This window comes from Lissotriton helveticus, chromosome 8 (genome assembly GCF_964261635.1).
Source record: "Lissotriton helveticus chromosome 8, aLisHel1.1, whole genome shotgun sequence".
Classification (NCBI taxonomy): domain Eukaryota; kingdom Metazoa; phylum Chordata; class Amphibia; order Caudata; family Salamandridae; genus Lissotriton; species Lissotriton helveticus.
The window spans coordinates 653,294,314-653,366,402 of NC_136069.1; positions in this window are offsets into that span (position 1 = coordinate 653,294,314).

A 72,089-nucleotide genomic window follows, 5' to 3' on the forward strand; every position below is an offset into this window, starting at 1 on the left:
AGTCTGATGTGGGGAAATGTAGGACTGCAAGTTGAGGGTGCACCACCAAGGTTGGAAGAGTTGGTGATGAATGGTATATAGACACTTTATTCATTATTTTACAAGAAAATGTCCAAAACGTGCAGCATTATTTTGACCTGCAAGTGTGCCTACACTGTTGCTACAATCAAAGATGTAGCTGTGTTGGAAGTTGCGTAGATCTGACATCCCGATCCTCCCTCCCTCTACATTTTACACTATTTTAATATGTTTGGGCAGATGGGTGACGTGATTTCAGTAGTCAGTTTCAGTTTCAGTTTGAAAAGCTTTATTCGATCATTAAAAACAATCATAAAAGCACATAAAAACACATCGAGTTTTGCATGACAATATAATAAGAGAGCATCAATCGTGGACATTAACCATTAGTTAATTAAAAGAAAAAACCATGCTTTTCCTAGCAGCCACAGATTTCAAGATAAATATAGCTGTAAAAAAGCACACATCAGGTTCGTCAAGTGCAAATAGAAGCCTCATAGCAGAATTAACAGACGACACAGAATATTTTATAAAAAGTGGCTTAAGATAAGCAATATGAAGGAACAAGTACAAAGGGCAAATAAACAAAAAGTGCACAGTACTCTGCTTCGTGCTCCCATCGCATGGACAGAAGACAGACGGATGTTTTTTTATACAGGGGAAGGCCACCAAATCGTGTACAATACCTAATCTTAATATGGTGAGGACATACCGATGGGAGGGCCATGTGACCACCTTTAAGTACTTTGGAAAGCCAGAACTTGCCAAGTTGTTACCATAATAAAATTGATGGGTTAAGAGCTGGCTTGAGGCGTCACTACGCCGTTTGGCTTTTTCTCCCATATATGTCAGTTTAAGCTCCTTCTTGGGGATATCAATAGCACTAGCTGGGTTTTCTAAAACGTTCAGGTCAAATACATCTTTAAAGGATGTTACCACGTAGTTAAGCCAGGGGATCGAGGAGCATTTATCCAAACGAAGACAATCACTAATGATTCTCCTGGTAAAGCCTGTTTCCTCCTTGGCCCATATCGATCGCCAGGCCATTAGAGGTCTTAATCCAATGAAGTATGTTAAATACTCCAGCCTTACTTCCTGGTGTGTCAGCCCAGTAGAGGCAGATCTTGGGAGGCAGAGGAGTTTTTTTTAAATTTATTTTCCTCTACTTGCAGATCCCCATGGGGACAGTGACCCCAGACTCCAGATCCATAAAGAGCTACTGGGACACATCTATTGCGGTATATATACATCATGTCATATATGCGTCGACTACCCAGTTTGGAAGCGAATTTAAAAATGCCAAAGGCACTTTTACCCATCTTAGCTTTCACGTCGACAATCTCCTGTGTCCACATGCCACTTCTGCTAAAGGTAATGCCCAGGTAGCAGAATGTATCTACTACCTGAATTATTTGCTCTTCGATCTGGAATGATCTTAATTTCCTTACTTTTTTTCCACAGGACATAATAAACGTTTTGGAATTATTGATCTTCAATTTCCCGCCCTTAATAAAATCTGAAAATCTATCCATGAGTCTCTGTAGGCCTAAAGGTGTTCTTGATAAAAGGACCGTATCGTCTGCATGAAGCAGCACAGGAATTGCTTGGCCCTCAGCTTGTAGTGCATTGGAATTAACCAATTTTAACTCAGTGTCGATAGCATTAATAAAAAGGGAGCAAAGGAGAGGGGCAAGGACACATCCTTCCCTGATACCAGATTTGACGTTAATATTATTGGTACATTCCCCCGCTTGACCAAAACGTATCCGAGCCGATAGCTTAGTATACAGTCTAGCCAAGAAGTGAATGATTTCAGCAGGGACACCCAAATCTAATAGGGTGGTCCACAGTAATGCGTGGTCCACCAGGTCAAAAGCACTTGATAGATCTGCGAAGTAGAGAAACAATGAACCCTGCTTCGCCCGTGTATATTTCCCTATGATAAGGTCAAGGTTAATACACTGCTCGATGGTACCGAGGCCCTTACGAAAACCATATTGAGAATGCGCCAAGATACCATTAACCTCTGCCCACTCCTCAAGGCGCACCAAAAGTACCCTACTCATTATTTTCAGTGATGAGTTTAAGAGGGAAATAGGTCGGTAGTTCTTAGCCTCACTTCTATCTCCCTTCTTAAATATTGGAATAATTATGGACTCACCCCAGTTTGGGGGTATGCTTTCTATAGCTGCCGGGTTAAAAACTTTGGACAAAAAGGGGCCCCAGAGCAAAGGATCTGCTTTATACAGATCAATCGGTACCCCATCTGACCCCGGGGCTTTCCCTCCCTTGCTACTCCGAATAGCCATGTCCACCTCTTGAACTGTGATATTAAGGGATAGAGCTGGGCCACAGACATCGATCCCGGGGCCTAAAATGTCTCCACCCCCAGGGTCAAATATACTGGAAAAGTGCAAGACCCAACATACCTCACTAACCTGGGCTGTTAGGACGGGAAAATCCTCTTGCTTGAGGAAGGGGCTATTCACTGTGTCCCAGAAAAGCTTACTATTAGAGAGCTCTACCGCCTTAGCAAGGTTGTCCCAGGCTTCCTCACGAAGCTCTTGCTTCCTACGTTTAAGGTGATCTTTGTAAATTGCCCTGAGATTTATAATGGTTCCCTTATCCCTAGGGCTTTTAGATAATGCTTTTTTCAGTTCGCGTAGGGACTTAGTACAGGCCCCATCGAACCATCCTATGTTGTCCCTCTTTCTGTTGACCTTGGTGGATGTTAGAATTTGTTTGGTTAGCTCATTAAATTTTTTAAAACCAGCAAGGATACATACAGCACCTGCATTATCGTCAAAGCAGCTGTCCAACGCTTGGATACTGGCGTCCACAATTTTTATCAGAAGCTTTTCCGAATTATCCCTACACCATTTAATCCGGGCAACATGATTCTTCCTACCCCAGATAAAGAGAGACATAGTGATGCAGTTATGGTCATTAAGGACTAAGTCTAGGATTATCGGCGTATTGCAAATGGTAGTGATGCTCTCTGAAATCAACAAATGGTCGATAACAGTGGCAGACTTCCTGCCAGTAAAGGTCGGGACAGGGTTACCCTCGCTATCTTTTGAGGGCTGTGATATAACCAAATCATATTTAATCAAAAGTGAATTCAGAGATTCTCCTTACGGGCAATGGGTAAAATGAGCACAGTCCTCCCCTTTGTCCCCATAAAATCCACAAACATTCGAGAATGAGAAAGGGCACATAGCAATATTAAAATCCACCCCCAAATAATGACAAAAGGAACATAATTGGATCCATATAATTTATCAAGTGCAGTTTCTATTTCGTTAACTACTGAGGAGCTAGAGGGATCAAACACATTATTATATTAATTGATCAAAAGGACGTTACGGCCACCACTGTGCTGCAGACAGAGCATTTGTGAATGAGACCCAATCTTTATGTAAGTCTTGACTAGCACCGGGAGGTTTACCGAGAGTAATACCAGAAGGCCACCATTAGCTCTACCCATAGTCGATCTCTGGGCCGGGAGGTTAAAAGAGATATACCCATCGAAATGTATCTGTTCTGTTGACCAGGTCTCTTGTAGACATAATATGTCATAATTGTTAACAAGCTCCCGCCAGCCAAGAGAGTCTTCCTTTTTACGCCAACCAGCAATATTCCAACTTACGAGGTTATACCCTTTACCAAGGTTCCCCCCACCTTGGCTTAAAACCTCGCCTAAAGGCGTACAAGGGACCCCAGATGATGTTAGGGCCCCCGGGTTTACAGTTAGCATGCTACCTGGAGATGGGATGGTGTTGGATTGGTGTTTTATCCCTACAGGGTCTGCAACCTTAAGAACACACTCCACGTATTCGTTCGCCGATTGTTCGGCAGGCCCCACAGAGAAAGCGTTAATCCCCTCCTCATGTGCGCCTACAAATGACCTCGGAATGGTAGGGGGTAGTCAATCAACTGCGTCTAAACAGTTAAAGCAATTATTATCGCAGAAGGAGGGAGGGACAGGCATATGGCCTAGTCTACCAAAAAAAAACTATTTCTTCCTCTACGATCCACCCTTACCCAATCATCAGTCCTTCTTACATTAGCCGTACAATTCGGAGGGTAAAAGAAGGACAAAGGTAGTGTCTGGATGGTAGAATCAGGTGACCTATTAGAGCCTGCACATATATAGGAAACAGTTCTAGGGTCCCTAAAGTTAATTGTGATACAGTCACCATTTATGGATTTAGCTGTCTTACCCAACCAAGGTAACCTTCTTAACATTATAATCTTTAATTATTAGCCTGTTGCACCTTCCCCCTCCTGAGGCGACAAGCCGGGAGGCTCTCCTCGCACTCTTGCCTATCTTTTAATACAGTTTTTACTTTGTGCGTTCTGCTTGATTTAAAAAGCTCATTGTTGGCTTGATGTGGAAAGCCTTTTTTAATTAGTGCATTGTGTGCGGAGCATTTGTTACAGCCCGTAATCCACTATTATTACCTGTCCAAGGACCTCCCCCTACCAGTCGCTGCCCGGGCCGCTCTCAGCCGAGCATTGACACTGAGAGCACGGCCCCGGGGAGGCAAACTTGGTTTTGGGTGGCCATATTGGGGGTATTACAGCGCTCGGACGCGCTCTAGTCGGCCATAAAAGGGGTCCCTTGACCCTGTGCTCGTCTTAGCCTGTTGTACCTTCCCCCTCCTGAGGTGACAAGCCGGGAGGCTCTCCTCGCACTCTTGCCTATCTTTTAATACAGTTTTTACTTTGTGCGTTCTGCTTGATTTAAAAAGCTCATTGTTGGCTTGATGTGGAAAGCCTTTTTTAATTAGTGCATTGTGTGCGGAGCATTTGTTACAGCCCGTAATCCACTCTTATTACCTGTCCAAGTACCTCCCCCTACCAGTCGCTGCCCGGGCCGCTCTCAGCCGAGCATTGACGCTGAGAGCACAGCCCGGGGAGGCGAACTTGGTTTTGGCGGCCGTATTGGGGGTAGTACAGTGCTCGGACGCGCTCTAGTCGGCCATAAAAGGGGTCCCATGACCCTGTGCTCGTCTTAGCCTGTTGTACCTTCCCCCTCCTGAGGCGACAAGCCGGGAGGCTCTCTCGCACTCTTGCCTATCTTTTAATACAGTTTTTACTTTGTGCGTTCTGCTTGATTTAAAAAGCTCATTGTTGGCTTGATGTGGAAAGCCTTTTTTAATTAGTGCATTGTGTGCGGAGCATTTGTTACAGCCCGTAATCCACTCCTATTACCTGTTCAAGGACCTCCCCCTACCAGTCACTGCCCGGGCCGCTCTCAGCCGAGCATTGACGCTAAGAGCACGGCCCCGGGGAGACGAACTTGGTTTTGGTGGCCATATTGGGGGTATTACAGGGCTCGGACGCGCTCTAGTCGGCCATAAAAGGGGTCCCATGACCCTGTGCTCGTCTTAGCCTGTTGTACCTTCCCCCTCCTGAGGCGACAAGCCGGGAGGCTCTCCTCGCACTCTTGCCTATCTTTTAATACAGTTTTTACTTTGTGCGTTCTGCTTGATTTAAAAAGCTCATTATTGGCTTGATGTGGAAAGCCTTTTTTAATTAGTGCATTGTGTGCGGAGCATTTGTTACAGCCCGTAATCCACTCTTATTACCTGTCCAAGGACCTCCCCCTACCAGTCGCTGCCCGGGCCGCTCTCAGCCGAGCATTGACGCTGAGAGCACGGCCCCGGGGAGGCGAACTTGGTTTTGGCGGCCATATTGGGGGTATTACAGTGCTCGGACGCGCTCTAGTCAGTCATAAAAGGGGACGTCCGTCTTTTCCGCGCAGCGGACGCGCATTGCGGACGGGCCGGACTCAAGCCGGATTAATGCCAGAGTCCTGCCCGTCTGTGCCTGTCAGCGCCAAGGAGGCGTCAGGGGTCAGGCGCACTGCTCAGCCTCTTATCACTCCCCTTGATGACCATGGGGATCTGTGTGGCTCTCTCATATCACTTAGACCCTCTCGGCAAGTGTGCCATCATAAACTACTTCCCGAGCAACTGCGCCAGGGTCTCTTTTGCAGCTATACCAACGAACCTAGTCCGCTAAATCTCGCCTACGCCGCTAAGCCATCCAGGATTTCGGGGACACAGGACCCCCCCCCCTTCCCCGAAAGAAGTAGGCTTTCTTATTAATGCTCATTCCTTGGTTAGAAACAACTTTGCTTTTCGAGATTTTGTATCGGAAAGAAAACCTTCCTGTGTCTTTGTCACCGAAACGCGGGGCTCGGATTCAGCTGGCCCTAACCTGATTAACGCCCTCCCCGATGGTTATGCCATGGTGAGACAGGACAGAGAGGGATGTAGAGGGGGTGGAATAGGCATTGTATATAAGAATTCTTTTACCTGTCGCATGGAGTCCCTTCCTTCTCCCCAGAACTCTTTTCAGGCTCTTTTCTTTTCTCTCAGTACCTCCCCGAAGGAAAACTTTGCTGGTATTCTTATCTACAGACCTCCGGGCTCTAGGTCTTTGTTTGCCGCCGATTTACTTGAAGTAATCGAACCATTCATTAATAGGCCCTCCATGACTATTCTTGGAGATTTTAATTTTCACTTAGAAAATCTTAACTCAGCCGATACAACGTCCCTTGTGGACTCACTGGCTGCTCCCAGCCTCTCCCAAAAAGTGTTATCTCCTACCCATTCTGCTGGCCACATTTTAGATGGGGTGTTCACTAACGACCCCAGGCTAGAGATTGGCTCCTCTTTGCCCCTCTCCTGGTCGGATCATAAAGCAGTGCCCCTGGAATTCGCATCTGGCTTTCTTTCTGCCTCTCCCGCGGACATAAACTGTTGGGTCCTAAAGAGGAACTACAGGGGCCTGTCCAATGAATCCTTTGGCCCTTTCATCGCCAACTTTAAGCCTCCCGCTTCTCAGGACATTGACACCACTGCCCGTGAGCTTGCCAGTACCATCTCCAGGGCTGTGGATACTCTCGCCCCGCTCAAATCCCATTACTGTGCCAGGAAACACCCGTCAGCGCCCTGGTACTCAGAATCTCTTAGACTGCTGAAACAGGAGTGTAGGAGGCAAGAATGGCTCTGGAGAGCTCAGCCAGATGCCGACCAACGGACCAAGCATAAAAATCTCCTCAAGAGCTACAACGTGGCGGTGTTAGCCGAAAAACAATCCTATTTTGCCAACCTAACCTTATCCCTCACCTCCCCGGGAGATCTTTTTAAGGTGGTAGATACCCTATCTCTTGTTCAACATCCAGATCCCATAGTTCCCTCGCAAGAACTCTGCGATCAGATCTCCACCTTCTTCCACACTAAAATTCTGGACATTTACACAGCACTCCCTCCCACCAGCACAACGAACCCCAGCCAAGCGGCCACCAACCTCACGAAATGGATCAGCGACTGCGCAGACGACCTCGCCCCTCTGAAGACCCGCGCCGAGCAGACCCGGCAGCAAGAAAGCACCATGGTTTAACGACGAACTCAAGAGCTCCAAGAAGAACTGAAGAGCACTCGAGAAAACCTGGCGCAGAGACCCAACACCGGACAACATGACTGCCCTCAAGCTCGCCACCCGAAAACACCACCAACTGATCCACGCCACCAAGAAAACCGCATTCAAGGAACGACTGGACAACAACGCACACAACAGCAAAGAACTCTTCAACATCGTGAAAGAGCTCTCCAACCCCAACGCCGGAAACAACGACATCACCCCTTCGCAAGACCTCTGCAACTCCCTCGCCTCCTACTTCCACAACAAGATCGCGGACATACACAACAGCTTCAGCACTCAACCGACGCACGCCACGACTGAACCACCGCCCCCCACAACCACCCTCCGCGCCTGGACCCCGATCAGCACCGAAGACACCGTCAACACGATGAACTCCATCCACTCCGGATCTCCGACAGACCCCTGCCCTCACCACGTCTTCAACAAGGCCGACGCTGTCATCGCACCCCACCTGCGGGACATCATCAACACCTCCTTCGACACCGCTACCTTCCCGGAGAGCTGGAAGCACGCCGAACTCAGCGCCGTACTTAAGAAGCCATCAGCCGACCCCACCGACCTCAAGAACTACCGCCCCATCTCGCTGCTCCCGTTTCCGGCAAAAGTCATCGAGAAGACCGTCAACAAGCAACTGGCCGCCTTCCTGGAGACGAACGGCTCCCTCGACCTCTCGCAGTCTGGCTTCCGGGCCAACCACAGCACCGAGACCGCCCTGATCGCAGCTACCGATGACATCCGAGCCCTGCTCGACAACGGAGAAACAGCGGCCCTCATCCTCCTGGACCTCTCCGCGGCCTTCGACACTGTCTGCCACCATACCCTAGTACAGCGCCTCAGCGACGTCAGAATCCAGGAGAAGGTACTGGATTGGATCATCTCCTTCCTCGCCGGAAGGACACAGAGAGTCCGCCTCCCCCCGTTCAGATCGGAGGCCACCGAAGTCATCTGCGGCGTTCCTCAAGGCTCCTCGCTCAGCCCAACACTCTTCAACGTCAACATGAGCCCCCTCGCAGCCATCGCACGCCAGCACAACCTCAACATCATCTCCTACGCCGACGACACCCAGCTGATCCTCTCCCTCACCATACACCCCGCCACCGCCAGAGCCAACCTACACGAAGGGATGACAGACGTTGCCAAGTGGATGATGAACAGTCGCCTGAAACTGAACTCGGACAAGACGGAAGTCCTCATCCTGGGATCTTCACCCTCCGCCTGGGACGACTCCTGGTGGCCCCCCGCCCTGGGCAGCGCACCCAAACCCACAGACCACGCATGCAACCTGGGCTTCATCCTGGACTCCTCCCTCTCCATGACCAGACAAGTCAACGCCGTCTCCTCGTCGTGCTTCAACATCCTGCGCATGCTACGTAAGATCTTCCGATGGATCCCCACCGAGACCAGGAAGACGGTCACCCAGGCCCTCGTCACCAGCCGTCTGGACTACGGCAACTCCCTCTACGCCGGAACCACCGCCAAACTCCAGAAGAGACTCCATCGGATCCAGAACACCTCAGCACGACTCATCCTGGACATCCCCCGCCGCAGCCACATCTCTGGACACCTGAGAGACCTGCACTGGCTCCCGGTCAACAAGAGAATCACCTTCCGGCTCCTCACCCACGCACACAAAGCCCTACACAACCAAGGCCCAGGATACCTCAACAGCCGCCTCAACTTCTACGCTCCCAAACGCCAGCTTCGATCGACCAGCCACGCCCTCGCCGCCGTCCCCCGCATCTGAAGAGCCACCACAGGAGGAAGGTCCTTCTCCTACCTGGCCACCAAGACTTGGAACTCCCTTCCGACCCACCTCCGCCTGACCCAAGACCACCTCGCCTTCAGGAAGCAGCTCAAGACCTGACTGTTCGAGCAGTAGCGGACCCCCTCCCCCCAGCGCCTTGAGACCCTCCGGGTGAGTAGTGCGCTATATAAATGCTTTGATTGATTGATTGATCACTCCAGACTCATAATCTCACTCATGTTCCCCCTCACAGTCTAGAGTATACCTCAGTCTCCAATGATACCTTTTCCAGTTTTCCCCTCCTCACGACTGAGGCCCTCGATAAACTTCTGGACTCCATTAAGTCAGGATCTCCCCTTGATCCCTGTCCCCTTAAAATCCTAAAAAATTGCAGGGACACTTTACTTCCCCCTTTGTTGGAAGTTATGAATAGGGCCATCTCCAGTGGTTTGTTTCCTGCATCCAGGAAGACTGCCATCGTTAAGCCCCTCTTGAAAAAGGCTTCCCTGGATCCTGGGACTTTGAAGAACTTTCGTCCCATTTCCCTCCTTCCTGCTCCAGCCAAGATGCTGGAGGCTCATTTGCATTCCCATCTTAGCGCCTTTCTTGATAAGACCTGCCTGCTTGACTCCTCTCAGCATGGCTTCCAAAAGGCGCACAGCACTGAGTCAGCCCTCACAGTGGTGGTCAATAACATCCGCGCTAAGGTCGACAGTGGTCAGACCACTCTTCTGATCCTGCTCGACCTTACAGCCGCATTTGACACCCTGTCCCCTACCATCTTGGCCTCCCGTCTCAGGGAGACGGGGGTGGAGGGTCTGGCTCTGAGCCTCCTCACTTCCTTCCTTAACCATCGGGAGCAAAGGGTCAAACTGGGTGACTTCCTATCCAACGCCAGGCCTTTGCAGTGTGGGGTCCCGCAAGGCTCTTCTCTGAGCCCTACACTCTTCAACATTTATGTGGCCCCACTTGCTAGGCTTGTCAGATCTTTTGGATTGGAAGTGCTCTCGTACGCCGATGACACCCAGATCATGGTCTCGCTGTCGCAGTCTGTTGAGACCACGGCCCTAAATTTCTGAAATTGTTTGGAAGCAGTGGCAGGCTGGATGGCCACGAACTTCCTCAAATTAAATGGGGAAAAGACAGAGATTCTGGTTTTTGGTGGAAACAAGGAGATCTGGACAGCCGACTGGTGGCCTCAGTCACTGGGAACTTGTCCCCAGCCTTCTCCCATCGCCCGTAACCTGGGAGTCATATTCGACACCTCACTTGCTTTTGATAAGCAAGTAAACAGAACGGTTTCAACCTGTTGCGGGGTTCTAAGGGTGTTAAGAAAGCTTACTCATTACCTGTCTCCTGATACCCATAAACTGGTTGCGGTCGCCCTCCTATCCTCGCGACTGGACTACTGCAATGCCCTATATCTTGGCATGAGCAATAAACTACTCCATCGTTTGCAAGTCGTCCAGAACGCTGTAGCGAGGTTTGTCGTCAACGCCCCCAGACGCTCTTCAGGTACCTTAATCAGGAAAAATCTCCACTGGCTCCCGGTATATGCCAGGATAAAATTTAAAATCCTGACCATCACTCACCTGTCTCTCCATGGCGTCGGTGCTGACGGCATTAGGTCCCTAGTGTCAACCTATGTCCCCGGTAGGGCCTTGCGCTCTGCCGGCCAGAATTTGCTGACCATCCCCCGAGTCGCCAAGGCGAGATGGGGAGGTAAGGCTTTCTCCTCTCTCGCTCCCAGACTCTGGAATGAGCTCCCTTTGGAACTCAGGGACCAAGAATCTGTTTTCCTCTTCCGAAAGGGCCTTAAAACTCTGCTCTTTACTGAAGCTTACTCCTAGGCCTCTATACCTCTACCTCGATTTATGTACCTGGCTAATTTCCATCACTTGCGCCTTGACGCCTTCGGGCAAAGTTGCGCTTTTACAAATCCCCATTCAATCAATCAATCAATCTCACTAGATAAATGGGCAGGCAGGGGTCTGTTCGAGTTCAACCATCTAACAACCTTGTTTTTTAGAGTGCTAAAGGATTCACTAGCCTCCTCCTCTAGAGGTGGAACGCCAGCCAGAACAACCATCAAACGATTAGCTTCAGGGGGCAGGTCCGGTAATAAGGGATTATTAACTCTACACTAATTTTCTTGGGCTGGTGGGATAGACTTACCGGTATCTTCACTGATATTATTGGCATTTCCACTACCTTTAAGCAAGGGGTCAGTAGTCTGCTGAGAGGGCTGCTGATGAGCCGGGATAGAGCCTAGTTGACTTCAAGGTCCGCTATCCACAATGGGAGGTGTCCCCCCCTTCTGGCAATCAGCATTGCTAGCGACAACCGGCTTATTAGTCATACTTAGATTTCCTACTAAGTAGGATGTGACTTTCTCGATATTGGCCAGTCTAAGTTCGATGTGTTCCAATTTGACCTCTAGGGGGTGTAATAAGGATTTAAAAAGGGCACCCTGACTTTCAATGGACATTTAACGTGGGAGGCAAGGCCTGCAAGTGAATACCAGGGTTGGGTACTGTTAAATCAACTGTCCCATTCGCAGTTACTACGGGTACAACAATGGGCCTGGCTGATAGGTTATTACCACTCTGGTATTTAGCTATTTTAGCCTTAATTCCATCTTTTTTATGATACACCCGTTTTCTTTTAGGAATTGCCCCTTCCTTGCGCCCTTGTTCCAGCGTGTTAGTAACAGATTCCACAGTAATAGTAGGATTAGTACCATGATTGTCAAGGAATAAATTAATCTCGGGCAAAATATCATTGACCAAAATGTCCAAGTCCTGCGAATCATGCTCATCCACTCGGCTTAAAGCGTCCGTTTCCCCAGTATAAATCACAAGTAATGCTGGAACCAAGTTCCTATCCGGGGTTTTAGCATTTGCAATTGCTCCCAAAGACGATCTCTTAGTTGCAGAGATTTCTCGCGATAATCGCTTTTCCAAAACTGAAATTTCGGTTTCAATTAATGAGTTGGCTCTAATTAAAAATTTCTCCATACCTTCTGCTATAGAACCACCAGCCATAATTGATTTACTCCTTAGCTCGCGGCCGGACATGGTCCACACAATTGATCCTAAGTGGGCCGCAGGAAAAAACAATAAAAAGAAAAAGAAAAGGAAAAACCAAGGGAAAGGGCCCGGTCCGGTCCTGACCAGTCAGGAACGGGCTGTAACGGGCCCGCCCTTGGCCCGGGCTTCTCCCTGGCGCGTCTGCACGCGTCCCACGGACGGGAATAGAGGTGTGACTATATAGGGAAAGGAATCACACTCCTTTTGCGCCACACAGGTAATCACAGTCCAGCCCCCGGTTTTGCTGTTCAGGGAGGAGGCGGGACGAGGACCAGCTGTGGCGAATTAGGGCGCACTGCCCCCTGGTTCTCGCAGTCCCGCTAAGAGCCTGGTAGTCGTGCTGCACAGGAAACTTTTGCCCCCAAGTCCGGTAAGCAGGTTAACAGTACTCCCGGGATGACACCGACACGAGCGGCTCCCGTGGAGCGGGGGCCGCGAGGAGTAGGTTTCCAGCAGGGGAAAGATCCATCAAAGAACGAGGGTTCGGAGCCACCGCAACACACCCCTTCTGCACCACACGACCATTTCAGTAGTCTATAGTCTTATGGTTCAGTACACTATTACCGAATGCTATCTTTAGTGAAGAATACTCTGAAGATAACTGGGTAAAATTGATAGAGGCACAAGAAAAGGTTCTCTGTGAAGCCAAAATGAAGTTTCTAGATTTTAAGTCATCACATTTGTGGTACTGGTTCCTGCACAGGTTGCATAGGGAAGGACTCCTACAAATAGACAAATGCTGGCGATGTAATTCACGTCATTGTGATATTCCCCATATTTTCTGCTACTGTGATGAGCTGCTACTTTAATGGCGAACAATTTAATTGGATTGGACATGTTACACTAGATTCAGATCATTTCATCTATTCACTGCGTTCTAATACACGATGTAACAGATCGAAGAGCTCACACCACACTTCCTCAGATGGCTTGTTGTACCTGCACTGGCTGCATCCAAAATTAGTATTCTCAGACCCTGGATGCAAATCAACCTCTCCAAAATAGAGAAAAGGCTCCGAGAATTGGGCAGGATACTATTCCATGAATAAGCTATGCAAAAAATGAAACATTGCTCATATTTGAACAGACATGGGGTCCATTCGTCCAAAGACTTGATGAGGAATAGTGGAATAGTGTGGACACTGACAGAGGCGTGTAAATAGATGGCCAGCTTTACCTCCAGATGATCAAGATTCATATTCGATGAAGGCACCCATACCTTACTTACAACTTGTTTTAATTGTTATTTTAATAGCAATTTTTCTTCAGTCTTTATGCAAGAAGGAGCTGGGGTTTGGATGTATCGCATCCTGAATGTCTCTACAGTGCAGCAGAACTGAAGGGATTCCCTATTGTGTCCTACCCCGCCATACAATGAACATCTGTTTACCTACTATTACTTTCTATATTACAGTAACTTAAACTACTTTTGCTACCAAACTTTTGTCTCGTATATTTTTTTTTGGTAAAATTTTTATTTTCGGTTTTCAGAACACAAAATAGGAGAAAAGAAGAAAAAACAATACAATGAGCGACACCCCTGCAGTGCAGACTACATATGGGCAGAGCAATTCAGGAGGCAAGCACCTCGTAGGTCGGCAGAAAAAATCCAAAGTCCATGACTTAAGTCCTGCTATGGAGGGTAGCCGGAGCAGCAGCAGGCAATATCGTGCAGAGTCGCTGAACCCTTCTAATTGTGCCAGGGGTGTCGTATATCAGGACCAACCAACAAAGAACCCCCCCCTCCCACCCCACCCCCCCGTGGTGATGACAGCCATTCATACACACATACATACTTTTTGCGTAGTTAAAGTTGAAACAGGTGGAGCGCGCGCACTGAGGAAGGGCAGACTGCTGATGGCAATCCCTGTGAAAGGAATCGGACTAGTGGGCCCCAGCGGAAGATGAAGTTCTTAAAGTTGCCCAGAAAGATGTCCGCCACACGTTCCACACTCAGGAGTCTCCACAGTCGAGCGTGCCAGAGGGAAATCGCTGGTGCAGCTGGTTTCTTCCATGCTGCCGCAAGGGTGAGTTTAGCCGCTCCAAGACAGAGCCAAATAATCTGCTTGTCGGCTCTCGTCTGGTGTTCGAGATCGGGGTCCCGAAGCCCGAGTAGGACATGTTCTAGTGAGTCAGGGATTGGGTAGCCAAGTATGTCCTTGAGGTGGGACAAAATCTCCTCCCAATAAGGGCGAATGATCGGGCAGTCCCACCAGATGTGGCGGAAATCCCCCAAGAAGCCACAGCCCCTCCAGCAGCAGTCCGAGGAGGACGGAAAGATGCAGTGCAGTTTGGATGGGTACAAGTACCAGTCCATCAGTGTTTTGAGATGGGCTTCCCTTAGCGCCACCGAGTGGTTGTGCGCCGTGATGTCCCGCCAGAGGCCCGCCCATTCCGCATCGGCGATGTCTCTTCCGAGCAGTTCCTCCCAGTGTCCCATATAACGTGGACGGGGTGACGCCGCCGTAGTGAGAAGCAACTTATAGAGAAAGGATATGGCTCCCTTCATGGTGGAAGTGCGCAGGAGGAAGGCCTCGAAGGCGGACGGCGGTCTTATGGCCGCATCCCCCACCCCGGTGGAGGTAGCCGAGTGGAGGAGCTGGAGATGGTGATACCGTTCAGATGGAGGAACCCCATAGTCTCTCATGCAGTTAGCGAAGGAAAGCGGGGCGGTACCGTGGAAAAGATGAGTAAGTGCTCTACAGCCCCCCCACGCCACAGTCGGAAGGGACCTTCCTGCAACGCCGGGGGGAAGGTCGGGTTGAAATGAATGGGGGTGAAGGGCGACGGGAACGTCGTCCAGCGGTCATCGCCCGAGACTGTGTCCCACCCTTTCAGCACCGTGCTAGTGGGGGTACTGATATAGGCATTCCTGGGCCTATCACTTTTGGGCTTCCAAGCCAGGTCCCATATGGACCGACCCGCGACACTCCTGTCCATATGCAGCCAGTGTTTTTCTGAGAGTTGCTGGGACCATTCCACAAGGACTCGTAGTTGTGCAGCCTTATAATATAAGTGCATATCAGGAAGACCCACTCCCCCCTCCGACCGTAATCGGCGCAATGTAAAAAAGGAGAAACGGGCTCGCCCGTCTTGCCAGATGAAGCGGAGCATCAAGGTTTTGAGGCACCTAAAAAAGTCCAGATCCAGTGGAATGGGAAGGGCCTGAAAAAGGTAAAGAAATTTGGGGAGGAGAACCATCTTGATGGCATGTATTCTGCCTAGCCACAAGAAGTATTTGGGCATCGGGGGGAAATTGGCAGAGAATAGGCCCCCTACAGTAGGTGTCAAGTGGACCCCTAGATACAAGAGGGAGCTGGTCGCCCAGGACAGGGGGGTCAAAAGCCGTACACGCTCCATTTCAGCCGGCGAAAGTGTAAGGTTAAGGATATACGACTTCCCAAAGTTAACCTTAAATCCGGCTACCTCCTCAAACTCGGACAGGACCCGCTGGATATGTGGAAGTGAGCGAGCTGGCTCCCCGACGGATAGCAGAACGTCATCCGCGAAGAGTGAAATCTTGTGTAGTTCCCCGGTGAAGGGGAGGCCTCGAATCCCCTCGTGCTCCATCACCACCAACGCCAGCGGCTCAATGCTCAGCGCAAAGAGCAGAGGGGAAAGGGGACAGCCCTGCCTGGTCCCGCGGGAGTGGGAGAAAAAGGGGGACAAGTGGCCGTTAACCGATACCCTGGAATGGGGAGTACTGTAGTTCGCCCGGATCATTGTGATAAATTTATCCGAGAATCCGAAGGCCGCCAGAGTAGGGAACAAAAACCCCCAGTCCACCTGATCGAAAGCCTTCTCCGCATCTAGTCCCACTAGCACTGCCGGGATGCGAAATCGGTTGGCCTTTTCAATCAAATGAATCACCCGACGCAAATTGTCGTGAGTTTGTCTTCCCGTGATAAAACCCGACTGATCTGAGTGGATGAGGATCGTCATTAGATCCTGGAGGCGCCGCGCAATGATATCTGAATATAGTTTCGCATCGATATTTAAAAGGGCAATCGGTCGGTAGGAGGAGCAGCTAGAGGGGTCTTTCCCGGGTTTAGGAATGACAGAGATCACCGCCTCGGCCATAGAGCCAGAGATGCCTCCTGTCTCGGCCATCGCGTTGAAGAGATCAACCAGGTGGTCACAGATCTCGGCGGAGAAGGTCTGGTAAAAAAGGGCGGTGTACCCATCCGGCTCCGGCGCCTTGTGAGGTTTCAGGGCTTTGATGGCGTCTAGAACTTCCTCTCGGGAGAAGGGAGCCGTTAAGAGGTCGTTTCGGTCAGCAGAGACTTGAGGTAGTGATACGTTTGCTAAGTATCTCCTTTGTGCTTCAGGATCAAGGACATCGCTTCTATAGAGGTGAGCATAAAAACGGCCAAACAGGGCCGCCTTTTCCTCGTCTCGATGGAGTAGGTCACCCGTTCCGTCCCGCATGCCCCCAATATATTCTCTTTTTAGTTTGTCTCGAAGCTGACGGGCTAAATGTTTCCCCACCTTGTCTCCCTGCGCATAGGAAGTGTGTCGCAGCCGTAGTAGAGAAAATTCCGCCCTGTTGTTGTAGTGGGCCCTCAGTTTCCCCCGGACCGCCGTAAGGGGGCAAAGGGTGAGTCGGGAGGGGTTAAATTTATGCGCTGATTCCAGGGAGGCAAGCTCCGCCTCCAGCTTCTCCCGTTCCGCCCTCCGCAATTTGTTAAGATTAGCGTTTAGGGCGAGGCATGTGCCCCTCAAGGAAGCCTTGCAGGCATCCCAAGTATTGAAGATGGAGGTGTCCGAGACGGGGTTGAGAGCCAGGAAGTCCCGGATGGCCGTCCGCAGTGCCTTACACGAAGTGTCATCTCGGAGCAAGGCAGCTGGGAAATACCATTTGCGTAGCCCGTCTCCCCTCGCCGACCAGCGCAACCCAAGGACCAGCAGGCTGTTGTCTGAGACAGAGAGTGGAAATATGCTTGAGTCGCGGACATCGCCCCGAAGGGCCTGGCTTAGGAAGATATGGTGCAGACGGGAATAGGAGCGATGGACAGCAGAGAAGAAAGTGTAGTCTCGGGAGTGGGGGTGTAGCGCACGCCAGCTATCAATCAGACCCATTTCACCAATCTTACTCTGCGTGGCAGTAGAGAACGAGCCGACATCGGCTCTAAGAGTACCTGAACTATCCAGGGTTTTGTCTCACACCAAATTAAAATCTCCTAGGAAAATTTTTCTCGTATATTTGTCAGAACAATATTAACATAGCATGATGCTACTCAAAATTAGTATTTAGTCTATAGTTCTCGGCGTGCACTATCCCCGTGCCGCCTGTATATGGATCTCTCGTCCTTTCGACAGGTACAGATGTGTGGCTACAAGAAATAAACGTGTAGACTAGCAAACATGCTGAGTACTCTACTCTTTGTATGTGTTTACTCTGTAATGATTATTATGAGGAATACTATGTGTAATCAATAGATTTGTGCCTCTTTTCGTGAATATGTTCCTTTTCTTATATTTGCATAAACATTTAAAAATATTCAAAAATAGTCTTATAAACCTCTGAATTTTAAGGCAGTCTTATGTCTGACTAATCAATGATATATCCTGCCGAATGTGCATAATGTTTCATATCCCTAAAATATTACCAATCATAACAGCTGCATACCACACAGAGTGCACATATACAGCTTGGAAAAGGAGATACACATTTTATATTCCTTCTACTGGTATTTCTTTATGAAAACATAATTTATTGTGGAGCAGGGACTTGGATTTTTTGATTCTCGCACACACATTCTTTCAAACATAAGTAACCACACCTTCTATTTATGCATGAATTTATGTTGTTGACAAGAACATTTTGCTTTAGGGAATATTATAGGGACGTTTCTTCAAAGGCAACATGTTTGTTCAGTAAAACTTGAAAATACCCAATGTTAACACAAATAATTATATGTTTTTTATAAGTGAATAGAACAACACATTGAATGCATTATGCAGAGGCAACGTTCTTACAGCTGTGATTGTCAACAGCAATGAATGGCCAATACTTTAAACATAACAAAGTAGTCAACATAATTGTGCTTTTCAGTAATCAATGCTTTGGAAGTAGCACTGTAAGATTACATTTTTCGTAAATAATAATTTGCATAATTTCAGACCGTAAATAATGTTGGCACATGTAATGTCTTTTGCTGGTATTTATTGCAGCTGTCTTATAAAATTATACATGAAGACATAGCCACTTTAAATGTCATCCAGTTTCCTACTGGTACTTATTTCCGGCCTTTAGCCTTGCCTCCTAGAGAGTATGTGCTTCTGGCATTTTCTGAAAAAAATAGTTTTAGAGTAAGCTTTCAGGGCCTTGAGTTTAACAGATAATGTTATTTTCCAGTTTGTGAAAAATCAGTTATTCCACGCTGACGCCTGTTCAGTTTAGAAAAAAAAACTTCATTTTTTTCATCATCATGTCAAGCTTTAGTTCAGCAGAAACGCCATAAAAGCATATACAAACCACATTGTCACTAGAAATCACATCTGCCTATATGAAAACATATTCAGTTTATAATAGACGTATCTAAAAGCATAACATGTACACATATAAAAACCTTAATAAAATCATGCATAATTCATAACAGTTATATAAATTATTAGCACTATGGCCAGTGTGTGAGGTAAAGTTAGTAAGGCATATGTAGTACAGTACATACAAGAGTGCTACCTTAGACGTTTGGGTAGGTACCCAGGGCCCAATTCACAAAAGTAATCTAAGACAAAATCCTAACTTTATGACTTTCGGTATTCACAAAAGGCATAATTAATCCAGCCCTAAGATTTAGCATGGATCTAGCTGTTACCCTTATGGTATTCTGCTTTTAAATCAGAGACCTCTAACTGTAGTGGTCTGCCCATTCTCAACGTATGCGTATCTGTACTTAACCGCGTATTAACCGGTGGTTAAAAACCAAGTACCCTCAACTCACTCGTGCCATCGCGCTAATCAATCTAACCCAAGATTTAGCGGGGATCTAGCTGTTACCATATAACGAATATCATGCTGCCCGCATGGTAGCTACAGGTCAGTACTTACAGTTTGTTGCCTTGTACGATGCCGTAACGACCTACCCCAAGCCGCCGAGTCCGGGAGGTAACTCGTCTTTAGGCGGCCATGTTTTTATCTCTCCGAAAGCGGGTCACGTGATCCCAGATGAGTTAGCACATAGTGTCATGTGTCCCCTGTGGGGAGGCAGGCGGCCATGACAGAGTGGTGTAATATTGAATCAGGATCCCTTAAGTTACATTAAACCTGTTTCCACTGAAATTTATTCAGTCAGTCTCATGCCGGTTGTTGAGTTTTGATTAACCCACGATACGTTTACATGAAAGTCATATTCCCGTCTCCTAGATATGAGAAGGTGAAGTCATTATGGCGTCCATGACATAGTGGTTTTATATGAACCTAGACGGCCATGTGAGGGTAAATTTACTGTGGGGGCTATGGCACAGTGGTATTGTGGGTTTAGTTTGTTACTTGGCGGTCATTACACAGTGGTCTTATGTGTTTCATAGCTGTATTCGCCTCTGTGCAGAAATATATCCGTAAGGTTGTTGGCGATTTTTATTTGAAGCAGATCACTGGTATTGTGGGGACCATGATACAGTGGTATTAATGTTTCTAGGTGGCCATTTCTCAGTGGTATTGTGTGTTTCAAAGATATGTTCGCATTTGTGCAGAAATATATCTGTATGTTTGTTGGTGTTTTAAAAAAAAACAAGCTACAGATATTCACGTATACCCCCATGTGTGATTAATCAGGAATTATAACGCACTCCATGGTATTTCCTCATTCAGGCCTACACTATTTGACGATAAGCTGTGTATCTATCTTTGCTCTTTGAAAAAGAGGTTCTGTTTGCTAGCTCTGGGACTCGCTTCAAGTATTAACCAGTGCATTGAGTCTACTGGATGCTTATGCTCTAGATAATGTGTACACATTTTCGTATTAGTCTTTTTGCAGCGGAAGTTGCTGCAGTGTTCCGAGATACGTATCTTCATGGGGCTTGTGGTCATGCCCACATAGTAGAGACCACATGGGCAGATCAGTAGGTAGATAAAGTTAGAGGTGTTACAGTTTGTATGGCTCCTCATTTCCCAGGTGGAGTCATTCAATTTGATGGTTTTGTGTATGTCTGTAAATGCGCATGCATTGCACCCCCAGCAAGGGTAATGGCCTTTCACTGCCGGCAGTTGCCACAGTGTTGTTTGTTGGTCTGTTGGCTTCTTTTAGGGCCTCGTTTGTATTAAGATGTCCTTAATATTTCTGGATCGCTTGAATGTGAATCTTGGGCGGTCAAAACTGAGACACCCTGTATTAAGGATGTGCCAGTGTCACATCAAGATCCTCTTCAATTTGTCTGAGGCTGGTGTGAAAGTAGACACACAGGTCATGGGTTTATTTGATTCAGGTACCACGGGTCTTCGCTCTAGTAGGCTGCCCCTATGATTGTTTTGAGCCCATTTTCTTTCTAGAGCAACGTTCCCACGTGGATAGCCCCTCGCGGTGAGATTCCCGGTGAGGGTCTTTGATTCTGACTTATACCTCTTGGTGGTACTGCAATTCCTCCTCACCCTTATGAATTGCCCAAAGGGTAAGTTCTCTCTCAGGGCTTTAGGGTGGTGGCTAGTAAAGTGCAGGAGGCTGTTGTGGCCGGTGCTCTCTCTGTACATCGTGGTGGTGATGCTCCCATCTTCAATCATGATTGTTAGGTCCAAAAAGGCTATTTGCGATGGAGAAGCTGTGATTGTAAAGTTTAAGTAAGGATTTAAACTGTTAATCCATTGAAAGAATTCATTGTATGTGACCCTGTCACCTGTCCAGAAGATTAGGATATCGGCTATAAAAAGTCTCCATAATCTGATGTTATACTGGTAGGGATTAGAGACATGAAAGACGTGCTTACCCTCGAAGTCAGCCATATAGAGGCAGGCCACAATCGTGGCGAAGGTGCTCCCCATCGAGGTGCCTTGTGTCTGGTGGTAGAATTGCCCCTTGAATTCAAAGACATTTTCAGTTAGCGCCATGGCGGCGCATTCAATCACAAACGCCGGTGAGGTCGGTGATTCCCACTGAGAGGCATTTAGTACCTCCTCAATCACCCCTAGTGTGGCCCTCTGTGGGATGTTGGTATAGGGAGCCTCCACGTCGAGGGTGATGAGGAAGTCAATCTGGTCAGTATCCGGGAACTGATCCAACAGGTGTAAAATGTCTGTTCTGTCTTGTATGTAAGAGGGGATGGGTTGTACTAAAGTATGCAGAAAGTGATCACAAAACTGTGATAAGGGTTCCAGTACCGAGTCTATTCCTGAAACTATAGGGCGACCTGGTACAGGTGTGATTCCCTTGTGAATCTTAGGGAGTACGTAGAAGTACGGTGTCCTTGGATCCTTTTTGACTAGGAATGCTGCCTCCTTTTTGCTTATGCAGCCCTCACACTTCGCAGAGTCGACCATTACCGTAATTGTCCTTATCAGGCGGTTTGTTGGGTTCACTGGAATAGGGGTGTAGTAACGCCTGTCTCTCAGTTTTCTGAGACATTCTGTCTCATAGTCTGTGGTGGCCATTATGACCTTGACCCCACCCTTGTCCGCCTGTTTGATGGTGATCGTGTTGTCATTGGCTAACGATTCCAGTGCTTTCATTTCTCTTTGGGACATGTTCGTGTAGTGTTTTGTTCCAGCAAGGGCTTGTGCATCTTTCAGTACAGCCTGTTCATAGGACAGTACTTCGTTGGGGACCATCCCACTATGGGGTGTGAATGTGGAGGGATTGTGTAGACCTGAATCCTCGATTTGTTCAAAGGTTTTGCCCTCAAAGAATGCTCTGAGTCTGATCTTGCGGAGTCTGCCATGAGGTGAACCAGATTTGGATCAATGCCCATATCCAGCAGGATCAACCACAACCTCGACCTATTGACCAAGGCAAAGGCCGAAGTGAGGTCCATAAAGGCCAAATGCATTGACTCAGATTTGGCCTTTATATATTTACCTGCTAGTAGATGTAAATAAAGGCATTGATCCAAGGTGCTCATTTGTCTTCTAAAGACATTTGGACATCATTTAAAACCTTGTTCTCATTCTGCCAATCCATTAGCTTGGTTAAAATAACTCTCTCTAAAACATTTACTGCAGAGTTAATTAATGATATTGGCCTGTAACACAGTGGGTCTCCTCTCTGTCCTTTTTGTAAAAACTGGGATAATCCTAGATAGTGACCAAGATGATGGGAAACCATGGTGACTAGTTACATTAAAAACATTTGTCAAAAGTTTGGCCCAGAATGCGGGTATTGTTTATGTAGGTCAGCCGGAACTCTGTCAGGGCCAGGAGCCTTATTACTGGTCATTTGCATTATGGATCGTTGTACTTCACCTTAATTAAAAACAATTCTTTGAGAATCCCTGGGGCACTCACGGCTACCAGCGGAAACCACCATTGGGGAGGCCTCATATATAGATTTAAAGTGAGAAAGCCACTGGGTATCAGTAATATTACTATACAGAGGAGTATTCTCTATGCCTAGAAAAAAGGTTTATTAACAATAGCCCAAAAAACTATTTTTAAAAACCTCCACTGATGAAAGCTCCTCCCAAGCCTCCTCATGGATTTCCTTTTTACGCACAACCAGTGCCAGCTTGTACTGCTTACTTAGTACTTACGTAGTATAGCTATTTGATCTCTATCTCATGGGACCGATTTTAAGGCGGCAATCAATTTGCAATGAGCCATATAGCACTTTCTGTCAAACAACACTTCACCAGTTTTTATCCTAAAACTAGTTACTATGGTGAGGTCTGAGGCTGCCTGCGCACAAATTCCTTCATAGGCTTTAAGTACCTCAGCCCCCTCACTACAATTATCAAGGCAAGTCTATAGCTTATCCTTCACCTTCACACAGAGTTCTTTAAAAAAAACATCCGCGATTACCTTTGCCCACTTAGGGCTACGTCCCTGGTCAACTACTTTCACACAGTTGTCACTACCCAGCTTTTCCAAATTCCCCTTTAGGCCGCATCCTCTATTCAAGGCACGAATAACTGGGATATGATCACTGTAGGAGGACCACCTAACATTATAAAAACTACGTGGGATAACAAGATAGAAGAAATAAATATAAAATCTATAATAGTATCCGTCCCTCGTCTATTAAAAGTAGGAACCCTATCATTATAATCAAAATGACTTGGTTCAGAAAGGTCTACCAAGGCCAAAAGCTTCTCCAAACAAACCCCACGTTGTGTGTTCTCAAAATGAGGAATCAGAGAGTTCCCTGGGTCTTAAGGATCTTCTTGTTGACAACTCATCTCACATTAAAATCGCCCCTAAGAACAATTGAGTAAGAAGTGGTTTGCTTCAGACAATACTCCTCTAAAAACATTTCAAATTACTTAAATGTTCATTTAAAAAATTGCTTTTGCCAGAATTATAAAAATTAACAAACAACGCTTTGGTTGAATTTGGAGCAACAGACTCAATTATTAGAAGATTATGGGACCCCCACCTCCACCATCCTGTTAGCACCTGCCATTTAAGGAGAGAATAACATTAATAAGCCCCCTTTGGGTCTACCGGCCGCAGAGGGACGTGCAGGAGTACTATATGTTTTAAAACCATCCAACCAAAAATTATTTTCCAAATCCCAGGTCAACTGTAGGCTCACTATATCATCATTTTGTAAAAAGTCAAGCCACCTAGGGTCATCCGTTTTACTTCTTAAGTTTGCAATGTTCCAACTGATAATCTTACAATCGCAAACATCAATTTTGTCGAACTCCAGCTCTATAATATATTCCTCGGTCTGAGCCTGATGGTAACTTGGCTGCTCCAATCAGTCATTCTCATCTAAGAGTGATAATGGGAGGAATATATTTTGACATACTAGCCCTTTCCCATTATCCGTTCTTTCTAAGCGTCTGGGTGACAGTTGAGTAGCTCTTGTTAAATTCTCATTTGGAATCATAGAGCAATTCTCCTTTCTCGTGCTTGAATGAGGGGGGTAGAACTGCCCTAATTAGTCTCAACAGGGTCAGACCCCCAAGGGGGACCTCTGTATGAATGAAACCTCCTTGTTGGTGGGTAGAAACCCACACTAGTACCTCCCTTAAATGACTGCCCGCTATATCTACCCTGTCAAAGTTCATCACAGCACAGTCATCTGTGCCCTGTTTAGGTCTGTGACCAACCCTCCCCCTGCATGTCTGACCATTATAATATGTGATGAAACCATGGTACTATCCTTATATTGCTGGTCACTCCAATATTTAGTTTTTCGGAGCAACTCCATAGTTGATTCTAGACAATTTTGTCTAAGTGGGGGAACCCCTGTGAGGTTAGCTACTAAAGGAGTAGCTTCTGTGGGCAAGTTAACTATATCACTATTGGGCTCAGTGTTAACCATTTGTTCACGGCTGTCACTAATCTCAGGCAAAAGCTCTTGGTTGGACAAGGGACTCTGATCTACATTTTTATGATTACAAAGTACTAGCCCCTACATGTCGCCCCGTAGTTACGTCTATTTTGGTTGTAGCAGTAGGCCCACTCTTATTCCTTGTTGAGGTTTTACTTAAATGACTAGAACTACCCCTCTCACTATTACAAGTGTTGGACTGCATTTGGATCTGATTAGTGCTGTTATTTTTGCTGATTTTGTTGTCATTATTTATGCGCCCAGATGACAATCCTAGTGCTCAAATTTTAACATAATCCCCTTTACAAGTGTGTTCAATAGGTCAGTTATATATTTCCCAATGTTCATTAAAATGGGTTCAGTCGTGTCTTAAAGAGTTCCTCTATTGTAGTCCTAACAGCTGCATAGGCCTGTTGTGCCAGGTCCTCAGCATGAACATGGGGCTGTTACTGCAATTACAGCGACATGACCAGGTTTGCCTGGTCTTTTTCTCCCCTTCTTTTTCCATTGATGGATCAAGTGGGTCTTTCGCGGTGATAAGTGCACTCCAGGTGTCTCCAAGTTACAGTCTCCCCCTGCAACCTTTGGCAACATGTAATTTTCTTGGAAATCCCCCCCCCCCCTCACTCTGCCTAATTATTAGTACCTTGGGCTCAACAGGCACTGGAATTTTGGGGGAACGATTGGATAAGGGTATGGACCCAACAGGGTCTGGACTCAACCCCAATTCATCCTCCGTGTTTTGATTTTTTTATTCAAGGCCCCCACTGCCGAGGTCAGATAAAATATAATAGATGGAGAGTTCCTGGGGACCTTCACCCTGTCTTACCCCTGATCCTGTGAACATGGTAGTTTCCTCTTACACATTATGATTGGTGGTGCTGCTGATATTAGAGGGATGGCCCAGCCCGGCCTCTCCCCTCCTCTGATGGGCGCAGATGGTCCCACCCTTGGACTGGGCACGTCCCGTGCATGCCCACACGCATCCCGTGCTGCTGGAGCCCCTGATGTCTTTTAAGGGCGCCTCCTGGTGCTCGCAGCAGTGGGGGCATTGGCAGTGGCTGGTGGGACCGCAAGTGGTACTGGGAGGTTTAGTCTTCCTCCCAGCTCGCCTTGGATCCCGATTTCCCGGGCACCTGGCCCCAACAAAGTCCAGGAAAACTGCTGGCTGAAAGGGCTTCCCGCGCTGCGGGACTCCTGGTGTCTTTTAAGGGCGGCTACCAGCGCTCGCAGCAGTAGTGGCATTGGTGGTGGCTGGTGGGACCACAAGGGGTGCTGGGAGGTGTAGTGCTCCTCCCAGCTCGTCCCGGCTGCCGATCTCCCGGCCACCTGGCCCCAACAAAGTCCAGAAAAACTGCTGGCTGAAAGGGTTTTACACACTGCGGGAGCCCCTGGTGTCTTTTAAGGGCACCTCCAGGCGCTCGCAGGAGTGGCGTCATTGGCCGTGGCTGAAAGGACAGCGAGTGGTGCTGGAAGGTGTAGCCCTCCTCCCGGCTCCCAATCTCCCAGGAACCTGGCCCCAACAAAGTCCAGGAATACTGCTGGCTGAAATGGCTTTAGACAATATTTTTTCTGTGTACCCCACTTGACATGAGATGTGGACCAGTGGTTATGTTTTTGGCAGCGAAGCCGGCAAACCAGGGTTAAAATCCCTGTTTTCCAATATGTCCGTAACTGGTGATTCTGATTGAAGTACCTATTTTTTTCAAGACCATGCTCCAGTTTCCATGTCTGCCAAAATCAGAAGCACTTACAAATCACCAGAAACCTTTACTTTTTTTTTAAAAAAAAGAAACCTTTGAGACATTTATTTCGGAATTAGGGTTTTATATAGTGGTAAACATATGACTTGGAATTAGCTTTAGGTTGAATAATTTACATTTAGAACTGGGTTCGCTACTGCACAGAGGTAGGCCTCTACTTGAAAAAAGGATAGACAAGTGATGAGCATGCCTGAAATAGCCACTGCGTTGTCCCCTAACTCCTGCTTTGTACGTCATCCTTGCCACTTGAGGTTGAGACAACAAAAATCTCCCTCGCCATAATTTCTTGGATCCAGGTGTCCCACGCGTCACACTCTGAATCACCTCAGGCCTAGGTTGACCAGGCATCCCGGATTTGCCCGGACAATCCTGGTTTTTCAACAGTTGTCACTGCAGGTTTTTTCTTAGCGCCTCTTCTGTGTTTTTATGTGCAGCCCAGGAGGGCTGTCATTCTTTGCCACTTTATTGATGTCACTTTGTAGTGCTTCCTCTATTTTTGCAAAATGTCCCAGTTTTTGGGGTCGCACGATCTGGTCACGCTACTCAGGCTCCAATACCTGTTCACGCATTCATCCTCCCACAACAAACACAAACTATTAACATAAAACGCTGACTCGGTCTCACCTGGATTCAAATACGATAGGGAAATGATACACCCTTCTGTGCAGCAGGCCCATTAACCTGCCGAGATGTGGTACCGGATGAAATTCTAACACACGGGGTAAATAAGGGCGCACAGACTCAGAACCTGTGCAGATGGGGATTAAGTCATTAAGTGTGTTTGGCCGTTTTAGTTGCAGCTGATTACATTAAAGCTGCACCCTGCCTTCCCATCACCCTCACTAATGCTCCTGCCACCAGTCTCCTGTGACAGAGCCTGGCCCTCGCCTGTCGACCCTTGGGGTTAGCTCCTCTTATTGATGGCGGGGCAAGGAGAGTTGCATCCGGTGAAACTCTAACAGCAGCACCCTCAGGGGAGCATGGTCAAGTTAATAAAATAGGAATGGCTGCCACAGGATACAGAGTGTGCTCATATGCTGGCTTCTGTACAGCTGCTGTCAGTGATAGAGCGCGCGAGGCCACCCGACCAATAGTTTTCGCCGTTTCCGGCTTCAGGGCCCATATACTTTCAAATCACCATATACATCGATCGGGTGACTTCACGAGCTCTACCAAGTTGATGTGTGTGTGTTCCCTGCTAATAATTTTCAGTGCACCCGACTTACCATCCACCGATGCGGGTATCTAATGACCACAATGAATCAGGGAGCTAGCTGTAAAAGAAAGGCAGCAAAATGCAAACCCACACAATAACATTCAAATACTGTTTAAATGACCACGGACAACTGGAAGTTTTAAAATGTTTATCTAAATTCAATAACTTCTTGCATGAGGTACAGTAAAATAAGGCAATCAATAACCAAGGTAACGTAAATTATATAGGCATAAAGAAATAATGACAGGGTAATCATTCGAATGTAATATGAAATGCAGATGGAAAATACTATAAAATCTCAGAAATGTTTAAGCATGGACAGTTTATGCATGAATAACTATGGGAGGGTCTATAAAGAGTAACACGCTTCACTTAAGGTGAATGGGCCTTTGAACAATCTAGGCAATGAAGTTCTAGACCATATCATAAAATTACAGACTGCAATGCAAAATATAATTTCTAACCAGTGAGTAGACATAGGAACAAAACCTATGGAAAAATGCAAATGACTTTCAATAGTTGCGGAAAGGCATGGAAAATATAACATATGCAATGATGAACTTTATTAAAGCAAAAGTTAGAAATTCAGAAGGTGCAAGATTTTAAGAGTTTTCAGAGCAATATTTACCTAGAAAGGTGTGGAAACCAAACCCTGGCCACGGGTCAGTTAAGGACAGGAAACCCTCAAGGAAGGATACCCCTCAAAGGACAGCAGGTGCAGAATGGACACCCAGGACAGAACAGGATACCCTCGGAATAGGAATCAGGACAGGACCCTCAGGACAGGACAGCAAACCCTCAGGACAGGACCCTCTTCAGGACAGGACCGGAACCCACAGTTCGGAAGCAACGCCTGCGCTCCACCCGCTCTGCAGCTATCGATCAAGACCCCGATTGGGTCAGCGAACTCCCAGCTAAGTGCTTTGCCAGCACTTTAAGGTTCAGTAGAACCTCAGTCTATGGTCAAATTCGGACAGAGTGCTTCGCAGCGCTCTGTATCTTCAGTCACCTATTGAGTGCGTTGGGTCAGTGACAGGTCAGCTAAACCAGACAAGTCGGACGGTTCACTAGGTGAACCCAGGGTAGATATACAGTTTGGGGTCAGTGTACCACCCCCCAATGTTGCAAAGTGTCAGAATCCTTCAATTTGGATTGGTCCTAAGGTAGGATTTGGGTAGCACACCAATCACGACATAGAGTCTCAAGCCTTCATTTGCATAATAGGGTACCGCCTAACTAGATTTGGGGTTCTCATGAGAACTGGTGCAGAAATACAATGGCAACTTTAACATTGTTGCTCTGTGAGCACATGTGATTGGTTCAGCCGAGTTTTCGGGTCGTTCTCAGGAGCATCTTGCTCATCACTGCCAACTGGCTGAGTTCCATCATTCAAGGTCTGCTCCGCCTTGGCAGGTCGCGCAGGCGCAGAAGGACCTCCAAAATGGTTCTCGGCACAGACAAACCCCATTTCCCGCGGTACATAAAAAGTAAGCGAAAAACAAATTAATACATAATAATGTCATTATGAAAATACATCACAGGATTTGTACTTTTGACTCATCATCAAGAAATAAAACTATTGCATTAAAATGTTAGCTACATTGACACAGTCACAAGAGCAGTGGCACGAGCAGTACCACATGATAAGCACAGCTACGAATTACGCATGCGCATAACTTTCCCTTCTGCAGACGCGTCAGGACACGTGAGTGTGGCTGACGCATGCGCAGTAACTAAATACAAGCGGCGGCCATTTTAGGTGACTTGGGTAAATTATTTTAGTAAAACACATGTGCAAGCTTCACTATCTGTGTTCAAACTTAACATAAACGTTAGTAAAACATACATTTGTTACCTTATTACACATAAACGAGGTTCTTGACTTCGGCAAGCCGCAAAATATGCGAAGCTTTGCTTCATCAATCCCCTCTTTGATGATATTTTCTATCATCACAAATTATAATGGAACCAGATGCCAACTTTCTTTCACACTTTATAAAGTTCTATTTCTTCCAGCAACCGTTCTAACTTTTCTCTCTCAGTTTTAGTAGGGTGAGAAGTCTTCACCTTTTTGTATATCTGATCATTCACTTCCTCTAATTCAATCTCATCCACACTTCGTTTCACTCCTCTTGCATTTACCCCGTGCTTTTTTGTGCGCTTGCGGCATTTACAGCATAAGAAAATGGAAAGTATAATAAGACCTATAATACCAATTGGCATCAGAATTTTGAACAATAAGCTTTTACCTATGCTAGCAAGCCAATGACCTACATTTGAGAGACCATCTACCAGTCTCTTCCAGGCACTATCAACCTCGAGTGGTTTGAGTTCCTTTGCCAAATTAGTAATGTTTTTCACATATCTTTTGATCTGTACACTTTTATCCGGAATATAAGTGCAACAATGTTGCGCCTTCAACATCCGGCAGACTCCGCCCTCTTTCGCTAATAAGGTGTCAAGAGCAAGTCGATTCTGCAACACCATTGATCTGATCGCAACCATTTCAGTATTGACCAGCAGAAATCCATGAGCTGTTTCAGTAGACAGCACATCTACTATAGTAGACAATTTGCAAATTCTGTGAGTGTTCAGAACCACTCCCACTCCAGGTATCAGTGCACTGAAAATACTACCCATAATTTCACCTATACTTTCTCTTTTACTACGCACTAAGCCATTAGTATCTTCATTGCTTCCAGCTTTCCCATTCACATGGTATATTTTCGGGAAGACAATGCCAAAGTAGCAGCTTCCATACCAGTGATCTGGCAATTTGAAATAAGCCTTGTCCCCACAAATATAATAAATTCCAGGAAACACAGGCTCTGACCCATTTTTGAAACCCCAACCTCCAATTACCTTGTAATTATGTTCGCATTCACTGGAACCAATGAAAACATTATTATAATAGCTAGTCTTCTCGCGGTGAAGACATAGCTTGCCTTTCTTTTCAAAATCCAGCAACAGAGCAGGACCCGCTCCACCAGATGAGGTGCCTTCCATGTTCTCTGCCCACTTTGGCTTTTTCTGACTTTCGTCATTAGCCTTCTTTTGAATTTTAATTCTTCTTTTCTCTGCCATGTTCAGGAACATTTTTTCCTGCTCACGCAAAGAACAAGTCAAGTTATCTCTGTGTGCGTCTGCTATGTCAATGTTACCTATGGTCAGAAAGTAGTCTCCCATATATCTTATGGTGTCACTTTTGGTATGTACAGGATTCAAGTTCCCACGTATAGGAAGTTCAGAAAAGATCACGTCATTGTTAGAGTAATAGTACTGTAACGGTCCCCTTTTGTAAAATAAACTAGCTAAAATGCTACAGGAGATTCCATATGTCAATGGCAGGTGATGGTATGTCACGCCTTCAGCCACAGAAGTAGGTAGCTTCATGCAGACATAGCAATCTTCAATTTCCATAGTCTCTACATAGTGTATTAATAAGTTTGCGAAAACATTTAAGTGTGTCTTGTTCTTAACTCCATGATAATGTAGTCCTCCCTCATCTGATGCTTCTAAGTTCTGTTTTGTTTGTCTCAGGGCTCTTTCATGTCGTGCTACACTCTGTGTTGTTAGCTCCTCACTGTCAGTATTTACAACTTCAGTAGGGACAATGTTAGTATCTTTACTTACAGCAAAGGGAATGAAAATTGTTAATCCTATCCAGATAACTATCAGTACTACTACACTACATATACACACCTTGCAACACGTCTTAAAACGGCTGCAACTAGGTCTACCATTCACTGTTGAATCAGACATTTTGGCTCAGAAGGAGTTTCTCGAACCCCTCTTTTTGGCTTTACACAACTAGCTTACTTCGTGCAAATTCACGGTGGTTCGTCTTCTTCTTCAGCTGAGTACCCAGGGACGGGCTCTCCGTCGCTCACGTCAGTTATATCAAGATCTTCAAGTTCTTCCAAAACCAGTGTCCATTCAGGAGACTTGTACTTTTTGTTTTGTCTTTTTATTCGTTCACTCCTTCTTTTGGAAGAGTCTTCTTCTTGCTCTGCTATCCGAGCACTTCTTCTTGCTTCTGCACGTTTTTCTTCCACTGTCTTTATTCTTAGTCTCAATCTTTTTACAAACCTAGGCTCAAGGTTGTTTCTTTTCTTTAGTCTCTTAGTCGGTACTTGGACTTTACTTTCTTCTCTCATTCTCTTGTTCTCTTCATCTTGTGGTAATTCTTCTCCACTTTCTTCTTCTACTTCCCCTATCTGGCTAGTTCCAGGGCTAGCATCAAATTCTTCTGCCTGGTTGCTAATCTGGCCTTGTTCAGGAATATTTTGCTTTTGGCTTTCGATTGTCTTTATTTCTGTGTCTATTTCCTGAACCCGTTCTTCTAACCCTCTCTGATCCTGTTCAAGCACTTCGATCTCTTGATTTTCTTCTGCTCGAACTATCACTCTATTTCTAGTCTCTCCTTTATCTGCATCAGGTGTTAGCGGTGGGGTATCGAACACCTGCTCTGTCCCTGTCTGACCTTCTCCTTCCTCAGTTTTGATGTGAATCTCAAGCGGCTGAGGTTCTTCGCCTGTGCCTTGCTTTTCCTGACTAGTCCACTCTCTACCTTCACTAAGTCGCTCTCTTGTTCTGATAGGATCTTCGGTCAGATCAATCATCGGTATCCATTCTTCTGGCCATATGCTTGGCAGCTCGTCTTCAGCTACTCCTGGCTCAGTTTCCTGGACCTCTTCAGCAGGCTGGATTCTTGGCAGTTCGTAGTCAACTACTCCTGGGCCAATGTCTGCTGTTCCTGCAACCTGACTGGTGCTGGGCTGCTCGTTGTCAGTTGCTTCTGGTCTGGCTCCTTCAGGGTCCTCTACTGGTTGCCCTTCTTCTTCAAATCCTCTGTCTGGTAATACCTTCTGGGTGTGTCCAGCGTGGATCCACTGGGGAACACCTGCGACCTTCACTGCAGTGGTTGTTACCAGGATTACTTGGCGTTTCTTTCCCCACCTTGGTGCCAGACAGCTTGATCGAGTGTGCTTCTTTATTTTGACCCAATCTCCTGGAACCAAGCTGTGGAGAGGAGTCGTTGGATTGAGGATGCCGTCGTCTCCAATCTGGCGAGAGATAGAACGCACTTGATCACCCAATCTTCTGCAGTATTCAAGCACCAAATCATCAGTAATATTCAACAGTTTGCTTCCTGGCACCCATGCTTGTCTCATCACTCTTCCCATAATGATTTCATGGGGACTTAGGCCTGTCTTGCGGTCAGGAACACTTCTCAGTCCCATCAGGACCAGGGGCAGGGCCTTCACCCAGGTCATGCCAGTGGCATCAGTCAGCTTTGCTAGTCTGTTTTTGATAGTTCCATTTACTTGTTCTACTATTCCAGAAGCCTCTGGGTGGTATGCACAATGCAATTTTTGCCTTATTCCGAAGGCCTTACATAATTCAGCCAGTATCTCATTCTGGAAATGTCCACCCTTATCTGATTCAATAATGTATGGTATGCCGAATCTAGGTATCAGTTCTTTTAGTAAACACTTCGCTACTGTCAGTGCGTCACTTTTGGGAGTAGGGTAAGCTTCTACCCATTTTGAAAATACACAAACAATGACAAGGACATATCGCTTTCCTTCACAACGGGGCATGGTGATGAAATCAATCTGTATTTTTATAAAGGGACCCCCTGATCTCCCAATCTTGCTCAGTTCAACCATTGTCCTCTTGCCTGGGTTCATCTGTTGACATGACAGGCACCTCTGGCAGAGGGACTCTGCTACCTTCCTGAACTTTTTACTGTACCAAGTCTGTTGAAATACCAGAATCATGGCATCCCTACCAATGTGTGATCCTTCGTGTATTAATCTTGCCATTGCGCCAAGCAAGTGTCGGGGTAACACAGGCATACCAGTTGGGCCCAAAATCACACCATCCACATGCCTCGGTCTACACCCATCCTCCTTCCATTTCTCTCTTTCTTGCCAAGGAGCCGATTCCTGCCACTCTCTCACTTCATCCCATGTAGGCACTTCTTCAAACACCTGAAGCTGGCAGCTGGTTCCTGGCCCCCCTCGTTTTGGATTTACAATATACCGATCTTTGGCACACCATTGGGCCACTCGATCAGCATAATCGTTTCCCAGTGATACTTTGTCCATGCTCTTTTTATGAGCAGCACATTTTACCACTGCCAGTTCTTTGGGCAACTGGATGGCCTCTAAAAGGTCATGAACAACCTTTGCATTCCGAATGGGAGTACCTGAGGAAGTCATGAATTCCCTCTGCAGCCACAATTGGCCAAAGTCATGCACAACTCCATAACAGTACTGACTGTCAGTATACACTGTTATGCGTAAGTCCTTCCCAATTTTGCAAGCTTTTATCATAGCTATTAATTCGGCTACTTGTGCAGACTTGATGTTATATAGGTAACCTGCTTCTTCAATTTTTGTGAAAGAGACTACTGCATAAGCAGCACTCAAGCCTCCGAGTTCATGTCTTAGACAGGAACCATCCACAAATAGTTCTTTATCATGTTCAGGCAATGGCACTTCTTTTATGTCTAAGCGTGGTTTAGTACTGAACTCTGTCAGGTCAATACAATCATGTTCATCATCATCCCCACCTTCTATTTCCAAGGGGTCGGGGAGTAAAGTGGCAGGGTTCAGAATACCGCACCTAACAATGCTTACATTTGCTGCACCCACAAGAATCCTCTCGTATTTAGTCAGCCGACTAGGGGTGAGATACTGTGTTTTAGTTCTGGTCAATAGAATTACCACTCCATGTGAAACATACACGGTCACAGGATGTCCCATGACAATGGACTCACTCTGTTCCAAACTTGCGCAGGTAGCAGCTACTGCTTTCAGACAGCCTGGTAACCCAGCAGCTACTGGGTCCAAAGTGGCAGAGAAATAGGCTACAGGCCTTCTGGTCGTGCCATGTTCTTGAGTCAGGACTGACAATGCACAATTATTGCGAGTGTCACAGAATAGGGCAAACTCTTTGGAATAATCTGGCATTCCCAACGCAGGGGCTGTACACAGACAATTTTTCAGTCTTGTGAAAGCCATTAGACTTTCATCGTCCCACTCTACAACATCTGGCATTCCTCTCGTGGTCATTTTTATCAAAGGCCTGGCTAAGGCTGCAAATCCCAGAATCCACTGCCTGCAGTACCCTAATACACCCAGGAACATTCTGACATCTTTTTGAGTACGGGGCAACTGCATCTTTTGAATTATTCTCACTCTTTCTGATGTGACCTTTCTGACACCCTTTTCTATTTGGTGTCCCAGATATTTCACTGATTTCGCACAGAACTGTAGTTTGTCAGGGGCCACTTTATGCCCTTTCTCACACAGATGATTTAAGAGGGCAATGGTGTCAACTACACAGTCCCTATGACTTTTAGACGCCAGTAGAAGGTCGTCTATGTACTGCACTAACACAGAGTTCCCAGGTAAGATCAAAGTCTCTAGACATTTTTTCAAGATCTGATTAAAGATAGAGGGGCTCTCTGTATACCCTTGAGGGACCCGGTTCCAACAATACACGTGACCTTCGAAGGCAAATGAGAAAAGAAATTTGCTGTCGGGGTGCAGGGGTATCGAAAAGAATGCATGACACAAATCAATCACAGTGAACCATTCAGCATCCCAAGGAATCTGGTACAATATCACTGCAGGGTTCGGGACAATAGGGCAGCAAGGAACTACAATTTTGTTAACCTTTCTCAGGTCCTGCACTACCCTATACTTGCCACTAGGCTTTTTGATGCCCATAATCGGTGAGTTGCATGGGCTGCTCATCACTTCCTGTATGATGTCTCCTTCTAATAATTTTTGTATTTCCAGAGTGACACCTGCTTTCACTTCAGCATTCATTCGGTAGGGCCTAGTGTTAGGATATACTGCATTGTCCTTGATGGCTATCTGTATGGGGTCCACATCTTTCATCAACCCCACATCTTTTCCAGTGAAATCCCACACCTCTGGCTTTACGGCTTCCTGGAGTTCTTGGGGCAAGTCCTGCAGGGTCAATCTTTTAATTTCTGAGTCAGGTCTAAGTAACAATAGTTTATAAATGCCATCTTCATCTGGGGTCTGTATTTCAACACCTTTTGGTGTGCAAAAGATGGTACAGTTCATTTTGCACAGCAAATCACGACCCAGTAGATTCACTGGACTGGTGTCACAGACGACAAATCTATGCATCTGTTTAAAATTTCCAATTGAAATCTCCATTGGTTCGGTAACAGGAGTACTAATCAATTGATTAGATACACCCACTACTTGGATATTTTCTCCCGAGAGGGGTAGGTTTGGAACGTCCACTGTTCTTACAGTAGAACGGGTAGCGCCAGTGTCCAACAGAAAGGTGACATCATTTCCGTCAACCTTTCCTTCAATATATGGTCCAGACTGGTCTACCGGCAAGGAAGCGCCAAGTACGCACTCCTCGTCCTCCCCTCTCAGGCCCCGTCAGTCCTGATCATTACAAAGGAAGGTATCATTTAGCAGATACTGCGAAGTTGCTGTATTTCTGTTCTCCCCGCTTTCCCAAACCTCTATCTCTTCATCTTCTGCCTGTCTTCCCCTGTATACCTGCTTGGGTGCTCGAGGCACCTGGACTGTTTTTACCTGGGGTTGAGTCTTTCTTGGTCTTTCTTTCTGCGTCTGTGGAGTTAAATCAGGAGTTTTTTCATTAGCATCTACTAATTGGGGACACTCGTTTCGCCAGTGTCCAATTTCGCCGCACTGATGGCAGGGAAATTTCTTCATAGCCTCTTCCCTGCTAAATTTGGGCCGGGGCTTTCCTCCACCCCCTCCCCCAGGACTTTTGTTCTCAGCATTCTTAACCATGTTACTCAATTGTTTTTCCTGCTGTTCTGCGAGCTTCACCTGAGCCCACATCACCTTTTCCTTAAGGGCCTTTTTCTTCTCTGCCATCTCGTCCTCGCAGTACTTAGCGTACCGCAGGACCTCATCCATTTTCTTAGTATGCCAACAGATTTTATTATCTTTTATCCACTGACAAATTTCAGGTCTTAAACCATTTACAAACCTGTAAATAAAGTGCGTCATGTCCTTCAAATCGATGTTATCAATACCACTGTATGTTTTAAATACCTGCAATAACCTCTCATAGAAGGAGTGCACTGTCTCGTCCCTTTCCTGAGTTGTTCTATCTATTTTTGTCCAATCAGTTTCCTTTGCGGGCACCTTTTCTTTCAAATGCTGAATTACCTGCTCATATTTTCGCATGACATCCTTTGATGGCTCCCCAGTTTCCTTGTTTCTGGGATACTCCTCACTGGGCCAGTCTATGGCTATTTTACACTGGGTCCATAAATCTACTGGAACCACAATGTCGAAAAACCCATCCAGGTCTTTCCACAGACATTTCTGTACCTTCACGAACCTCTCCACCTGCCTGTACCAGTCAACTGGTTTCTCTCGTAATTTTGGAAAATCGTTCGTGAAGGACACAATATCCTGCCTAGACCAGGGGACATGCACATATTTCCCTCCTGGAACTTCGCGCATGGGGCATAACTGCTCAGGTTTTTCTACCTCCCTTAAAGCAAACTCAGGAGTCACTTGTCGGGAGCGAACCTCTTCCCTCTTTTTCGCCCACCTGCTTCTCCATCTTTCCACATCTCCCCATTTCTGCAGTACCCCCATTAATTCTTTAATCTGCAACTTCTTCCCTGCCACATTCAGGTGTTCTATATCTTTGTCTGAGAAGTCTGCTCTGTACGGTTTCTGTAAGGGCTTGGATTTTGAGATATCTACCCCCATACTAACTGCTGTTTCGGTCAGTTTTTCGTGGAGCACTCTGGTGTTCCTTGTAAAGCTTTTACATATGAACGACAATTCTTCTTCAGAGTAGGTATTCAATCGATCCAACCCCACATTTCCTGCCATTAATTCTTCTATTTCGACCCTCAGCTTGTAGAGGTCTAAAGGTTTTGTTTGCGGAGTCTGCTTCTCTAATTCACGACTCCAACTCTCAATTTCATCCGGAGTTACCAGAGAGACATTCCTAGTACCTGTTGCTGTCTCTAATTTAATTTCTTTTGTATTAAAAGGGTTATGCCTCTGCTGTATTCCCTTTCCAGTCTGTTTGTTTGGCAATTCCAAGAACGCAACTTCAGACTCGCACTCACTGGACTGATCATCTATGATGATCGGTTCCTGTCTCGGGGTTGCCATGACTGGGTTCATAACTGGAGTAATCGGATTTCCCTGACCATTTCCGTATAACGGGACCACCGGTCCAATAGTTACTGGAATAGTCAATGCCTCAGGACTGGTATTTAACTGGGAAATTTTCTGAATTATTTCTGTCCTTTGTCTAGCTAGAGCCTCTTGCTCCTTTTCCACTAGTACCCTTCTTAAAGTTGTGTCATGTAATATCTGTGGGGTCAATGGAGGAGTAAAACTCGGGGCAGTAGGATGCGTTTCACTTGGTCCTCCCCCATAATTTGGTTTCGGGAATAAAGTGCCAGTGTTAAAGGACCTGCGCTCTTCCCCATATGGAGGTTGAACAAAAGGCAGTCCTGAATTCGATGGTTTCTCTTCGCTTTCATACAAGGGTCTGGGAAAAAAGATTTTCGTACGTGAATATTTTTCTTCCTGGTTTGCGGGCACTTTGGGATATATATCCCTTGTTTCCGCCGGTTCGGGTTTTTCAGGATAGGGCAATACTTGACCACCCCCTCCCAGTCCCAGGGACCTGTCTTCTTCCTTTAGGAAGTGGCGTCGGGGAGCATCTCCTACACTGGAAGGTCGGGTTCCCTCATTGTAAGGTGGCGGACTTCTGGTACAGATGTCATCTATTAGTTCATCATCTGATTCCCCCAGGGCCCCCCAATGCTTACATTTTTCAGTACTTTTCTCACCCGCTCCAATGTTATGACATGCCGGCATCATGGGAAACAGACCTTCAACAATCATGCTCTGCCTCCACTGTTTCATCCTTTTATCCCTGGACTCCTGTTTCTGCCTGGGGTACCACTTGGTCAAACCTTTGTCCATTCGGGGTCTTTCTCTTTCAAAAGCCTCAATCTCCCATTCCTCTAATGCCTCATACTGCGTTAGTCTCGGTCTGGGATGCAATTCGTTCATCCGAGTCCTTAAATTAAATAGGATCCTACCATTGAAAGTACCATCTAACGGAAAAGCCAATACTCCGTCATCTTTTGTGTATTTCACCCAATTCTCCAACCACACACAGGTATTGTACCCTCGGTCAAACATCATGAATGAGGCAGGACTATTAGGTGGTGGGACAAGAACACCTTCCCTAGATTTAATCGGTTTGTCCGTTTTAAAATAATTTTTCACCTTACTTATAAGGGACATTTTTCTTTTTGTTCCGTACATAATATCGTATCTATTAGTCTTCCACTGATCCCTTTCAAACCCTAGGTGCCTTGGATCAGGTCGAGTTCCTGTAGTCTGCGAGTGCCACATACGACTTCTGCGCTAAACTTTGTTTACAAACTACCTCCAATCAGAACGCGCTTCAGAAATTCGTGTAACCAATGGGTGCGCGATACTAAATAAGCTCCGCCAATGGGTGCGCGGCCCCTTCGTGAGACAGTTCCCACGCTCCGGCGCTCACCCCTCCTTTACAATTCCAGCTCCGCTACCCGCCCGCTGCTTCTACCAATCCCAGCGCGGCACAGAGTGACGTCAGAGGCGCTTCGCGACTGACTCCCTCCCTTCACAAGGTAACGGAAACTTTCTTTCTTTTAAAGTGCTCAGTGCTTGGTTATTTTACAACAAATACACATTCGCCACAGTGCTCAAGTGTCTAGACAGAGAAAGAATTGTTTTACTGCAAGTAAACTACTTCCATTTACTTTTCACTCGCTGCGGGCAGATCTCTTCCGCCTACCCTTCACTCTAGCCTCGGTGAACCTGTTATTCCCCTAAACTCATCCACTTCTTTCCGGGATATATTCCGAGTTTTAAGGTTTCTCAGCGGACCCCTCTGCTTTCACGCTAGCTCCGAGGAACCTGCTACTCTTCCGATGTGACCCTTACTAGGTTACGCCACTATGGGAATTTTGCCAATGAACCCCGTTACTGTCATTTATTCACACATGTATTCAGAAAACCCTAGTTAGTGCTTCCCGGTTATCCTAACCTGCACCTAACTTTCCTCGAACCTGTGACCTCAGGACAATGGATTCTATTCACCACTTGCCCTTTCAATTCCCCTAGGAGTTCGGACAACATGAAACTAAACGATTGACAAATGCATGGATTAGTACATATAACAATATAAGAACAAGAATAATAAAAATGCAAAAATTCATGAGTTTCAGCAGCGTATTCACAAGAGAATGATCAGGTCTCTTAGAACAGCCGCTCTTCTAGCAGCATCAATATAATAGCAGCTTCCGACTCAACTTAGTCCAACTAATCCCTGCCTTACTCTCAACTAGTCCCTAACCATCCTCTAGCTACCAGAAAACTGATAGAGCGCGCGAGGCCACCCGACCAATAGTTTTCGCCGTTTCCGGCTTCAGGGCCCATATACTTTCAAATCACCATATACATCGATCGGGTGACTTCACGAGCTCTACCAAGTTGATGTGTGTGTGTTCCCTGCTAATAATTTTCAGTGCACCCGACTTACCATCCACCGATGCGGGTATCTAATGACCACAATGAATCAGGGAGCTAGCTGTAAAAGAAAGGCAGCAAAATGCAAACCCACACAATAACATTCAAATACTGTTTAAATGACCACGGACAACTGGAAGTTTTAAAATGTTTATCTAAATTCAATAACTTCTTGCATGAGGTACATTAAAATAAGGCAATCAATAACCAAGGTAACGTAAATTATATAGGCATAAAGAAATAATGACAGGGTAATCATTCGAATGTAATATGAAATGCAGATGGAAAATACTATAAAATCTCAGAAATGTTTAAGCATGGACAGTTTATGCATGAATAACTATGGGAGGGTCTATAAAGAGTAACACGCTTCACTTAAGGTGAATGGGCCTTTGAACAATCTAGGCAATGAAGTTCTAGACCATATCATAAAATTACAGACTGCAATGCAAAATATAATTTCTAACCAGTGAGTAGACATAGGAACAAAACCTATGGAAAAATGCAAATGACTTTCAATAGTTGCGGAAAGGCATGGAAAATATAACATATGCAATGATGAACTTTATTAAAGCAAAAGTTAGAAATTCAGAAGGTGCAAGATTTTAAGAGTTTTCAGAGCAATATTTACCTAGAAAGGTGTGGAAACCAAACCCTGGCCACGGGTCAGTTAAGGACAGGAAACCCTCAAGGAAGGATACCCCTCAAAGGACAGCAGGTGCAGAATGGACACCCAGGACAGAACAGGATACCCTCGGAATAGGAATCAGGACAGGACCCTCAGGACAGGACAGCAAACCCTCAGGACAGGACCCTCTTCAGGACAGGACCGGAACCCACAGTTCGGAAGCAACGCCTGCGCTCCACCCGCTCTGCAGCTATCGATCAAGACCCCGATTGGGTCAGCGAACTCCCAGCTAAGTGCTTTGCCAGCACTTTAAGGTTCAGTAGAACCTCAGTCTATGGTCAAATTCGGACAGAGTGCTTCGCAGCGCTCTGTATCTTCAGTCACCTATTGAGTGCGTTGGGTCAGTGACAGGTCAGCTAAACCAGACAAGTCGGACGGTTCACTAGGTGAACCCAGGGTAGATATACAGTTTGGGGTCAGTGTACCACCCCCCAATGTTGCAAAGTGTCAGAATCCTTCAATTTGGATTGGTCCTAAGGTAGGATTTGGGTAGCACACCAATCACGACATAGAGTCTCAAGCCTTCATTTGCATAATAGGGTACCGCCTAACTAGATTTGGGGTTCTCATGAGAACTGGTGCAGAAATACAATGGCAACTTTAACATTGTTGCTCTGTGAGCACATGTGATTGGTTCAGCCGAGTTTTCGGGTCGTTCTCAGGAGCATCTTGCTCATCACTGCCAACTGGCTGAGTTCCATCATTCAAGGTCTGCTCCGCCTTGGCAGGTCGCGCAGGCGCAGAAGGACCTCCAAAATGGTTCTCGGCACAGACAAACCCCATTTCCCGCGGTACATAAAAAGTAAGCGAAAAACAAATTAATACATAATAATGTCATTATGAAAATACATCACAGGATTTGTACTTTTGACTCATCATCAAGAAATAAAACTATTGCATTAAAATGTTAGCTACATTGACACAGTCACAAGAGCAGTGGCACGAGCAGTACCACATGATAAGCACAGCTACGAATTACGCATGCGCATAACTTTCCCTCCACTTCTGCAGACGCGTCAGGACACGTGAGTGTGGCTGACGCATGCGCAGTAACTAAATACAAGCGGCGGCCATTTTAGGTGACTTGGGTAAATTATTTTAGTAAAACACATGTGCAAGCTTCACTATCTGTGTTCAAACTTAACATAAACGTTAGTAAAACATACATTTGTTACCTTATTACACATAAACGAGGTTCTTGACTTCGGCAAGCCGCAAAATATGCGAAGCTTTGCTTCATCATCAGCACCAGGGCGGGTTTGGCAGAGGGGTGGAATCTACAAGTTTTAAAAAATATATTTTTAATGGGAACAGGGACAGAAGACGGACAGGGTTACTTGTGTAGTATATTAAGAGTTTGCTTTGTGTACAGGCAGCCTGTAAAAGAGGGTGTGAGGGGGTACGTGCAGTGAACTGCAGCGGAAGACTGCTGTTGCTTCTTCGGAAAAGAGGGGTGGGCGCAAGTGTGCCAGAGGCTGCAATAAGGAGCAAGGACGGAAGTCTGCCAAGAGATGTTTTTTATGGGAGAAGGGGGTGGGGGCTGTCAGTGGCTGCTTCCAGGAGAGATGGAAAAAGTCAGCCTGGCTATCTTAGGGAGGTTTCCACCAGAGCTTTGCAAATTAAGTTTATTTTTCTTGGGGCTGCCTTGGGGAGAAAGGGACAAGTCTGCTTTGGAATACTAGATAGAAAGGTGAGGAAGTCGGACCTGGAATACCTTCGGGTGAGAGGAGATAATCGTGCAGGAGATTCCTGGTTAAGTGTGTGGTACGGGGGAGGGGGTGTGTGGTCTGCTGTGGGTTGCTGAGAGGGCTGAGTATGGTAGGAGTCCTACAGTGGCTGCTTTAGGCTGAAAAAGAAGAATCCCATTTTTTTTCTAATGAGTCTGCTAAGCAAGGGCACAGTACTGACTACTCAGTAATATTTTATTTCTTTCGGGGATAGTAACAGGTAGAACTGCAGATTCAGCACAAGCCTCACCAAAGGAACCCTGAGGATAGTCCATCTTCAGGGGTACACATCGGAGAATTAATCATACGTAAAGGCAGAAAACACGTCTACCCTTTATAAAACAAAAGAAGCAAAAGCACAAGGCACATTCCTGAAAGTATAATACATGGAAGCATCACTCGCCGCCCGTTCTCACGAGCATGCATCATACCGACTCATAGTGGGTATTACTATTAATGGAAAAAGAGTGGGGGTCCCCAAAGCAGAGAATAATACAGTAATGAAAATGCCACCGGGACCTGGCCCACCCGGGGGCTTTAAAAAATGAAGCATGGGAGCCCGCACTTTGTTTTTTTTTTTTCATTTTCAACTGGGTTTGCGTACACTGCACAACCCGGCCAAAAATACAAAAAAATGCATTTTTTGGGCCTGCAGGCCTAGGGGGTCAGTGTGTTTCTACCCTGCCCCCTTTTCTTGATTTTTTCCTTTTTCTTGTGACTTGTTTACCGAGTCACAAGATGGCTGCCAACACTTCCTGATTTGGAGTGTTGACAGCCAATTAGAATGAAGCTCATGTTCGGGAGAAGATGTGTGGTTAGGCTCCGCCCAGATGTCTATATTTCTTTTTCCTTTAATATTTCAAAAACTACTGAACGGATTTACACCATTTAAAAATAAGGTGCTTTCTGTACCATGAGCTGCCTTTTTGCCAAATTTGGTGTAATTCGTTCAGCAGTTCGGCCTGTAGCCTGTTCCAAAATTTCCTATGGAAATTAACATGGAGAAAATGCGCTTTGGGACCCCCCTTGTTTCTCGGCCCCCGCTTCACGAATGAACCCGAAACTTTCAACAGAGAAACTGAGAGGGCCGACCCATTGGTTTGGTATTATGACACAGCATCTGTGGCTGTGCAAAAATTGTCTTGCTTAACAGTATTTTTACAAGTGGAAGTCAATTTCGGTGATTTGAGAGTTTAGTAACCAGGGGCCATGTCCTGAACATTGTTAGAAATGACACAGTGGTACCAGTTCTCTGTCATTTAACTCAGCATTTCTCCGAGTTAGTGCGTGAGCTGCAGACAGCATACATCGAAAACAGAGGCTAATACTGCTCACTATTTCTAAGCTGTGCTGTCTGTGGCCCATGCTGTATCTTTATAATTTTTAATTTTCAGGAACACACTTCAGACAATGCATTCACATATAACCAGGGGCACACCTGTGCCATGCTTGAGCACACACGTTCATGATACAGTCTGAATCTGATGTTTTGAGATTACATTCATCTCATTTTAGGAAGTTGTTCCTAAATGTGATTATGTTAAAAACAGAGCATGATGGGATTTTCTATATTCTCAGATAGGAACTGCTTCCGCTACATAAATTGTGCACTACATGATGAGAATGTATTATGAGCATCTGCGTTAACACCAAACTGGGGTTTTGTGCACAAACAGATAAATGAAAGTGAAAAAATGTGATAGAAACTTAGCTAATGGGGGAGGTGTAAACCATTTTTTGCACAGAGACACAGGGCCTGATTCAAAAAGGTCCTCCGACCTCCACATTGCAGTTTATCATTGCAGAGTTCGCACTGTGCGTGTGGGTCCCCCATCACAAATGTGAGGTCTCCGCCACAAGTGCTGAGGCCCTTTGTGAATCAGGAACACAGTGTTCATGATCCAGACCTGATCTGTAGACACAGATTTGCTTACATTCAATTGTAGAATCAGTTTGACATTTTTACCAGTGAGCAGAACATACAAATGCATACAGTACCTTCCTAAGGCGGATTGTGAACTATACTAATGGTAGGATGGGAGAAAGTCAAGTCAAGTCAAAATTTACTTTTATTTTACTCATTAAAAATCATAAAAGGATGGACAACCATCATAAAACGCAATGCTTTAAAGTATACATTTTAAAAGCATAAAAGGACTTAAGGTCAATATCACGATAGAGGGACACTTATTATTTTAAAATAATGACGAATATGACAATTAATTTGGGAAATATGTGCTAATTAATTGGCTGCTTGGCAGAGTCGCATTTTGCCAGTTCTTTTGCTGCGATTTTCCATAGTGTTATGGCTCTGCAGGACAGGGGAATTGACGACCCTCCGAGACATTTAATGACCGCTACTCTACATGTTCTTATTTGTTCCTTCCTTAGAGCCTCCCGGAGGATACATTTTCGAGTTTCCAATAAAGAAGAACAGATACATATTAAATGTAGTAATGACTCTTCCCCTTGACCACAGAGGCGACATTCCTTGGATGGCCATATTTGCTTCCATTTTGGGGTCAAATCCTTTGAGGGGAAAGACCCCATGCGTAGCAAAGTCAGATAATGTTTTTTCTGATGGGAGAATTGTTCCAACAGGTATTGTTGTGGCTTCAGCCTCTGGTAGTCCTTTATCACTGCCCAGGCATGATGTTTTTTTGCAAAGGACGTTTTATCAGTTAGTAAAGAGATCCGTTTAATGGCGTTATTGACTACGCTTTTAAATCCGGCGTATGTTGCGGGGGTGAGCCAAGCATCCTCTAACTGTAATGCCGACAGGGATTCCTTCAGAGCTGCTGTGGATGAATTGGCTAGGCTCATTTGATTTTCAATCTCGACCCAACAACGATTGGCAAGGGTGTTGTCTTCAGCCTCCCTCATCCTCCAGTAGTATTTTACTAGGGCACCTTGTCTGGCCATGATCTTATTTTTTAATCCATATTCTAGGCGGATTTGTGCCTGTGAAGTATGTAGCGGTATTGAAAACAGTCTCTTAAATAGTGTAGATTGTGCTGTATTTAGGACTGCGGTATCTTTAGTATTCAGAATTTCCGAGCCGTATGAAATGGAAGGTAAACATTTTACAGCAATCACTTTCAGCAGGTGGGCGGTGGAGCATCCTATAAGTTTTTTTCCTTAGGGTTTTAAAAGCAAACAACAATTGTTTGGCTTTCATGCGGCCTTGATCTAGGTGTGATTTGAAGTTAAGCTTACAATCTAGCTGAAAGCCTTGGAATTTATAGCACATAACCAGGTCCTCGGTAGCTTGTTTCCGGTCCAGGGAAGGCATGGCTTGGCAGTTCGGGCTGGACTGTTCCCATGAGGCACAGGGTCAGACTGATTTGCATATGGCCATGTCTGAACAGGGGTGGCAGAGTGGGCTAAAGAACGGTGATGGATTAAACCCAGATCAGTTGACTGGGGGTGGGTGCTTGTATTGTCAACGCTCCGTCCATCATTTCCTTTGGTTTTTCTTAGCACATAACCCTAGACAATGGATGCTCACCCAATTTCCAGGAAAAAGTTTGCCTTTTCGATGTTTTAATAGATTTCGAGAAACACATAACTTTTGTTTTTTGATGGTTAATCGTGAGTTGGTTCAAGGTAGCATAGTTTCCTAATTCTGTAATCAGTTTCTGCAGGCCTATAGGAGTTTGTGCTAGCAGGACAATGTCGTCAGCATATTGGACGCACGGTATCCTTTTTTTTCCCAATTCAGGAGAGTCGGCTTGGATTAACCGAAGGCGCTTATCAAGGTCGGAGGTGTAAATGTTAAATAGGCAGGGTGCTAACACGCAACCCTGTTTTAGCCCATTGAATGTTGAAATGTTGCAAGTTAAACTGGACCCATCACCTTTCTTGATTTGGACCCACATGTGTGAATACAGATTGATGATGGCCGTCAGGAGTCGTGGTGGGACACCCCAGTCTTGCATTTTTGCAAATAAGTTAGCTCTTGAAACTTTATCGAAAGCTGCTTTTAGGTCGATAAAGCAGGCATACAAAGGCCTAGATTTTGCAAATGCTTGATTGGCTATGAGAGTGACCGCTGAAATATTGGTGAGGGTACACATCCCTGCCCGGAATCCAGTTTGTGTGTAGGGTATTAAGTTTGATCGTCTGACCCAAGCCTCTAACTCAACCAAAAGATTAGATGCGTATAATTTCACCTCCACATCTATCAATGCGATTAATCTGTAATTGGAGGGATCTGAGAGGGAACCCGACTTGTGAATTGGGTTAAGGATACTTCCTCTCCAAGACTCAGGGATCAAACCGCATGTTATGGCTTTGATAAAAAGAGGAGTCAGGAGACAAGACCAAAATGGGGGGTCACGCCGAAACAGGGCGTTTGGTAGTATCTGTATGTCGCAAAAGTGACGCATTGCTGGAGTGTGTCACAAAAGTGACGCAACTCCAGCAATGTGTCCTATCACATGGGGAAGCCCCAAGTGAAAGGGCCTGCGTCAGTCTTACGCCTGCTGTGAGGCAGGCATAAGAAATTTACATATTTGTGTCCTAGAAGTGGCGCAGTGAAATCTTATAGATTTCACTGCGTCACTTCTATGACCCTTTGTTGCGTCAGAACGCCCCCCCCTGCATACATTATACTTGGCGTAGGTATAATGTAGCGCAGGGGTTTACAAAGTGACGCATCTACCTAGATGCTTCACTTTGTAAATATGGTGCAACAAGGCACATTTTTTACGCTGCTGGTGAGTCACAAAAAGTGACGCACCGGCAGCGTAAAAGTGCCGCACAGCCTCATAAATGAGGCCCATAATATTCATAGAGCAACTACTGGTGAACATTCCCACCAATTAAACTATTGAGGCTGTTCCGTCCATATGAACCCCACTGATGTCCCTAATCAGAATCAAGGTTGTGATAGGTAGTGTAAAATGTGGTTGATACAGGGTTTTCTATTTTACTGCCTTGTAAATACACAGGTCTCTGTAAATAATAGGCAGAAAATGTACAGTGGCTTAATTAACGAACAATTTTGTGGATCATACCATTTGTGTCCACTATTTCTTAACATGTGTTCCATGTTGGTGAGTAAAAAGGTGCTACTCGAGGCATGAATAATGCCATTTGTCATAATCAAATTAACAAAATAGGCTGTTGTTAGAAAAGAACATCATTAAGCTTTGTTAATTCTGTGCAGCAACTTCATTTCTAAACATTTTGCTCAACAGGGCTCAAAGTTTGCAAACAATTGTCAGCCCTACTGCATTCTAATGAAAGAATGTAAACACGACATTTAGTATTAAATAGCGAGATGAACACATCAGTTCAATTATAGTTAATTAATCTGACTTATGCAACGGCATTTTTGCAGTAGTTTACTGAGTTTACAGTTAGAAATGAACTCCGCAATGTTCAAAGCAAATATAATTTAATCGGATTAATGTATTGATAACATTATTATGAGTTGTTTAATATTTATAATCTGATACTACTGTGGCTCAGAACAGATATCCAGTGTACTTTATTCTACCAGAAGAAACCTTTCATGTTTCGGAGATTGCTCATATTCCTCCTCATGAAATAAGAATTATGTGCATTTTTTTAATGACAAGAAAGCTGTTTAAACGGCCATGTGATTTTAAATGATTAAATAAATATTATAACTTTCCTTAAATGTCAGAATGGAAAACGATGACACAAATGTAATGTGCAGAAGAACACCGTGATCCACACACTTCATTTAAGTAATACATTTAATCTATGTGTCAAAAGTAATTATATTTTATTTGATTAGTGGTTTGCTAGCAACAAATTATTTTCAGAAATAGTAGACATTAAAGGTAATTCATTACATTTGCATTCGTCTACCCGATTTTTGTTGAGTAACAAATATCAAAATATTCATTCACTTGATCATAACACAGTTAATTATTGGTTTCAACTATTAAAAAATATAACATTTGCTTAAATATCATCTCAAACACCTTTTCTCTTGTTTTATTTCATTCACACAGAAGAGTTTGTTCTGCAGGCAACACTGCCCTGTTAATGACCAGGCGCCCCCTCACTTAGAGGAGGGGCGCCCTTAGTAGTGCAATGAAACCGAGCTAAGTTGAGGGGCTAATTGGGAACAACCTTTTTAGGTTTTGCCTGGCAAAAACGATGCGAAAGCATCGTTTCGCTAGGCGAAAACCTAATGAATATAGTATGGGTCTGGGAATCCGCCCCCGTCTTCCATTGACTAGCTCCATAAATGGAGGCTAGCCATTGGAAGACACATCTGTCCGTCAATGCCGGACCAGATTCGGGGGCGTTCCCGAGATTTTTTGGCTTTTGGCTACGTCACGCTACGTCAGCCGAAAGCCAATTCTCGGGAACGCCCCTGAATCTGGTCCGGCATTGCCGGCATCTGCCTTCCTGCTCGGGGCTATTGGCGGAATTTTTAGAGCAACGGAGCGCTTTACGGTCAAGCGGCGCCACGCATATTTGAATTTCATATTTTTGGGTGCATATCTGCTTTTGTAGGCAATGCGGGTTGAACGATTGCCCAAGAATCGCACGATTAATAGTCAAATGCGAAACGTGGTTTACAAAAATCAACGTCGGCAACAATGCCTTTAGAACACATTTCAGGCCACTCCTCACAATATATGTATGGGTAGCCTGAAGCACATTAGGTACCAAAGTTCGCTAGGTTGGCAGTACACCAACTGTCCACCACCGGCTTTTATAGTACCACCCGTTATAGGCTGTAATGCAGTCCAGTTATAGCAAACAAGGACGACATATCCCTGAATGCACAGCACATTTAAATGAAAACCACGCGACTTAGCAGGTTGGAACATAGACTCGTAAAGGTATTCTTGCTATCAGTCAATGGACGCCTTATCTCCTTTAAAATGTTTTTTTTTTATACTAGGTTAAATAAGACTACACGTTCGGAATTCTAAGAAAAAAAACGGGACCGGCTCAACTAGTCACGCTTGAAACTTGGCATCAGTAGACATTGCGACTAGCTTTAGCGGTGGATAGTATTTTGTGTGTGGGGATGGGTGAGGGGGGATTTATGGCCGTTTTTAGCCGGTCTCTAGTGTTCGCCGATGAGCTGTGCGCTGACACTCTGGAATTGTTTTAAGATAGCACACTAAAACGGCACGCGACTCTTGAAGGGCCTGATACAAGGGCTACGTTTTCAATCCCCCGCCACAAGAACACGCACACTCTCTCGTTGCTCACTTAGTGACAGGTAAACACAATCCTGACATGAGCGTGGCGGGTGCAGGCGCAGTAGGTCTTAAAAGTCCCCAACAGGGTGCGTGGGGGACAAAGGCAACTCTGCAGGCAGGGAGAGAGAAACTGCCTTCTAAGAAACTTTAAGTAGTTTCAAAGTGAGCACAGGCGGCTGATCCGAGAGCGTACACAAGAGGGCAGCATGGGATTTCAACATCTCCGGTAGGTTTCTGAACGAAGGTCTAAGCTGTCTAGAAAACAAACACACTCGGTTAGATATACACACGGCTAAAGGGCGCGTAAATGGGCATTGGAATGAAACACACTTGCACTTCCTACATTTTAATGAACTTGTTTCAGGAAGTTTAGGCGTTAATCAGTTTTGTTTTTCACTTTTTGAATGATCACTGATTCGGCGTGCGTGGGTTATATTTGGCAATTCCGTTTGATGAAGTGGGATGGACGAACTGCTATTTGAATGAGGTTAAGTCAAGTAGCTCCCTGTTGCGCCCTATGAATATTTGGCGCCCTTGGCCTGGGTCCAACTGGCCCATGCCCAAAGCTGGTCGTGGGCGTTACCTTCTAGTGCACAATAATTTCCATATGGTTAAAACCTAAACGTCGAGGAGGTATGTAATGACAATAAAGCCCGGGTTAACGTCCAATATGCAATAAGAAGCCTGGCTAGATAGCACAGTTAACAGCCTTGCTAGTTTGCGAGTATTGACGTTAGGTAAACCTGCTCCTGACCACTGACACATCTGCCAACTGTACCATCTGCTTCCTTTTCCTGCTACAGACACTTACTTGAAATAAACATAAAAAATTAATCCTTGTAATTGATTGAATCAATCACAACGTCACATAATGAAGAAAGTAAATAACACACATTGACAAAACAAGTAGGCATCGCCTGTGAAACCAGTTGGAAATGGCAATGCTTTTCCCTGCCCACCCCAGCGCCCCAAAAGTCTGCTTGCTGTGTACGTTTGGATGGATGTTTTTACGGTTTAAGGAAATCTATTAAAAAACACCAACATGGGTGTGCATGCATCTGTGGAGTCCATTCTTGAATGCATTTCCTTAAAGCATAAACTAGTGTGCTTATGTCCACAGCGAATGTCTTGAAATACTTAAATATTTTAAAATGTTTACTTGTTGTTGCATGACAGTGCATTAACCAGCCACAATTCAATGTATTCCTTTCACAGCTGTTGTTGTGAACAAAGGCCTCATGGAGCGGGGTGGGGGGGATCATCCTTTTGTAAAGGATGTTTTTTTTAATTGATTAAAGTGAGGATTTAAACTTTACAAGAAGAGGTGTCGACTACTGCGCTACATGTATCAATCGACCTCAGCTATTCCTGCTCCCATACCCGCCCCCCTTGGCAATCACGAGGCCCCTCTCAATGGGAATAAAGAATTGGTGCACTCCTTCACACTGTGTATCTCTCTCCGTTTTAGAAGCTGTCCCCCTGGCACCATTTACGCGCCGATGCCCCCTACCTTGCCACCTCCCGCATTTTAGGAGACGTTGCGTTGCCTCATCCCCATGCTCTCCTTTCCTCCCCTGGATTACTGACCCACCACGATCAATGACCCTTCGAGCTTCCCTACAGGGATCGCTTTCTTTTCCTCTCGGGAATATCTGTCGCTCCTTTGCAAAATATAAGTGGCAAGATACACGCAAAGGACATGGGACATGTGGATTAATGAGTGATCACATGACCTGCCACAGAATGTGTTGCTGTAGAATATGCAATTCGCTGATTTCCATGCTTTAACAGCTGTTTTTTGCTTTGCATGTTTATGGCCCGGAGTTGTGCTGTCCTGGAGCTATGTTTTCTCACAGTGTGTGGGGGGGCTCGCAGTGTGTGGGGGGGGGGCTCTGTGTGGGTGTGTGTTGGGGGGGCTCTCTGTAGGTGTTTGTGGGTGTCATTTGCGAAAGATAAAGCTAGTGGCATTGCAAATGACAATGCCATTTATTTATGTTAAAAAAAAACATAAATAAAAATAATGTCAAGAGCATTGCCAATAGCTCAAACTTTAACAAAGGCAAAACCATTACATTGTAAATGCTTGTTCCCTGATGACGACGGTTATACAGCCGTGGGCCGTGGAGGGAGTTCCGGTGGGGCAGAAAGGTGGGGCGGGGGAGGGGCAGGGTGGGGGGTGCTAAAAACCGGAATATGGATAATTGAAGGTAAGTAAACAATTTAATTAAAAGAACGAATTTCGTAGCGCATGTTACATCGCATTTTGCGATGCAGGGCTCACTACGAAATCCGTTTTATTCATTAAATTGTTTACTTACCTTCAATTATCCATATTCCGGTTTTTAGCACCCTCCCCCGCCCCGCCTTTCTGCCCCACCAGAACTCCAAAAGCAGCGAGGCATGTGGCTCTGTGGGTCTAGGGAGGCCTGGTGTAGACTTGCAAAAGGCCTTTAGCTCAATGCAGCGAGCGTTGATTGGTAATGCAATTGGATTAGATTTGTTCGATCCTCGGTTTTATAAAAAAAAGAAAAAAACGGGATAAATATATACATCTCATTACCCTAATATACATTTTGCTCCATATTGCTGGTGAATTATATGGCCCGCTGGTATGTCTGGTGTCCCGCAGGATGGGGGCGGGATGAAGGCGCGGCTGGAGCGAATGAGTCATCATCGCCTATGTGCATCTTATATGTGCTGTGGGATTTTCTAATGCGCTGTGGTCGTGACATTGCTGCTAGGGTAGGCGCGTTGGCAGTAGCAGGCAGGGTTCGATTCCCTTTGCCGATCAGTATTTATTTTTTAAATAAATGAATAAAGATGACAAAATAATTAGGAGCAAGCGCGAAGCAGTTTGCGGCCTGTGCAGTTATGCTACATGGTACAGAGGGTCGCTAGTTATGTTGGACAGAGTTGGGGGTGCGCGTCCCATGAGAGCTGCCGTGTGGTTCATGGCAGATGTCCACAGTTTGGCGGTGGTGGGTTTGTGCAGGAGGGACAGGTCCTGCTATTTGTATCTCATCCAGGTTTATAGCCTGTCTCCATTTGGCTGCGGTGTGCTAGTTCTTTCCCGCCAAAGACTTAAATGTGGTTCCCATGGAATCTAGTTCACGATGTTTCTCTTGCACTTTGTGTGGCACTTGGTGGAAGCGGCGCGCCTCATAGCGCATCTAGACTGGTGGCATGGCCAGCAGTCCAATTGGGGCCTTGTCGCGTCAAAGGGGGCGGGGTTCAGTTGTTTCAGTTTCCTGGCACGGTAGTTCTGCACGCATATCCCCCTTTTTAATACCCTTCTGTGTCTGCTGCAATCGGTTGTAATCATGTGTTGGCATCATGCTATAGGGCAATACTAGCCTTAAAGGTGCATGGGCTTGAAAGCGCATTATCTTAAACAGCCCTAGGTCTTTACCATCTACTTGGGCTGAAGCCTTCCTATGATGCCCTCTGGGGTAATGCACTTATTGCGCGCACATAGGGTGTCTGCTGGGTGAAGAGTGTTTTTCCTACCAAAAAAAAAAAAACGGTTTAAATTTTTTTTATAAATAAGTATATAAATTAAAAATATATCTGCAGAATGCCTCTACCAGGGGGACCCCTGAAAGGCTGGGGCTCTGGCCACAATCCCCTCTGCACATTCCTCAAACCATTAATGTGCACAGGACATGTGGATTGAAGTACATCAGGGACAACCAATACCATAACCAAGTGCCATGCATATGTGGGAAATGTGTAAGTGCAGGTCATGAAAGCGAATACAGCAGTAACAGCATTTGTCACGCATTTAGATAATAGAAAAATGGGGTAGCACACTGCTTATACACCAGCGGGATCGCCCCTAAGGACCATGGTAATTGTAGTACCGTTTTCTGCGATGCATCTTCTTTCGAATTCTCGAGTATCTTCAAGTCTTCGCCATCCCTGTACACGTGTTTCTGGGTATTTACCCCTCGTCAGCAGGGATCAAGCCATCTTCTGGGGTTGCTGCGTGCTGCCAAATATCACCTGGTATAGTACCACACAAAGGCACGCAGGTGCGGGGTCCCGAGCTCGTCAGCCCACGGCTCCAAAGAGCATAAACATTAGGAAAATGGGGTCGCACACTGCTTATACACCAGCGGGATTGCCCCTAAGGACCATGGTAATTGTAGTACTGTTTTCTGCGATGCATCTCCTTTCGAATTCTCGAGTATCTTCAAGTCTTCGCCATCCCTGTACACGTGTTCAGCATTTCGCGGATGTCTAGCTGGTATTTCACCTCTGATCTCTCCTCTGGCCCCGGAAAATTATCTTTCCCTACCAAAAGTTTTGTAGTAGAATCCGAATTGCTCTTATTGCTCTTATTGGAGCACCGTAGCTCCCCATCACCCTCTGCATTTGGGACTCCCAATACCTCGCCTTGTATATCTGGAAATGAGGAGCAGTCTTGCGCAAAACCCTCCGTGCCCAGCTCCTCTTCTATGGAGTTTCCAAGAGATTGCGAAGCACGTAGAGGAAGAGGTTCAGATGTCCTATCACGACAGGGTGACTTAGACGTATTCCCTAGGCCAGGGTCATTGGGACGTGCAAGATTGACTGGTGAGGGGGGTAAGGCAGGTGAGGCGGCGAGAGCTGAGGCGAGAGCTGAGGTTGTGGGGGATTGTACAGAGAGAGTCTTAGGAGTGTTTTTTTGTTGCAAAAAGCGGATACTCTTTTAATTCTTTTCCTCCTTTACCAGCTTTATTTTTGGTCTCTTCTGCGTGAGATGGTGTTTCTTGTACTGATACCAAGGTACCGGCTGGTAACTCTGCTTCTAGCTCTGGTTCAGACTCTAGTTCAGGTTCTGGTTCTGGTTCGGACTGTATTGTCAAGTTGTAATTATCTTGGCAATCCATTGCGGTCTTCTTTGTCTCCTTGATTTGCAATGAGATAGGAGGAATAGGCAGTTCATCATCCGAGGACTCCTGCAGCGTATCCCCCGCCGAGCTCTCTCCCCCAGTTTTACCCTTATTTTTGTCATTTTCCCTGGCTGCTCTGCGAGAGGTCTTTTTGGCTAGGGCTAGGGCTAGACGAGTTCTTGCTTTCTGGCGGGCAGCCAACTCGACTTTGCTGGACTTTATAACCTCCTCTCCCTCTCTTTGATGCTTGCCCATTCTAGTGTGCAAAATTGGTAAAGTTCAGCCACCTTAAAAGTTTCTTACTGATGCTCCCGCAAAAAAAAAAAGAAAGAGAAAAGAAGAAAAGTTTTTTTTTTCCCCTTATATTTTTTTCCTTTTTTTAGGCCAGGCGTTACTCACGGTGATAGGCGTGATGTAAGTCCAAAACTTCTTATCTTGCCACCGGAGCGAGGATTTTCAGGGGGTTACCGAATCCAAATCAAACAACCTCCACCTGTGCGCAGGTTACAGCCTCCAGCCTCCATCCTTTGGCTGCATCTAATTCAAAAAATCAGGGGCAGTGCAGAATCCAAAAAGTAAAAGCACCACAATCCCGAGAAAACCTCTGAAGTACTAGAAGTTGTATCCCTTTAATCAGCAGCTCCAATAGCAAGAGCAAGAGCAAGAAACTTGCCCCCGAGTCCGACCTGAAGCATGAAGCCGGGAAGTCGCAGTGTCCGCGGGACTCAGAGTGCCGAATGCCGATAGCCGAAAAGCAAGCAAGCGGATTATGACCTCCCAGCAGCTTACAGGGGCCACAAACACCCCTCGAGCTTATACAACGACTGTGGGCGCCAGCCGCATCACCCCCGCTGAAGTCCGTGAAGGCAAAAACGGCTTCGGGGCAGGAACAGGAGCAAATCTCTGCCACGGCGTTTCAGACAGCGTTCACCATTCCAGGGGGAGTAGACACAGACCACGGGTAACGGGAGGCTACACGGAGGAGAGGAACTCCGCAGCCATTCCCCCCGCAGAGGCGTGCTTGAATTCTTGAGTATCTTCCGGTCTTCGCCATCCCTGTGCACGTGTTTCGGGGTATTTACCCCTCATCAGCAGGGATTAGGCCATCTTCTGGGGTTGCTGCGTGCTGCCATATATCACCAGGTATAGTACCACACAAAGGCACGCAGGCGCGGGGTCCCGAGCTCGTCAGCCCACGGCTCCAAAGAGCATAAACATTAGGAAAATGGGGTCGCACACTGCTTATACACCAGCGGGATCGCCCCTAAGGACCATGGTAATTGTAGTACCGTTTTCTGCGATGCATCTTCTTTCGAATTCTCGAGTATCTTCAAGTCTTCGCCATCCCTGTACACGTGTTTCGGGGTATTTACCCCTCGTCAGCAGGGATTAGGCCATCTTCTGGGGTTGCTGCGTGCTGCCAAATATCACCAGGTATAGTACCACACAAAGGCACGCAGGTGCGGGTTCCCGAGCTCGTCAGCCCACGGCTCCAAAGAGCATAAACATTAGGAAAATGGGGTCGCACACTGCTTATACACCAGCGAGATCGCCCCTAAGGACCATGGTAATTGTAGTACCGTTTTCTGCGATGCATCTTCTTTCGAATTCTCGAGTATCTTCAAGTCTTCGTCATCCCTGTACACGTGTTTCGGGGTATTTACCCCTCATCAGCAGGGATTAGGCCATCTTCTGGGGTTGCTGCGTGCTGCCAAATATCACCAGGTATAGTACCACACAAAGGCACGCAGGTGCGGGATCCCGAGCTCACCAGCCCACAGCTCCAAAGAGCATAAACATTAGGAAAATGGGGTCGCACACTGCTTATACACCAGCGGGATCGCCCCTAAGGACCATGGTAATTGTAGTACCGTTTTCGGCGATGCATCTTCTTTCGAATTCTCGAGTATCTTCAAGTCTTCGCCATCCCTGTACACGTGTTTCGGGGTATTTACCCCTCGTCAGCAGGGATTAGGCCATCTTCTGGGGTTGCTGCGTGCTGCCAAATATCACCAGGTATAGTACCACACAAAGGCACGCAGGTGCGGGATCCCGAGCTCACCAGCCCACAGCTCCTAAGAGCATAAACATTAGGAAAATGGGGTCGCACACTGCTTATACACCAGCGGGATTGCCCCTAAGGACCATGGTAATTGTAGTACCGTTTTCTGTGATGCATCTTCTTTCGAATTCTCGAGTATCTTCAAGTCTTCGCCATCCCTGTACACGTGTTTTGGGGTATTTACCCCTCGTCAGCAGGGATTAGGCCATCTTCTGGGGTTGCTGCGTGCTGCCAAATATCACCAGGTATAGTACCACACAAAGGCACGCAGGTGCGGGGTCCCGAGCTCGTCAGCCCACGGATCCAAAGAGCATAAACATTAGGAAAATAGGGTCGCACACTCTTATACACCAGCGGGATCGCCCCTAAGGACCATGGTAATTGTAGTACCGTTTTCAGCGATGCATCTTCTTTCGAATTCTCGAGTATCTTCAAGTCTTCGCCATCCCAGTACACGTGTTTCGGGGTATTCACCCCTCGTCAGCAGGGATTAGGCCATCTTCTGGGGTTGCTGCGTGCTGCCAAATATCACCAGGTATAGTACCACACAAAGGCACGCAGGTGCGGGGTCCCGAGCTCGTGAGCCCACGGCTCCAAAGAGCAGAAACATTAGGAAAATGGGGTCGCACACTGCTTATACACCAGCGGGATCGCCCCTAAGGACCATGGTTATTGTAGTACCGTTTTCTGCGATGCATCTTCTTTCGAATTCTCGAGTATCTTCAAGTCTTCGCCATCCCTGTACACGTGTTTCGGGGTATTTACCCCTCGTCAGCAGGGATTAGGCCATCTTCTGGGGTTGCTGCGTGCTGCCAAATATCACCAGGTATAGTACCACACAAAGGCACGCAGGTGCGGGGTCCCGAGCTCATCAGCCCACGGCTCCAAAGAGCATAAACATTAGGAAAATGGGGTCGCACACTGCTTATACACCAGCGGGATCGCCCCTAAGGACCATGGTAATTGTAGTACCGTTTTCTGCGATGCATCTTCTTTCAAATTCTCGAGTATCTTCAAGTCTTCGCCATCCCTGTACACGTGTTTCGGGGTATGTACTCCTCATCAGCAGGGTTTAGGCCATCTTCTGGGGTTGCTGCGTGCTGCCAAATATCACCAGGTATAGTACCACACAAAGGCACGCAGGTGCGGGGTCCCGAGCTCGTCAGCCCACGGCTCCAAAGAGCATAAACAGTAGGAAAATGGGGTCGCACACTGCTTATACACCAGCGGGATCGCCCCTAAGGACCATGGTAATTATAGTACCGTTCTCTGCAATGCATTTTCTTTCGATTTCTCGAGTATCTTCAACTCTTTGCCATCCCTGTACACGTGTTTTGGGGTATTTAACCCTCGTCAGCAGGGATTAGGCCATCTTCTGGGGTTGCTGCGTGCTGCCAAATATCACCAGGTATAGTACCACACAAAGGCACGCAGGTGCGGGGTCCCGAGCTCGTCAGCCCACGGCTCCAAAGGGCATAAACATTAGGAAAATGGGGTCACACACTGCTTATACACCAGCAGGATCGCCCCTAAGGACCATGGTAATTGTAGTACAGTTTTCTGCGATGCATCTTCTTTCGAATTCTCGATTATCTTTAAGTCTTCGCCATCCCTGTACATGTGTTTCGGGGTATTTACCCCTCGTCAGCAGGGATTAGGCCATCTTCTGGGTCATTTAGATAAAGTAGCTGTAAGACACACACGAAAATGTACACATGTCCATATAAATGTGTCTACAAAGGTATGGCAATTTAACACCCTGCATGTGTAGATGAACAAATATCTTACTTTCACACATTAAACCCATTTCCAACCTACATCATTGGGAGAAGTACGAGCTAAATGATGTTGACATTGGCCAAGCCATGCTGAAACACTTACCATATGAAATACCATCCAATACATTGTCAGCTCCCAATGGATTTCATCCCACATATTCATCTATTGAACATTTCCCCTTGCACTGGTTCTGAGGTCGGACCACACTAACCTCTTCAAATGGATCAGCAATCAGGGTGAAATGAACAGAACTGTAGTCACACATCCCAAAGCATCCAATAACATCAATCAGGTGGAAAAATACAGGACATATGTATAATTAAATTAAGCATATATTTAATTTTGCAAACACATTAACATGTACTTAACTTAAAGGCAAATAGCTAGTCTATTTTCATATTGCATGGTCCAACACACTGCTGTGTCATTAAACGTTCCCTTCATGACACTGCCAGGGAACCTCCTCTCAAATATGCATGCATTGGGCATGGCAGACACCTAGAAGCTATTACTTGGGATGGGTGGGGTCGGTCTTAGAAGGGGTGGGTTTGGTTTTAGGAGAGGTGGTCATGACTTTGGGAGTAGTGTCTTTGGTTTTGTGAGGGGTGTTGTTTTTCTTAGGAGAACAACTTGGTGTCATGGTGGGGGTTCTGATTTCTCAGGGGTAGATTGGGATGTGGAAGGGATGGGTTGGGGTGTGGCTGAGGTCATTTTGGCTATGAGAGGGGGGTCGAGTTTGATTGGACACAGGGCAAGGGCAAATAACACACTTTCATGGGGAAATTGGGTAGGATGTTTGGGAGGGAGTAGGGGTTCGGAGGGAGTAGAAATGTCAGGTGTGGGTGGGTATATTTTTGGTGCAGGTGTCTGGGTGTCTGATTTTTCTTGTTCATGTATTGTAGGTGCCTGTTGTGTGGTTGAGTATGTGTGTTTGCATTTTTTGGGGGATTTTATTTGGGCATGCTGGGTATACTGGGGTGGTGGATGGGTCTGTGGGTGTGGGTGTGGTGTCTGTTATAATGCTGAGGGTGGAGGGTGGGTCTGTGGGCTCGGGTGTAGTGTCTGTCATAATGTTAAGTGTTGTGGATGAATCTGTGTGTGCAGGTGTGGTGTCTGGTGTTATGTTGATGGGGAATGGTGGTAAGTGGGTGAGTATCATGTGAGTGGATGCATGCTTCTGTGTTTTTTGGTGTTTCTGTTTGAGTGTTCTGCTTTGTGAAGTTGAATTGTGTACATGAGTATATGTGAGTATGCTTGAGACAGGCATGGGAATAGGGAATTTGGATGGGGAAGAGGCAAGAGGTGGGGTGGAAGTTTTGTGATGGATGGAAGGCTACCATGAGGGAGGAGGCCAGGGTTGTGGATGCCTTCCAGGTAGGCCACTATCTTTTTGAGTTGGCCGCTTTACACCTGGAATGCATACAGTAGTGCTGTCTGACCCACAGATATGTTTCTCAGAAGGTCAATAGCCTTCTCACTAAGGGCAGTGGGGTTAACAGGGGCAAGGGGTTGAGGTGACTGGAGCGAAGGAGATGGGTGCCCTCATAGATTAGTTGGCCAAGATGGAACTGGCGGCAATGGACAAGGATGGTGTGCATACAAGTCTTGTGCCTTCCACCATTACTAGGGAGTGTCCACTGGAAGATGACTCTGTAGTTGAAGAAATCGAGCTTCTGTCTTCTGTGGCACTCCCCACATCCTTTCAGTCATGAGGTCCCTCTGTGTCTATACTCACACAACCAGAACCGCTGTGACCAGCTGCTTCACCAATGATGTTGGCCCTGTCCACTCCACTTGCCTGCAATGATGCTGAAATTAAATTGAAAATAGGTTTATTGCCTGTGCCACAACACACTTGGACATCTTTGATCACAGATAATCAATAAAGTGTACAGAAGACTTGAGCTACAAGGTCCACCAATGTGGCTTCAACATTAGCATAAGCACCTGCATGCATACCACATTACCGGTAAACCGTTTCTCACAGTGAAGTTATACCACAGAAACCTCTAATTGCATGACTGAAGCTGTCTCTTATTCATCTTCATGTATCTTATAGGATACTTGATCAACTTGTATAGGTTGGCTCTTGTAGTATACCTTAGTAACCAGACGTCATCAAATAGGATGGCAATTACAAATTCATAACTACAGATTCCACACAAGGCCCTGCAGTCAGCAAAAGGTCATAAACCTAATACCACATCATGATGAAATGAGGGTCAGCTAATACAGCTATGTTGCACCAATATGTACAGTAGCAGGAAGAAGTTGACATGGAAATGCTCATTTCACACTGTTGGTACTTCCTAATTGAACCTTCCTCATATGTCCACTGTCAGAATCGTCTCATGAAAGCTGTACTTTAGTAGCTTCGCAATGCTTGTAGCACAGAAAAGTAGACTGGAGATAATTTGCCGCAAATATCTGGGAGATGTGCCTACAAATATCCACAGCATAATAAACTAGGGAGGCCTAGGAACATCTCCAGTCCAGATTGGCACTGCTAAGAACACATTTCTTACATTGAATACCTAAAAGGCAATAGAACATTGAAGGTTGTTGAGGCTCAGGGAATCTGAAGTGGTGGTTTAACCTGTGTCCTAATAGAAAGGCACATCACAGTACATTTGTGTCACCTGTGAGTGAATGCGCCTTGACAAATCAACATGTGCAATTCACATAACTGAATACTCCCACATTAATGGCTTTGAAATTCACATTTTGAGAAATTTCCATATGTCTACCTGCCATGTACTTCATTGCCTCACCAATTGGACCTGATGAAAGGCAATGAGTAATGGCTTAGGGTATGTGTGAACCACCCACAAATGTCGACATACTCCTGTCTGTGGTAACCCTTAAAATGCATACCCCTCACAAATAACTATTGTCAAATACATTTACCTACAAACACATTTGTGATGGACTCAGACATCAACTTATGAAGACACGTAGATCATTTAGGAAACAGTAGTAAACAAGATACTACAACAGGGAAAGGTACACATGCCAGCATGTTGGCACTGATTCTGATGGCACCAGTGATGGTTGGCTATCTCATTTTACTGTACAATTCACACTTACCAGGGGGAAGTATGGTGCAGTCACTGCATCTAAAGTGCACTGTATACTATGTCTCATGTAAGAGGGCCACCATCACATGAGCCACAGTAATGAGGGAGCACCACTCATGGCACTCCGAAGACAAGTGGCCTTTCTGGTACAATAGTCATCCACCACATCAAACAACATGAGCTGATTAAACATTATACTCAGCCATGTGTCTGCTCAAGACAGTAAATTGGTAGTGGGCTGTACTCTGCTGTGCTCCTGGTCAGAAATACAAGAGACAAAGCACATAAGCAGGCACCTACTACCAACCTACACAACCAATAACTCTTCTTGGTCGTCGGAATTGTCCTACCCCCAATAATGATGGGGAAATACGTACTTGTAGCACACAAAGTTGGCAATGTAACATGTATGACTCTGTCCAAGACTCACCCCCTTGCTGCTGCTGATGGGCCTTCAACTGCCCAATGAGCTCTGGGTAGGACACTGCCAGTATGCGGGCCATTAGGGGGTAAGGGTCTGGTGCATGCCCCTTTCTAGTTGAGAGGACAGCCCTAGGTTGACCTCTGTGATTTTTCGGGTCCACCATCTCAGGTCCTACCACCTCCTACATCAATGGATGCTGCACCGGCGATACACCTCCAGGTTTGCTTCTAATGAGTGTTGACCTGTATGGATACAATAGATGAATATACAGATTATAACAGCAAGTTTTAGGATATCTGTTTGCTTGGCAAACATTTTGTATACACCTAACACACACATTAATCAATAGCTAACACACTACATGTGTAATTAATACATGCTAAGCAATACATGGACACATATACACACTTTTGTAGTCATCTGCTGACTGTCATCAACCCTGGGCATGACCTACACAGACTAAGCCAGGCCACTAACATCATGTAGCCTCGGGCCATCCTGCATGTACTGTGATGTGAGCTACAATGAAACACAACACACCATTCTTCTGAAGGATAAAGTACTTGTGCATGACTGTAAAGACACCGTTACTTCCAGGTCCATTGACTTGATGCATACAGTCCATACAGGCTGGTACCAAAGTATTAGTCTACAACCTAAGACTTAGGTAACAATCAGTGGCGTAGCTAGAGCTTCTGGCGCCCGGGGTTATCCCTCAGATTGCCGCTCATGACCGATAGTGGGAGGGGGAGGGGGGATGCAGAAAAAAAGGACGTATTTGCTCCAGAGCCCCCTATGAAGTCAACCGTGTAGCTTGGCTTTATTGCGTCAAAAACCTCCAGCTTGTTATTGATATATAGAAGTTCATTTCACACAAGGTCTAGTGACTTCGAGAAATCGCACACCGCTTTTGTGTTCTGAGATTCTTGCCATGCTTTACATCATAACATTAAACATACTCCATTATTCCATCCCGTTATAATGTATTTTTAACCTTATTCCTCATCACCACATTCAGTACCTTCCAGCCTGGGTTGTGACCCCTAGCTATGTGCATGGCCATCCATTTCTGGTGCTTTCCAGCCGTTTTAAGATCTTCTTATAGTTTCTCGTTGCTCAAATGGGCGTAATTTATAATATTTATATGTTTCCCTCATCTTCATTGCTTGATTTTGCTTGTGCGGAAGTGTCACTAATAGTTGTTGAAATGTCACTCATAATTACACAAAAATTCTAAAAAAGTCACACATAGCCATCTGAAACCTTGACAGCGATGCATAATGATGCTATTTATTTCTAAAAGACACATTGAGCAGCACAGCGCGCAGAGCCACCAGCTATTATGAACCTGAGACTGAAAGTAAATTGCATGGCTAGTCTAACTAATGAGGCATGATGGGGGGCAAGCCTCAGGAGAAAAAGCTGACTGAGGTACACATTGCCTAGATATCTATGCTGTATTATTTCAAAAAGACACTCGAGACACTGAGCAGTAATAATCCTAAAGCTAAATGTAGGATCCATCCCCAACCAGACTCCCTCTTTGCATATGGCTGTATCCCTAGCTGGGAATGACCCCCACAATCATGTTCCACGCTGCCTCCAGCTCCTGACTGTGCACCAGCGAATGCAGTCTGTACCTGTGCGGGAGACCGACCACTGCTGTCCTCAATGTTCGGCCTTATGGGAGCCCCAATGAATGCACCGCTTGCTGCAGCAGTACTAGAATAGAAACGTTGTGCGCTCTCTGAAAATTAAATTAATTTGACTGTGATATTGTGACTGGCAACTAATGGTAGTGGCAGGTTACTTTACAGTGTTCATTCTTCTTCCCCGAGGCTGAGGCAGCATCACTCTACAAGTGACGTTCGACCCTCAACCTCTCACCAGGGTCTCTTGAGTGCATGACGTAGCAATCTCTTTCCTTCACCCAGTGGCATTGTGTCGGACGGGCCGTCCCGGGCTCTCTGGATGTTCGGAAATAATTCACAGGCCTGGTGGCATGACAATTTAAATCTTGGACTGGCCCCACAGCGCGGGCGGCACGGCTGTTCAGGACAGGTCTGTGAGTGAGGTGCGACATGTCCGTTCAGCTCTTGCCTCCGCTGTCCTTTGTAGACTCCACCGTGGTGGCACAGGCAGGACTCCTACTGTAGGGAAAGTTGGCTCTGCTGCATATCTCCCTGCACTCTCCAGACTCGAGAGCGCGTGGTAGTGGCGCACATCACCGCTGTGCTTTCAGTGAAGGGGTTGGACAAAAATTATTCCCAGAGCCATCGTTGGTTGCGCTTTCCTGTGTTACAAAGATTGATGGTTTTGGGACCCACATACCCGGCAGCCACACAGCACTGATGGCCCATGACGGTGGCCTTTATAATTTATTTGGGCACACTGTGTCAGTGTCCGCAAATAATTTATAAAGGCCGCCGCCATGGGCCATCAGTGCGGCGTGACTGCCGCCCCCAATATAGTGCTGCCTGGGGCGGGCCGCCCCCCCTAGCTACGCCGGTGCTAACAATGAAAGGGATGGCATGTGTGTCACTGAGAGCTTTCTATCTGGGTATGTGTGGACATATGGACTACTGAATGGGATAACATACTACTTCTGATTGAGTTTGTGTGGAATGTACTGCCATCACAGGACACACCTTTTGCTATATGTGGCACTGTTACAGGGATGATATCCAACATACCATTGTATGTCTTCTTTGATTGTTTGATTGTAACAAATCTGGTGATTCGCATATCAAAATCGCTTCCGAAGTATCCAGTCTCTGCACTGTTAATGTATCACATGTGCAATAGGACTGTACAATGCAAGTATTCCTTATAGAAAAGTGACAACAGACCTGTGGGAGTAAGGGACCTGTCATTAGTAAATGCCACACATTGACAATGTGGGTCAATGGGAAGAAGTATCAGGTCAGGGTATTACCTCAGTCACCATTCCAAATGTAGTCCATGTAACAACAATGAGGGCCTTTATTGGTTCAGAAAACTAATTTTGGGAACATCCAAGGATATGCAGGTCAACAGGGAGATTGCACTTGTGCTTCAGTTGTCTTGTCACAGTAACTCTGCACCAGTCTGGGCCATTGCCCGGACTGGGCACAACTCATTGTCAGGGGCCTTGTTCTCTGCAGGCTGATCATACTGATCCCACATGAACATCACATTTCCACCACTACAATACACAACAACACATCTTGCAGCCATCCAATTAGTAATCTCAAGGTTGTGTGGCACTCTGAAGGGATCTGTGGGGTATAGCAGCCTCCCAGACAACAGTTTGTCTCACCTTGATCTGGGCTGAATAGTATGTGGGAATGTACACATAACTAACATCACCCTCAACTGCTTCTTACAGTATACATACACAGCTCATGCTGTAAAGCATATACATGTATTGCTCATTTACCATGATCTGATTTGCACATATATCACAGGTACCATGAAAATTATACATGTATAGATATGTGCATGCCACTCAAGTAGGATCTAAGGCTTAGCACACAACACTCATCACAATGTAGATGTTAAGTAGACAAAGTACACTAAATACACAATCCATGATAAGATTACCATATCTAGCGACACAAAATGTTGCAACAGTAATCTGAATTCACTCTAGGACTCAGAGGCACACTGTAGCCTGGTAAGGATGGAGTTAAACAGAGTAAATAATATAAGCGAGATATTTACCTGCTCCTCTGTTGAGCCATAGAGCTGGTCATACAGGGAAAGGACTACTTTAAGAAGTTTCTCCAGCTCCTCATGAGAGAGTGCACAGGCCTTCACACCTGCTTGGCCTGGCATGGTTGGTCTCAGACATGGCAAACAGCAGCTTAAATGGAGGATTGTGTTGATAGCAGCATTGTCTGGGGATACTCAATCCAGGACATGATTGTCCTATGTAAGGACCACAAAATATTGCAACAGTAATCTGAATTCACCCTGGGACTCAGGCACACATTGTAGCCTGTGGGAATGGAAAGGATGCAGTTAAACAGAGTAAATAAAAAATGTGAGATATTTAACAGCTCCTCTGGTGAGACATAGAGCTGGCCTTATAAGGGAAGGACCTGTTTAACATGCTTCTCCAGCTCCTCCGGGGAGAATGCAGGGGCATTTACACCAGCATGACATGGAATGATTCGTGTCAAACTTGGCAAAGGGAGTTATTTTTACATGTACATGGTCATCAGAAGACTGACACAACCATTGGCCCGTGACTGTCACAATCACAAAAGTTAACTTATGGTGGGCTCTGCCACGGATGAAACCGTCGACCGCACAGTCAACTTCTGCCCACGACAGGAGGCTCAAAATATACTATATGTGAGGTCTGACGTCTGCCTTTTTAGTGGTTGTTACAACAGTATTAGGCCCCGTTAAGTGCGTGACCACCACTAAAAATGGGTTGTAACATGTTTACTTGATGTGTTACTCCATTGCTCTATAATTTGCTTTACAAAAAAACCAGTGTACAGCATTACTGTGCATAAATACTTTATTACTGCAGTACGCTATACACCAATACTAACTGTATTTTGTGGGTACAATTAAGGATTTTCAATATTAGAGTGCTCATGATACATTTGTGGATGTATAATGTGTACATTTCTTTTACGGACACATGTGAAGACCTCAGTGGGGATTATAGGTAGATGTTGGACATTAGACAATTATTATGTGAAATAGGTGTAATGCTTTCTGAACCAGTTATGTTTTCTCACATTACTTTAGGCTTACTTTACATATATGTTACTATGGACACTGTGACCAATGTTCAAAATAGTTTCCACGTCACCAATAGGTACACTGGGAGAGGGCATAGACAACAGCCTCCAGTGTACCGCCCATTTCTAGACATTCATACCATGGAGGAAAGCTATGTCATTGTAACTGCTTTGTGTGGAGGAATAGATTCACTGTCTAAGCCACTGTCAAGGAACCTATGATGTCTCCATTCAAATATAAAGTTCTCTGCTACAAATTCTTCTCTTCCCTTGTTTTTGAGACAGAAAAAATAAACAAGACAGGAACAAAATACAAGCTTCTCTCCCTTTCTTTAAATTAGGGTTACGCCACCTCTCCGTGATTTCCTTAGCAGGGCATCTTTTTTCTCTTTGTTATCTCCCCCTATCATACCTATCGGGAGAAACAGAACAGCACATCAAAACAAACAAAAAAATGCCTGGTCAGGAATTTAGGTTTAGTAACAGCTGTTTAGAGCCTATTATTATACCACCACCACACAGGTGGCTTTGTGCTCAAAGTCGTGTCTTTTTGGTTTAGTAGTCAAGTGCAGTTGTTCATCTCTCCGCCCACCACCTCCATAGTGATCAAAAATAAGATGTGGGCGATTGCCTGTGGCCATGGCCCTTCAATGTTTCTGACATCATGCAGCCTATGATTGGAACAATGGAATAAAGATGTTGTAAGACAAAACACTTGTACATATGAGTTGGTGTAAAATGTTTGTGCTGCTGAGCTAAACATTATGGGCCTCATCTACAAGCCATTTAGCTGTGCCGTGCGGCGTCTTTTTCAAAGCAAAGGGATGCGTCATATCAACAACAATATAATGCATTCCTGTGCTTTCCCCTGAGTTGGTACACAATGACTGCCATGTGCCAGCCCAGGCAACCATGTGTCATTTTGCAAGCGAGTCTGTACTGCGGAGATGATTGTTTTTGTGCAGAAAGGCACACCTTCCTTCACAAAAACAATAATTAACAACATTTTCCTCAATCTACACTTGTTGCAGATTGCAGCACTCATAGTAAGAGGAAAAAACTAAGAGCAATACAAATATTTTTCATTGTTGCATCATTTGTATGCCTTTAACTGAGCCGTGCTGCATCATTTTCAAAGCACAGGAATGCGTCCTATTAACTGCCATACAACACATCACTGTGCTTCCCCCAAGAGCTGGCACAAAATTGGCTGCCATGCCCCATCGCAAGCACCCTTGAGTCATTTTGCAAGGGTACCTGGGCTGCAGGGATGATTGATGTTGTGCAGGAAGTGACACCTTCCGGCAGAAAAACAATAATTAATGGAAATTTCCTCTACCTATGCTTGCATAGAAAATGGAAAAAATGAGGAGAGATACAAATATTTCTCCTCGTTACGCTATTCCTACATCTCCCCTGGGGAGGCATATGATTCTGAAGCATTCCCAGTTTTAAATTTGTTAATGCATGAAGTTCCACAGCAGCACCCATGGACCGCCCCTTTCACGCAGAGGAACTGCCCCTGTGTTCACACAAGATATCAAAGCCTACTCAAGTAGCTTGTTTTGGCATTGTAACAATCACAAAGGCGTACAGATGTACATTGCTAGATGTAAGATATACTATAACAGGCAATGAGTTTGTGGCTGTGTATTTATTGCAGTGAACAAGGAGAAAATAAACATTGTGTAAAACCAAACAGGTAAAACCCAAAGTGAAAAGTCAGTCATGGTTAAGGAAACCATAGTTGCAGATGCCAAATTGTCTGAAGTCCAAAGTCCAAAATACCTCTCACATCCAAAAGGGAAAAATGTCCAGAAATAGCCTTTAGAGTGAAGGTGTTGCACACACTGGATGAAATTTAGGGACAAAATGTCCTGTTGTCAATGGAGGGTGTCTTGCCATCTGCACTTTCTGGATTTTTGCATGGACGTCTCCTCAAGTGGGTGAAGGGGGATCTACTGGTGCATAGACATGGGTGTCTGCAGGCGTGCCTTCCTCCGACAGCACCTCCTTTCTGTAGTAGCTCCAGATGTAGATGGACCGGATGTATTTGGACTGCAGGAAGAGGTAGATGGTGGTGGGAAAGCCCTGAAAAGTGTTGTGTTGATGTCCTGTACTACCCCAATGAGCTGGCCCATGCTGGTGCTGTGGGTGGCTAGCTCTGGGGTATATCCCTCTGCAGCTGCTTCATTACCCTGATTTAGTCAATACCTGGCCCATCACTCCCACACTTTACTAAACCACAGCCACAGAGTAAGGGACCCCAACCTCGAAGAACTTCCTGGTATAATGGCTCATGTTGGAAGGCCTGTAAAATCTTGGCCAGGGCAATTAAGTCACGCGACCGGCCAACCATTAGACTGGCCAGACGTTTATAGAGAGAGCAACAACAGTCAGCTCGAACTGCCTGGGAGGACAAATATTGGTTGGACTTGCTAGAGGCTAGCAAGGATAGGGATATGATGAGATTTTGGCATACATTAAAATGGGGCAGGGGCAATATTTCTACAGCTCCTGAAAATAATGTTTCCCCAGAAGCTTGGGTTTCTTATTTTGAAACCCAATTTAGAGGCTCTCCAAGCGATACCACTGCTCTAACGGAACCGACTCTAGAACCGTGTGTCTTATTCACAAAAACTGAGGTCTTAAAAGTCCTGAAACTTATTCCCCATGGAAAAGCTCCGGGTCCAGACTGTGTCCCGGCTGGTCTTTTCTTATCAGATCCTGACACTTGGGCTTCTTATATATTACTTTTGGCCAACGCAGTGGCAAGTGGAGCACCACCGCTAAAAACATGGGCGGGAGCAGAGATAATTCCAATATTCAAAAAAGGGGATCGCTCCCTCCCTAACAAATACAGGCCCATTAGCCTGATCGACAGTATCGAGAAAGTGGTGGCAAGACTGGTCCTGGGTAGACTTCAATCTTGGATTGAGGACAACACTATTTTGACACCCTTACAGGCCGGCTTTCGCTCCCATACTGGTACAGTCGATCAGGCCTTCAGGTTTGCGGCTATTCATTGGAAGATTGTAACTCTGGGAGGGGGGTCGCTTTACGCTGCTTTTATTGATTTAAAAACAGCTTTCGACCTGGTCCCTCAGGCCAAACTATGGAAAGCCCTCCACTCGATGGGACTATCTCCAGCACTTTTGAATATTATTGTTAGGCTCCACCATGCAAATCACGCCCAGGTACGATGGGGGAAGCAAGGTAATGTGACGAACAAGTTCAAGGTTGGAATGGGAGTCAGGCAGGGGTGTGTCCTGGCCCCCACACTTTTTTCCTTGTTGATCAACTTAGTCACACAATACTTTGATAAACAACCAACAGACGCACCAAGAATTGCGGGCTTGCACATTCCCCTTTTGATGTTCGCAGACGACACTTTGTTGTTGTCGAGAACTCAAAGGGGATTGCAAGACGCCCTCAACTGTTTTGAGGCTTTCTGTCGAGACCAGGATTTAGTTATCAATGTGTCCAAAACAAAATTCATGGTTTTTCACAAGAATAAAACTGTGAGGGGGAGGGTTAGTATGGAGCAAGCCCCTCTGGAACAAATAGACACATTCACGTACCTAGGACTAACAATAGGTAAAAACTTCTCCTGGGTAATCCCATATAGACACAATGAATTTGAAGCACTCACAGTTTGCGGGTGCCCTGCTTAGAGAGCATAAACAATCTAAATCTAAGCCTATTGCCCCCGCATTACACATTTATAACAACAAGGTGGGGGCTTCGATTCTATATGGTGCGGAACTTTGGGGCTTCAGTGATTTTTCACCCCTAGCCGTGGCACACAACAACTTCCTCCGAGCGCTTCTGAGGCTTCCCAATTCTATACCATTGCTTCCCCTGTATCTTGACACGGTAGTAGGAATATCAGGGACCAGGCTCGATTTCGCCCCATAGCCTATTGGTGCCGACTCTGGACGACTCCCGAGCTGGCACAGTATGCACAGGCTTTGAGCAAAGTCAAGTCTACGAACACCTCTGATAAGATCCCGTGGTTCAGGGAGCTTAAGTCAACCTTAGTAGCCGTGGGCATGAGGAGCTTAAGGGAATCTCTATCCTCAGTGGTCTTTCCTTCCAAGAATATACTAAAAAGAAGCTTATTGGAACCATATAGAGCAACATAGACTATCCCAGAGTAACAATTCCCTAACTATTGGACTTCTAGAGTTCAAGATGACTTTGACTTTAGAGCCATATTGGGATATTATTGCAAGCACTCTGGAAGGAAAACTGTATCACCAGTTTAGGGTGGGTTCCCTACCTTTGGAGTTCTATATGCTTAGTTGGAAATGGGGATGTGGAAGACAATGTCCGTTTTGCCCTGAGATGTTGGAAACAACTGCACACTTCTTTTTTATATGCCCATCCTACAGAAACCCCAGACTAAAAGGGCTGATCCCTATTTGCAAAACTTTGGGTTTCAGGGTAGCCATGGCAGCCCTGAGGGTTCTTAGGACTGACACGGAACAAGCTATTGTGATAGCAGCGGCAAAGTTCTTGGGATGGGCCTGGGTGATAAGAGCTAATAAGCTGAGATTTCCCATTACCTCTCTCTTGAAATGCCCCTCCTTATCCCTCCCTACAGGAAACCTGCTGTCTTATATATATTTTAAATGTTGTTCTCCTGTTTTAATGGTTTTTATTTTGTCTAAATAATGCTGGCTCATTCTGTTTTAATCATTGTCATAAACTGTCTTTTTACGCTGATGTCTTTTATGATTTTTCTAAAAATCGAAATAAAGACTTTGAAATTGAAATTGAAAAATGATGCTTGTACCTCTTATTCTCTTTAATTTAGCTAACCTACCTGTACAGATTCCAAGTCATTACTGTGAGTCTTTACACAACATCTTAACTCATTTCTTCTGGAAAAACAAGACACCTCACATGTCTCTCTGTAAACTTAAAAAATCCAAAGAATTTTGGGTGAGTCTATGTTGGACCTGGCCCTTTTTGGCAGGTTCACCCCGAAACTTTGTGCTTTTGCCTAGCCTCTTTCTGTAACCTGGTGTTGGTGATTTCAGGTCTCTGCGCACTTTTTCACTGTGGTACAGTGTAAAGTGCGTGAGCTCTCTGTGTATGTGAGAGAGTGACCTGCCCTCCCATAGGAATGCATGGGGAATATGTGTGACCATGGTAGTTCCTGATGTGTGGGGAGTGCAGGGTCGAGTTTGGTATGTGCAA